This window comes from Coturnix japonica, chromosome 2 (genome assembly GCF_001577835.2).
Source record: "Coturnix japonica isolate 7356 chromosome 2, Coturnix japonica 2.1, whole genome shotgun sequence".
NCBI classification, from domain to species: domain Eukaryota; kingdom Metazoa; phylum Chordata; class Aves; order Galliformes; family Phasianidae; genus Coturnix; species Coturnix japonica.
Genome location: NC_029517.1, coordinates 112,506,154 through 112,564,573, shown reverse-complemented (window position 1 = coordinate 112,564,573; position 58,420 = coordinate 112,506,154). Strand labels below are relative to the sequence as shown.

The 58,420-nt window shown below is 40.5% G+C and overlaps 2 protein-coding genes across 4 annotated transcripts; both read right to left on the bottom strand.

Annotated features, from left to right (window-relative positions):
- Positions 1 to 8,931: 8,931 nt before the first annotated feature.
- LOC107310369 (Y+L amino acid transporter 2-like) lies at positions 8,932 to 30,390 on the bottom strand. 3 transcript variants are annotated; one of them, XM_015855930.2, is made up of 11 exons: positions 29,313 to 30,390; positions 29,146 to 29,235; positions 21,032 to 21,549; positions 18,004 to 18,129; positions 15,451 to 15,595; positions 14,417 to 14,540; positions 13,667 to 13,770; positions 13,281 to 13,377; positions 11,292 to 11,441; positions 10,043 to 10,226; positions 8,932 to 9,385 (listed from the first exon to the last, which is right to left on the bottom strand). In XM_015855930.2, exons 3-11 carry the CDS (start codon positions 21,531 to 21,533, stop codon positions 9,294 to 9,296), a joined length of 1,524 nt encoding a protein of 507 aa, XP_015711416.1. In that variant the 5' UTR covers positions 21,534 to 21,549; positions 29,146 to 29,235; positions 29,313 to 30,390; the 3' UTR covers positions 8,932 to 9,293. The 3 variants fall into 3 exon arrangements, with proteins under 3 accessions (XP_015711416.1, XP_032298682.1, XP_015711417.1); XM_032442791.1 differs by lacking the exon at positions 29,313 to 30,390 and having other exon boundaries at positions 29,146 to 29,267; XM_015855931.2 differs by lacking the exons at positions 29,146 to 29,235; positions 29,313 to 30,390 and adding an exon at positions 28,354 to 28,431.
- Positions 30,391 to 34,971: 4,581 nt separating this feature from the next.
- On the bottom strand, positions 34,972 to 51,881 carry RIPK2 (receptor interacting serine/threonine kinase 2). Its single transcript, XM_015855928.2, has 11 exons — positions 51,568 to 51,881; positions 50,051 to 50,204; positions 48,929 to 49,084; positions 46,224 to 46,381; positions 45,078 to 45,127; positions 44,585 to 44,746; positions 41,215 to 41,300; positions 40,972 to 41,061; positions 40,248 to 40,350; positions 36,444 to 36,623; positions 34,972 to 35,723 (listed from the first exon to the last, which is right to left on the bottom strand). Exons 1-11 carry the CDS (start codon positions 51,753 to 51,755, stop codon positions 35,398 to 35,400), a joined length of 1,653 nt encoding a protein of 550 aa, XP_015711414.1. The 5' UTR covers positions 51,756 to 51,881; the 3' UTR covers positions 34,972 to 35,397.
- Between the last annotated feature and the right edge of the window lie 6,539 nt (positions 51,882 to 58,420).

Here is a 58,420-nt window from a genome sequence, read left to right as displayed (position 1 = left end):
CATTTAAAATGCCTGAAACTTGAAGCAGCAGCCCTCAGAGCTAAGCAGAAGTTGAGATCATTGACTTCAGTTGTGCCTGAAGTCATCTCAAAGAGAAAGTAGCTGATGCTTTTGAAGAAAAGAGGGAGGAAGAAATCGAAGAAGGAGGAGACCAAGGAATAAAGACATCAGAAGATGAAAGGTGGTTTTAATCTAAGAAAATGACTATCTCTTAGTTCACAGTGTTTATTATCCAGCAGGTTTGTGGAAGCATCCATTTTTTTTCCTTTGGAAAGAAATGTATGATTCCTAATGGAGCATCCAAAATAAGCATCCATCAAATACAGAGATTTCTAAGAAATGTTCCCTCCCTGAAAACTGGGTGCTTCTGTCCTTTGCAGCTTTTATATAATACTTCTTTCTGGTGTACAGTTGTTGTTTCATTTCACCTTCCTAGTTGCCCTGAGAGCACTTGATTCAGTTGATGAAATGTGTTATGTCCTAGAAGTACAGATCAAGGAGGGCTGCTGATTGTTCAGCGTTACAGGTTATTTATTGTGCTGGTAGCTTAGAGATGTTGGTTACATTTTGTACTCAGACAGGGCATAAATAAGTTTAGTTTGCTTTGGCCGCAGACACCTTGCTTTTCATAATGAGTTAGTGAGGTTGGGGCCTATGTGATCAAAAGGGTGGTTCTGGAGAGCAGTATTTCAAAACAGGGCTCTTCTAATAAATCTTTCAACAATTGCCTGTATGTAATTTCCAGTACATGGAACTGCAAGTGAGAAGTATGTGTAAGAGCTTGATGATGTTCTGCTACCACTGTGTTGTTTCAACATCACACGTACCCAATGGTATGTCTTGTTTTTCTTCTTTTATATATTTATAAGTACTAACAAAACTTGCCTTTTTACAAACAGATCCTAATGGCAGAAAAAGGATAAACGATACTGACATTAGCTTTTTTTGTGTCAAGTATGTCGATTGCACTATGGTTGAAACGACATTTATGCAGCTGATTGAATCACACTGCAGGGGAGGATTTGCTAATACTGTTGCATTTAGCCCACTCCCTAAACTTTCTGTTTAGTTATGAGCTTGACATGGTGATGAGTGTATGGTCATTGGCAACACTGGTTCACCTCATCTACATCTTGGCCTTTTTCACTTGCTACTTATGGTCATTCTAGGTGACTACAGGCAATGTTGAAATATCATGCGTATGCTGTTTGTGTTAACTGCCCACACTATCCTGTTTGCTGTGTCTAAATAACCAGAGAACTGTATATAGTACTTTGGCCTCATTCTTCAAATCTCTGTCTGTGTCTTTTGCCCATACACAGTGAAATTCTCCACAAGAGGGAACTCTTGAGAGTTTCATAGTAAAAACAGTTCCACCTTTTTGATGCTTGTAGCATAAGGATTAAACCGAGTAATCGTAACAGTACCTGTATGAAACCACTAAAGATTTATTTAAATGATGCTATGCTCATTTAGGTATGTTCATTTTGTTTTGTTTATGTGAACTTCCTTCTTTGAGTTGCTTACTGTACTGCAGAGAATGTCACTTAATTTGTTTGACATGACAGCAGTCAATGTGTGGCAGAAAATACATTGCATGTTTTTGGTAGTTTTTATGAACAATCTTCTATCAACAGTGAATAGAAGATGCACAGTCCTGGACACACACAGAGTCATGGACTTGCTGATGTTGATGGGGATCTTGGGAGAAGTCACTTATCTCACCTTTGTAGCTCTTACATATTCCTTGCTTTGCATATTGAATTTGTCTATTATGCTCTATTGTGGTACAGGGTGTTTCTATGTACTGTATTTATTGTGCAGCATTGTGCCAGCTCTGGACCTAATTCTTTCAAATATGTATTGAACAGTGGGCAAGCAAACTGCAAAATCCTGGTGTCAACAAAACAGGGTAAGGGTTTTGCTACAGAAACTAAATTATGTACAATTTATAGGCTTAATTTGTACTTTGTTCATGAGGTAATAGGGAGAAAGTAGCATAAATACTAATGTACCGGCTTTTGTTTGCACGTGAATGCACTTTTTGTGTAATTGCATTCAGCTTATTTAATGTAGATTCATCTTTTTCAGTCAGTGTGAATCTTAACAGTCCTATTTAGTGTATGTGGATTGGAAAAATCTCTTTAAAAGCAGAAATCCTGAAGTGCAATGCCAAAACACAGTATTGCAAACTGATTACCTAAAGTACTCCTCAGTGTTAAGGCCTCTGAAGACACTGAAAGACAAGTAGAACCCTATCAGTGTGCTTTAGGGGAAGTTGGTGGACTCAGTACTTGACTTGTGACAGACAATGCTGTGTCTCCACTCTCCTTTCTTAATCATGTCTATATTGCACACAACAGTATTACTGGTAGGTATGCCAGAAACTCAGTTTCAAAGCACTTTTATGACTTGTGTATATGCAGCTTCAAAACTGTTGCAACAGTCTTCTGGTACTGACCCAGTTCACCCATTTGTTCTCACAGACTGTGTTTGAATAAGTGACACTAATTCCATTTTCTCTGTCACCTTATTTTTTTGAATACTAGGAAATTAGCTTCTGTGCAGCTAACAAGTAGGAAGTTCTTGTCTTCGCATGGCAAAGAAAGTCAAAGAGATTAAGTGACTTGTCAAGGACTCACCAGGAGACAGGGAGGTAGCTGGGAAGAGCTATTTTCTGCTGCTGTGCTTTAAACCCCAGGATCATACAAATGAATGCAGGCAGAAACTTGACCTGAAAATAGCAGCTTTTCAGTTAAGATCACTAATGAGGATTTTAATTAGTTGAGTAAGCCGGTGTCAATACAATCAGTAAACCAAACTCTATGACCTAGCAGCCTACTTCTTCCTGAAGGAAACTGCATGCTAGATGAGTGTGTAACAAGCCTTTTTAGTGATAGTTTACCATTTATTGGCACAAGAGTTGCTTCATTAACTTTTTTATTTTCTTTTTTAATTAAATACATTGTTATTTATGATGTAGATCCATTCTGTATGCTCACCACTAGGCTAAATTGACTTCCCGTTTCCATCACTGGCTGCTGGGACCATGTGAACTCCCACAGACATTGAGAAACCCTGTGTCATCTCCTCTGGTGGCTGAGCTTTCTCTGCCCATGTCTCCAGTCTGCCATGGCCTGACTTTCATCTGGCCTCAGCAGTGCATGTCCTTCCCTCTGCTGCACGGGAAACTTACATCACTCTGCTGGAGCAGGTGGGAAGTCTCCTCCCCAGAATCCCAGCATCTGCAAACAACTGAAATAAATTTTTCAGCAGACATCACGCCCCACTCTCTGACTTTTATTGTTTCAGAGCCATTATCCATGAAAGTCTTTGCAACAGTTGTGCAACTACAGCTTTAAATTTACCTAGACATACTCTGAAATGCAACTTTCTCTGTTGCATTATGGCAGGGTACTCACCATTGGAAACAGTTTGCTTAATTGGGCAGAGTTTTTAGTGTAATGGTCACAATAATCAGGGACACTGATATCCAGCCTGAGTTGAATCACCAGCTCAGCTCTCAATCTGCTCTCTTCATTGCATGGACATTTACTGCAGGGAGAACTAGAACATCTTCCAGTCATCTCTTCACTGCAGAGGGTCACAATCATTGCTGTAGCAATGCCTCTTGGAAGTAGTGGTCAAATTTTCAGCTCAAATTTTGACTCCAAAAACACTGGTTTGGTTTTTGGTCCTTATTGCTTCTACAAGCTTAGATGTATTGGTTGGAGACTGTGTTCTAATTCTTCCCACCGTCGTTCAGCTATCACTCTTTTTAAAAGTTAAAGACATTCTATGAAAGAAATATAAGCTTGGAAGAGAATCATGGCTCTTCTTTTAGAACATTGTATCCTGTTTATTCCTAAAATGGAACTGTCTGAACTTCCTTAATTTTAAAGCCATAATGAAAACTAGAAGGGGGTTAGCAGGTGCCAATTATGATGATCAGTCTACACGGGCACCAAACCTGCAATTGTAATTTGCAGGTTAAATGATCGAGCCATAGAAAATCTGAGAACATAATAAAGAGTTTGTTCAAACTTAATTAGGGCAAGTCATTACAGCAGTGGTGAGGGGAAGGAGGGAAAGAAGGAGGTAATGAAAGGAAATTGCTGTCCTTAATGTTGTTGTATAAGAGGAAGAGAGAAAGAAGAAGAAGAAAAAAACCAAACTACAAGCTTTCTTAAACCTTTGTATAGTTTTTGCTACTGTGAATATTGCAGGAAGGTTGATTTTGTTCTTTCCTACCCAGTTTTGATTCCTTCCCAAGCTCCACGTCAGCTAATTTGCTGTTGGTTCTCTGTGCAGTTCTGTCACAACTTCTGGAAGGACCCTCATGAAGGAGGTGATGGGAATTGATGAGCAGATGTGGCCAGAAGCAGCCTCAGCTCTGGGAACTACTCAAACACTACTCTTTACACGCCTCATTGTGGCAAAGGAAAATCTGAAATACGATGAGATTGTAAAGAGAGATACTAAAGGGCCCAGCAGAAAAAAACATCCCCTGGCACAACTGGAGGCCATTCCTTCTCATCCTATCACTAGTTACTCAGGAGAAGAGGTCAACCCCCACCTTACCACAGCCTCCCTCCAGGTAGTTGTAGGGATTATTCATAGAATCATAGAATCACTGAATCACAAGGTTGGAAAGGACCTACAAGATCATCTAGTCCAACCATCCTCTCATCATCATTACTACCACAAGATACTAAAACATATCTTGTAGCTCCTATCTTCATATCCTGGTATATGCCAGACTGTGGATGTTCCTGTTCGGGCTGAGTGTCTGTCCAAGTTATGCAGAAGGCCAGAGGACAGCATTTATCCAGTGATGATATCCACAAAGATGATTCTTGGAACTGCATCTTCTTGGGGAGCTGAGCATCGGTTATACGTGTAGAGCCACCAGACTTGTTCAGTGCTGCGTTATGTATCTTGTACACAGTTTATTAATCTCTTTCTTTGGGATCTAGCCATGTTCATCAAGCTTTTCATTGTGACTCTCCATTGACTTTTCAGCCACTGAAATGGTCAGATCAAATCTTGCTCTGTTGATATGTGATAATCAGTTAACACTGCTCGCTGTTCACTGTTAAGCTAAAATCCTATAACTGTGAGCATATGTTCAGCTAAAGAGGGCTGGAATAGCTGTAGGACTTCAAACAACCTCTGCATTATGTTTCTTTGCCGGTTGCATCCAAGAGTATTGCAATCTGTTTCTTAGAATGGCTCACAAAACCAGGTGTTTCATGTAGTCAGCTTCTGAAATGCTTTAAATAAAGCAAAACAAAGTTGTTTTCTAGATCCTCAACTCTGCCCCATACTCCCACCATTTAAACAAGCTTTGGCAGTCATTTATTACATGACTGACCCCATGGGCAGCAGTTAGCAACTAATACAGATGCTCCGCCTGAGAGGGAAATAAGCACAGTGAAGAAAGGAATATGAAGCATCAATAACCCTTTCTGCTGGCTACTTTTGCTGGCAACTGCTTATACAGATGTTGCTACTCCTGCCCATATTATTCTCTGGCAACCATGACTGGCAGAGGCTAATTCAGAGCACCTTAATATATCAATAGCATTACTGGCAGCAGGCAGATATCATAAGCTTGTCCACAGCTGAGTAAGAAGGCAAGGGTGGTGTGGTGTTCAACTGTATGAGCAGAGCAGGGGGGTTGCTCCAGAAGGAAGTTAAAGCAGAATTTGATTCAATAGTGATATGGAAAACAGGAAGGGAGGATGGGAGGGAGGGAGGATGGGAGGATTGGGAGGGAGGGAGGGAGGGGGAGGGAGGAGGGAGGAGGAGGGAGGAAAGGAAGGAAGGAAGAAAGGAAGGAAGGAGGAAGAAGAAGGAAGGAAGGAAAGGAAGGAAGGAAGGAAAGAAGGAGAAGGGTGGAAGTAGAAGGAAGGGTGGATGGAAAGAACAGAAGGAAGGAAGGGAGGGAGAGAGGAAGAGAAGGAGGGAAGGAGGGAGGGAGGGGGAGGGGAGGGAGGGAGGGAGGGAGGGAGGGAAGGGAGGGGGAGGAGCGAAGGGAAGAGAGGAAGGAAGGAAAGGAAGGAAGAAGAAGGAAGCGAAGGAAGGAATGGAAGGAAGGAAGGAAGGGAAGAAGGGAGGGAGGAAGGGAGGAAGGAAGAAGGAAGTGAAGGAAGGAAGGGAAGGAAGAAGGAAGGAAGGGAAGGGAAGGAAGGAAGGAAGGAAGGAAGGAAGGAAGGAAGGAAGGAAGAAGGAAGGAAGGAAGGAAGGAAGGGGAAAGGAAGGAAGGAAGGAAGGAAAGGAAGGAAGGAAAGGAAGGAAGGAAGGAAGGAAGGAAGGAAGGAAGGAAAGGAAGGAAGGAAAGGAAGGAAGGAAGGAAAGGAAGGAAGGAAGACAGGTAAGGAGAAGGAACGGAAGAAAGGAGGAAGGAAGAAGGGAGGGGATAAGTGAGAGAGGAAGGAAAGGAGGAAGGAAGGGAGGGAGGAAGAAGGAAAGGGAGGATGATAAAGGAAGTAAGGGAGGGAGGGAGGGAGAGAGGGAGGGAGGGAGGGAGGAGGTTTCACATTTTATCTGTAGAATAAAGAAAAAAAGAAAAACAAGAAAAGAAATCTGAGGTCAGAGAATGGCTCCTACAATTCAAACAGAACTCTTTTCCTTTTTCCTTTTCCTTTTCCTTTTCCTTTTCCTTTTCCTTTTCCTTTTCCTTTTCCTTTTCCTTTTCCTTTTCCTTTTCCTTTTTCTTTTTCTTTTTCTTTTTCTTTTTCTTTTTCTTTTTCTTTTTCTTTTTCTTTCTTTTTCCCCCATGAAATAAATTCTATATATTAGCTTTATCGTGTATGCTTAATGTGTAAGTTCTGAAAAGGATGCTTATTGCTTATTGCATCCTTTTGAATTGGGGACTTACACGTGCTATTATATGTCAGAAATAGCCAGTATTAGAAAATCTGTCTTTAGAGAAAGGCACGAAGGCAACCTTGTGAGGAGACGGGAATGTTTCGACTTTAACCCCATCTTCACTCGGCATTGCAGCCCGCTGTTATACAATGTGACTCAGAACGCGCGGCTGACGCTTTCTCAGCACTGTTGCTATGGGCAGGAACGCACACGCTGATGCTTTGAGCCCGTCTCAAAACCACGTTCTCTCTTTCTTGTGAGCATCTAGTAAAGGCGATCTCCCTCTTGTGGAATGAAATGGAACGCCACGGCAAATACTAAATAAAACCAGCAAACTGACCTCTCTTCTGTCTCTAAAGCACTCTTTGCACTTCTGCTCTATAATGCGGGAGGATTTATCAGTACTTTAAACCAGTGCATATTCCTTTCTTCATTCTGATCTCTGCATGTAGATGAGAGTGAGCTCAAACAGCCCCAGATTTCATTGTTTTGGTTTGGTGGGGGGTGTTTAGTTGTTTGTTTTATATCCTTTTCCCCCCAGTTCAAACTCTGCCCTCCCTCCGAGAGGTGTGGCCCGCTGTTGGTTTTGGCTTTGTGAAATAAACAGTTCTGAGCGCTGAGTACACGCGCTGCTGAATTCATCTTTGTTCTGTTTGTGTGCTGAAGTGTATTCAGTTCCCTCAGTCGACACGCAGCACATTTTGGATGACCGCTCCTTAAACACCTCATCATTTCTACTGTGTCTTTTTAGTTGAATTGCAGCACTCCCTGAACATCTTGCCCTCTACACCTTTCACTTACTTAGTAGCCCTCCTTTAGATGCTCTCTAATAGCTTCACGTGCTTCTGATATTGTGGTGCACAAACCCAACACTCAAGGTGAGGCCGCAGAGCACAGAGTGGGACAACCCATCCCTCAACTGCTGTTAGTGCTGGGCCTGGTGCACCCCAGGCTATGGCTGGCCCTTGTGTTTGCCAGGGCACAGTGCTGACCCATGTTCGTCTTACTGTCAGCCAGAACCCCCAGATCCTGTTCTATGGGGCTGCTCTCCTACCTCTCATTCCCCTGCTGGTGCATATAGCCAGGTTCAGAATGAGGCTCAGGGAAACCCTGGGTATATGTACAGACTGAGGGATGAAGAGAAAATAAAGGGAAAATAAGAACTGGAGTTTCATTGCTCTCCTGAGAAACCAAGTTATGAGATGAAAGGTAAGACAAATTTCACACGCAGTGTTATTCTTATGTTTTAAAAGCACACAACCATAGCATTTGCTAAGGATCAAATGTGATTTATTTAAATATTTCATCATCTATGACTTGGCTTTAGATATTTGAAAACAACTTCCATGTATTATTTGTAAGGAATTAAAAATCAACAAATACACAACCATTGCTGAGATTCCAACGCCCAGACAGAATTCCAATAACAGTATCCACATTTATAGCATTGCATCTGTCTACATCAAATATAATTACAGAAAGGAAGTATGGATTGACAAGAAGGATAACAAAAAGTGCTACGTATCTATGAAGCAGATTAGAAATGGAACCGTTGTTTTCATGGTCTGGATAGTAAAGTTGATTGGTTTTTTTTTGTCATGACAGTTATTGTCTTTTCCACTTGAAGCAGCTAAGAATAAAGGCTGGTTACATGTCAGTTACAGGAATGTCATTTGTTTGTTGAAGATTCTTCTTCCACAAAAGGATTATGAATATGGCATATAACCACATAAGAATATCTCACAAAATATAACTGACCAAGATCAATTGCCAATCCAATGTATCCAATCCAGTACAGACTATATATTTTTCATTTGGCTAAGAATTTAGGAATACTTTTTGAAGTACACTGTGGCTTCTACTTCCCAGCACAGGTTTTGAATCTTGCAAATATCTGATCTGATTTTTGTTACGTTGATCAATTCATTAGGATTTTGATGGAACTTCATTTTTTTTCTTTCATTAAGCTTTTGCAATGAATCACAGAATCACAGAATTGTAGGGGTTGGAAGGGACCTCTAGAGATCATTGAGTCCAACCCCCCTGCCAAAGCAGGCTCCCTACACCACGTCACACAGGTAGGCGTCCAGGCGGGTCTTAAATATCTCCAGAGACGAAGACTCCACCACCTCCCTGGGCAGCCTGTTCTAGTGAACCCAATAATTGCCTACTGATAAGCGCTTGTACCATGCTTTATAGTTTCAAAGTGCTGTTCAGTACCTGTTAACCAACAGTTTAAAAAAATCCTGTAAAACAGAGGCTGGCAAGTGGTTTATGAAGCAGAAATTAACAGACATCAAACTGGTGCAAAGTAGAGTGGCTGATGCTTTAGTGTATCTGAGGATATGGAGGGAACTTCAGGTTATAAAAATTGTTCCAGACAGGATGTGTCAAGTGCAATTCCCAATGTCAAGGCAACCCTATTTGCCTTTAGCTTTTGTAGGTTCCATGTCTATGTCCAGGTCTGACAGAGCACAGTAGAAGAGCAGCTGAATGTATTTGGTCGTTGTAACTGCAATACAGAGTAAAAGTTATATCTTTGACAAATGTATGGACTTTTGAGACATTTGAAAGCACTATTAGGAGAGCATAATGAATAGATAGAGGCAAAAGGAAATCAATAATTAAAAATAAAGTCTCTCCTGATCAATATTTTCATTTAATTATCAGATTGATATCTGAGGTCAAACAATAAAAATACTAAAATTTTGATTTTCAAGATTGCCTGAACTTGAGAAGTAGAAACTGGCCTTCAGGCCGATCATTCATTGCTTCATTGTTTAGGAAAATAAATGGGCTCCTCTAACTTGGATATCCCAGTTCTCAATCAGGAAATGAAGTAGTGGTCTTCTGGTATTCCTTCCTTCTGACATACTAAGCTGCATGCATTTATTCTTCACAATCCTACAGTTTATAATAACCCAATATGCTGAAATGGCTTAATACCACAGGTATTGGATGGCCATATTACATCCACATATTGGACTGTTTTGTACAGGTATGTGTGCCTTTGTTGTCAGAACCACGTGATGAAGCAATTGATGTGATATGCTGTATGTAGCACAGGAAAACATCATAGGGGTAAAATAATGTAGGAAGAGTTATACTTTCTTCTGATCAGGCATTCAAAACATTGGTGCTATGACTATGAAAAGATAGCATTACTTACCAGAGAGCCACTGTAGCCATTTAGGCCTTTTTTCAACTGGCAGATAGACTCCTAAATAGTATGCAGGAATGCCTGAGAGGGCAATGCCAATGCCAATAAGGGAATTGATTGTGTCACTGTAAAGAGGGACTATGACCAGGAAAAGGGAACATAAACAGTATATGATAGGGAAGAAGAGATTAAGCTGTGGAGAAAAGAAGAAAATTAAACGTTTATTAAAAGAAGCAGTAAATATTCCATTGGAATGTCAAACTTTGTAGATTAAAATGAGATGGGTCAATAATAAAAACATAATTATTGACTATATGACTAGTAAGTACTGTGTATTACCTTTTGAATGGCTAAAGGCAGTATGCTTTTGGTAGGTAGCTTCAGTTGATCATAGAATCATAGAATTAGAGATATGATTTAGTGAAGAGTTGTTAGAGTTAGGGTACTATGGTTAGGCTGCGGTTGGACTTGATGATCTTTGAGGTTTTTTCCAACCTGAGAAATTCTATGATTCTCCAGGTCATGGAGCCAAGGGAGCACAGTTAAATAAGAGCATGTAGCTTTCTGTGCCTGAGGGAAGCTCCGGGCTTCTATTCCTGCATTCTATACAATCATTGGATTAAAGCTAGAAATGAACTGTATGTGTGCTTCATTTCTCTGCTGGCTCCTTCGCTTTGCTATCAACAGATGCTCTTCTATTGCCAGTTTTAAGCTTGCATTTCACCGCATATGACCATTGTGCATAAGGAAGGCTGAATCTCTAGATTTGATTATTCAAGCTTTTGAACTTGTACATGAGCAGAATTTTGAGCATTTATGGTCTTTGGAGAGATTTGTGATGAATTTCTTATGCTGTCTAAGTTTGAACAGAGTGAATCTCCCTGGAGGCCCCATCACATATCGGAATCCTCTGTGAACAAAACTAAAAGGACTAAGAACTGACTGAGAACCCCAGTGATTTATTTAGTCTCATTTATTATGGGGAGGAGGGTGAGAGAGAGAGAGAGAGAAAAAAAAAAACTTAAATTTTAATGAAAGGAAAAAGAAATTGAAAGTATCATTTCAAGCTCACAGAAAGAGCACTTATACAGATGTTCTTGTGTAAACTGAAATAGGTTTTGCTCCTTCATTTCTTACCTTCTATGCTAACAGGATTTCTATGGCTGAAATGAATAGCCTGTAACACAACTGGTAATGTTACAGTTTTGGGCTTATGTGTAACATAAACTTGTATACTATCTTATTTCCTCTCACTTACTTTAATAGGCCGTGGTCTACGTGGCTGAGTGTATCTCAAATATATTAGTCCTGCAATAGACAGGCCCACAAAGAGCCAGTAGTTGAAGCAGTAGTAATTAATGAGGAGGAAAACATCTTCCACGAGGAGATAAAGCAAAGTCATTAAACCCTAGAGATAAAAAAGAAAAGCATTTTAATGGGAAAATAAATAAATATCATATTAAAAAGAAAACAAGTAGCAAAATTATAAAAAGCCCAGTTTCAGAGATATTTGGCTGGAGATCAGGTCTGTACAGGAAGGATATAATTAAGACTAAAAAATCCACAAAGGCATTGTATGAAATCTGATGGTTTCCTCCTCAAATATAACAGTGACAGCTCCAGGCCTGGCTGAAGAGGTCTTGCCTTTGTGAAGCTGCATTTCAGCATCACAGAAAATGCTCCTAAGTAGGACAGATGAGCAGCCCAGTCTTGGCTGGGCCAACTGCTCTGATCAGCTTCAGTTTGAAACCTCGCTTTTAATTTTGTTTCTCTTTTGGAGGTGCTCAGAATACACTCATAAGAGTAAATTCTGTGTTACACAGGTGTGCTGTATATTCTGCATGGAAAGGATAAAATAAGATCTAAAATGTAACGAATTTAATGGCTGCTTTAACAAACATGAGAAACAGAAGTATGCAACCACCGGGAAAAAGGAGGATGGGGCTGTATTAAGGGAGTATCCATAATGAGATGATATTTACCAGAACATTATCTGATGCACAACAGGACTCGGTACTCTGCTCATACTTCTTATGTAACACATGGCAAGGCAGGACACCAAATGAAACACAAGTTCAAAGAAATGCTTATGAATGATTCATAGAATCATAGAATGGCCTGGGTTGAAAAGGACCACAATGATCATCCAGTTTCAACCCCCTGCTCTGTGCAGGGTCACCAACCACCAGACGAGGCTGCCCAGAGCCACATCCAGCCTGGCCTTGAATGCCTGCAGGGATGGGGCATCCACAGCCTCCTTGGGCAACCTGTTCCAGTGTGTCACCACTCTCTGTATGAAAAACTTCTTCCTAATATGTAACCTAAACCTCCCTGTCACAGTATAAAATCATTCCCCCTTGTCCTGTTGCTAATAGCACATGTAAACAGCCGTTCTCCCTCCTGTTGATTTGCTCCCTTCAAGTAGAGGAAGGCCACAATGAGGTCTCCCCTCACTGTGAGAGCCTTCTCTTCTCCAAGGTAAACAATCCCAGTTCCCTCAACCTATCCTCACAGGAGAGGTGCTCCAGCCCTCTGATCATCTTAGTGACCTTCCTCTGGACCCACTCCAAGAGCTCCACATCCTTCCTGTACTGGGGGCCCCAGGCCTGGAAGCAGTACTGCCGATGGGGCCTCACAAATGGGTGAGCAGGGGGGTACAATCACCTCCCTCTTTCCACTTTCTTTGCTTGTGTGTACCCTGTATTTTAATCTATGAGATTTATGCATTATTTATTGAAATCATTTGCATGAAGACTGTATCCTATGCTCTCTTGCTTTTGTGTCATGGGATTTATTTATATTGTGAGAGCAGAAGATAGTAATAACAACTACAGTCATCCAACATTATGATTTTAAATTTAAATGCTTTAACACTCATAACTAGAGCCCTAGCAAACTGGCCTATAGGAGGGTCAGAGAGCTCTTCCTGTTATATTCTTCTCCAATGGACACTGAAAACACATATTAAAATTTAACTCTTATCTACATGTTACACAGCCATTTTCTAAGCTTCTGTTTCTCATTCTGACTACTTTTACTGTCAGAGAGCACATAAAAGAATCAGGTCATTCTCTTTCCACTGAAGAAAAACCACCAAATAAAATCAGCTTTGGAAATCCTGACCATTTGAGGAAGATGTCCTCGGTGCAGGAAAGCTGGGGAGCAGTGTTTATTAGGGAGATGTAACGCTCCCTGTGCTTGCATCCCTAGCTAATTGTGCCAGGCATAGTGCTGGGCATTCACTTACATTAAAGAGAAGAGCAGGGACTGGTGTGAAACACTTTACATGAATCAAGCTCAGACTATCAGGGAGGTGTCCTTCTCTGGCTCCAACATAGAAAAGCCTAAAAAAAAAACACAATAAAAAAGCCCCCTCTAACAACCATACAGTTAGCCACGAGATATCTCATTGCTTTCTAACAAAGACAGAATTAATTAGTTTATCAGCATATTGTAAATGCCGCTCTGTTCTCCAGTGCCTATAGTTTATATCATAATTGTCCTTCCAGCATAAATGAACAATTTAGCACACAGAAATTAACAGTGTCCTTTTTACAGTGCGGTAGTGAAGAATGCAGATTAATGACAACTGATTCCTTTTTTATTACTTCAAATAAATCATATATTTCATACCTAGATGCTGCAATTATTGATGAGTTTAACCCACTATAGCAAGACATGGCCACAGCTATAGGAATTATCCACTTAGCATAACTAAGCGTTTCAGTGCCAAACGTCTGTAATGCAAGAAAGAAAACAATAGTGAGGCCATTACATTAAAAATATGGACAATTCTGGGAAGCCCTCATGAAAACACCCTAGCCCAATATTAGTGCCATAGCCACTGCTTTCCTCTGACACTGGTAATGACTTGGGAAACCAGAAACTGGTCTAGAAATAAATTAATAAATAAATAATCAACATAAAAATAAAAATGACAGATGCATTAAAAAAAGATTAAGAAAAAAATTAAGCTGAAACCAATGAAATTATAGATGAAATTTTATTTTAATATGGTGTTCTAACAAATCCTAATTGCATTTATCCATTATTTATGATTGCACTTTAGGTTTTCCATAGTTGTTTCTCTGTTTGGCTCTAATGAAAGCATCCATAGTGAAATACTGTGAGGTGAAGGATTTACAGAGTATACAAGAGGATTTTACAAGAGCAGATTTATTGGGTACGATCTTTAAATGCACCTTCTAACACTGTGGTATTCTTAAACGAAAACAAGGTTTAAAACAAAGCAAACATCTTCAGCACAGAAATATTTCTGTTGTATTGCCAGTATGTGTGTTACCTGAGATTCATCCACAGTAGAAGAATTTAGAAGCTACTTCCAGGCAGTAACTTTTGGTTTTGTCATTTTATGTAACTTACCACCGCCACTGCATCACTTGTGAGGAGCGCTGACATGTCCAGCACTACGTAGTACGCTATATTAGTCAGCAAGTAAATAACAGTCACAATTGGCATGGAAATTGCAATAGAAAGAGGTAAATTCCTGCAAAAGGGAAATGGCAAAATTAGTTCACGTTCTGCAGATTTAAATAAAATACTGTCCCTAAATTCAAACATTTGCAAATGGATATATCTGTCACTTTTTATAATCCAACGTTTTGTAATCATGGGATTAAGAAATAAAAGTCCAGCGACATGTGAAACAATTAAATAATCAGCTTAGTTGGCTTCTTATGGCTTTGTCAAAAGCTTTAGAGAAAAACTGTACATTTGTACCTGTATCCTTTAAAAACTGCCTTTAATATAAAGCAGATTAAGAGAGCACTTAATCAACATTAAATGCATGCTTAGGCATTTTCGTGATTGTAGCATTTTTCCTGACTCATAACCCGTGCATGTCGCAAGACAAGGTGGACTTGTATCATCTGAGCAGGTGAAGCACACCACTCCCACAGGGTGGACATCCCTTCAAAGAGGAGGGGATGGCACATCCAGCACTACTGTGCACTTCTTTTTATTTCTCATTTAACCTTTTGCCTCGAGCAAAATGAAACACTTTGCCCATAAGCAATAACACTGAAGACCACAAGATAAAACAGTCTTAAACTTGACAGTCTTACTCTACTGGTGGCAAAAACAGTCATGGGAAATAATTGTTCTGTATGACTGAGAAGAAGTAGGGAATTTTAGAAAGCTTAGGTGGACTCACACTTGCAGCAAGGATTTGCTCTTCTTCTACAAAGTCTGGTCCAAAGTGTAAGGTATAAAACACATATCTGGAGGAAAATTATTAATGTGATACAATTGATGAGAAAGGAGGTCTTGCTTACTAGTTCTTTTGGAAATAAGTGTTTTTGTAGAGAAAATGGTTAGATTAATTTCTAATCAGAAAGGACAGTGTCCTGTCTTACCAGGACACTTTCCAATGGTTTGAATGCAGAATGTGCATTTACCTCTCGGGGTTCTTCATCTCCTCAGTGACGTAATTCAGGGTATCCCACCCCGCGTAGGAAAAGAGGGCTGAGTACAGAGCCAGCGCAATCATCCCCGGGTCTGTTGCTGAGCCCTCAAAGGGAGCTCTGAGGTTTTCCGTTTCTCCTGTACAAACGGCAGGTACAATTACCTGTTACATATCAAAGACAAAGACCCAGGGCACTACATGAAATGCTCATCTGTTCCCCTCCCCCCAAAATGAAAACTATTTCATCCAGGTTTCATCACTATTCTTAGAAGTTAAATTTTCACTTGACAAATAAGAGAGTTTCAGTCAGCTGTCATTCAGTTACACTGACAGCACATTTTCCCATGTTTGCTATTTGGATGTCACTTGGGAAATCCCACCAGTCCTCACAGCTTCCTCATTCCCTGGCACCAATCCCTATCCTACCAACAGAGGGTGAAGTGCTGAGCGCTATGAGCCAGGCAGAGACAGCTGAGAAACTCAATTTCACTTCCTGAATCTGTCTCATATTCCATCCTCTCCTATCTGTATTGTCACCAGATGAACCAGTGATCAATGGAGTGAGAAATTCTCAAGACCAAGTCTCAGTGGGATGGTTGTTCACCAAAATTAAGAGAAGACATAGAAAAAACTCCCCTTCTAAATTCTCTGGTTCAAACAATTGAGACAAGAAACTGCAGAACACTGCAAAAAGGAAGAACTGTTCATGAAACCATGTAGGCCTTCTTCGCAGCCTTGAAAAGAGGAAGAAAGGCCTGCTTGAATTTGCAGAAGGAAAGTGAACTATCTAACATGAATGGAAGTGGGTTTAGGCATTAAGGAAGACAGAAACACACCAAAACCTCTATTAGGGAAGAAAGTAAAGTATTTGCTATAAAATCAAGCAACTTCATTTTGTGGTTAGACTAAGAAATACAATGATACCACAAAAGCAATTCAGTCTTTGAAGAACAGTAAACGTCAGCCTTTCACATTCATAACAGAATCTTTTTCTCCATAGACTGCTAGAATTTGGGAAGGTGAAGCTGCAAGATCAAAACACACTTGGAGGACATAGCTGAAGAAAACTGTAGGAAAGAGTAACAAAAAAAGGAAAATATCCAATAGGACCAAAAAAAGCTTTCTAACTAGAGAGCGCCTGCTCCAAATCAGATATATTCACAGCATTTTAAAAGAAGTGCCGCACTTCAGCACATCAGGAGCACAGCAGGGCTAAAATATGACAGCTGTTCTTTGCACTGAAACAGAAGCTGAGTTTAAAAGAGTGCACTGACCTGATCACAACTTCCTCCAGAAGTCTTAATCATTCTTCCTGCCAGCCTTTTCTGTGTTTAAGCACTTTGTTCTATTCATACAAATTAGAAATGAGACCTTTGCCACCAGTAAAAACCCTCAGCATTTTCTGTTCCTTGCAAGAAGGCTTCCTCTTTGCCTTTGTCCTCCTGACCCAGGTAGCAATGTAAATAAATCAACCTTAAGACTATGTTCATTTGTTCAGTTTTGCTTAGATTTGATCAAATCAATGGCAAATGACATACAGTGATATGGTTAAACAAAAAAGAAACCATAATTACTAAGTAACAGAGCGGAGTATCTAGCTTTCGGGTATATACAGTTCAGTCTGGCTACCACTGATAAAAGATGTCTCATCCATTCTGTGATGCCTTACCATAACACAGTGATTCACAGGAATGCAGTGTTACAGTATTGTCTCCTGTTTGTAGCAATTAGCAAGCCCTCTCACCACTAACAGCATCTCTTTCACACAGCTGAAAAGCAAGTTCCTCCTTCCCTGCATTTCTGATATGCTGTTCAGCTCCAGGAGAAGGTGCAGCATTTTGCTTTTTCATGCTGTTAATTGTACCGACATGCTATTAATTTTTCCTAGCAAGTGCCAGAGACACTGGGACTAACTCTAATCTAGCTAAGATCAAACTGATGTTAACAGTTGTTCCTCCTCCTGTCTGAGTGTATAAACAGGAGGGGGAACAGCTGTTTACATGGATGGATAGTGATAGGACAAGAGGGAATGGTTTTAAACAGAGACAGGGGAGGTTTAAGTTAGATATTAGGAGGAAGTTTTTCACACAGAGGGTGGTGACGCACTGGAACAGGTTGCTCAAGGAGGTTGTGGATGCCCCATCCCTGGAGGCATTCAAGGCCAGGCTGGATGTGGCTCTGGGCATCCTGCTCTGGTGGTTGGTGACCCTGCACATAGCAGTGGGATTGAAACTTGATGATCATTGTGCTCCTTTTCATCCTAGGCCATTCTATGCTTCTATGAATTCTACTGCTATCTACTATAAAGCCTGAGCAATGTGGATCTTGGTGTGTGTTGGTCTGCTGCAGCAAGAATGAAAGAATAATTAAACAACCAGTGCTTAGTAAGCCATAAAAATCCACTCATCTTCCTGTGACAGATAACTTTTTCAGAAGAAATAATATTTCACATGCAAGTCTAATGGAGTTCAATCTTCCTGCATCGAATTTGAAATTAATATGCACTTCATTTTTAAGAATACAAGTAAGTAAAAAATATTCTTACCTTTACCAATTTTGTAAAGGCCAACAGAGATCACCACGACAAGGGCCATAAGTTTTGCATATGTGAAAATATCTTGCACACGAGTTCCCCATTTCACATTAACACAATTAACAAATGTTAAGGAACCTGAAGAGAAAAATAACATGCATGGGAGAAGCACCATATGTTTGATAACACATATTTGAAATGTATCCTTCCAATACCGCCCCTGTGCCAAGCAATACAATAGAATCAATTTCCAACATTTCAGGACCACCTAGATATATTAAGATGAACTGAAAGCCGTATTCACTCTGGATGATACTGACATTCATATTCCATGACAATGAAGGCACGAAGAAAACACCAGATTTTGAATTCTAGGGTGACTCCCGCCCTTTTCAAATAACCTTTAAAGCTTTAAATTTCCTTAGAGTCAGCTGAGTTGCTCACATGCAAGTTGTGCACATGCAGAACATATAATTCCTTTATATTCTTTGTTTGCACTGTTCTCCACACCAATCCAAACCCTTGTCTATGTACAGAGTAAGGACAGCTCCTGAACCAAGGATGCTCTTTGCAGGACCCTGAATTGAGCCAGCTCAGCATGCTGTTGCTGTGCTCATGGACTGGAGCTCTGCCGTCCATGCTTCAAATGCAGACCCGAAGGCTACAGAAGTACTTACAGAGTTTTCTCAAGCATTGATTTTGACAGAGTCTACTGGAAACAGCAAACTAGCTGGTTGCAGAGACTGAGTGGATTCAACTCATTCTCCTTCCCTCCCTCTGCCATGCTTTTTGAATTCAGCTTTGTCAAACAAGTTAAACCTGATGAGCAGATGGAGTCTGTGAGGAGCACTGGTACCTTTAATGCTGTGTGCTCTGCAAGCACGCCTCCTGCTCTTTGAGCACATGAACAGCATTGTGGGCAGCTCATCTCCGTGGTAGTTCCTTATTTAAGAGAGAAATGCACATTTGGCATCAGGTATGATGTCCAGCTGCCTGATACAGCAATTAAATGCAGCATGGGCAGTTAGTTGCCTCAAGCGCTGAACAGTGTGGGCTATTTCTTCTCCAGCAAGTCTTTATGCTCTATTCTTCTGTTTCTCTGACCTGCCTATCATCTGCACTACAGTTTCGAAAGAAAGAAAAAGGATTTTGTAACTGTTTAAAATCAAAACCTTGTAGGGAGGAAATTCCCATCCAACTGCAGACACTCACAGGACTTTTGTCATCTCTGTCACGAGCAGCTCTACATATTTGACTGGGTGCCCTGCCAGCTGTGAAAGTGATGACGCACCTAACTATTTACAGAATCAGGACCTGATTTGCGCCCACTGTTAATATACCAGTGTTGTGCAATAAGGACAGGACTTTGGTTTTGTTCTGGTATGAAAAAATAGCACAGTAGTATATATCAGTAAGGGGTGGAATTCCAGCAGTATTTCTTAAAAATGATACAAGTATTGACTGAAATTTTTAATACTGAATATTCATGAGTTACTTGCAGTGTTGTAAAGGGCTTTTTGAAATATTGCAAAGGATATGTTTATTGCACATGTACAGAAAATGTGATGCATTATATGTAGTTAAAGGCTACAGCATCTTGCCATGGGAATCCTGGTAAATACTACTAAATATGTAGATACATTCTCTGCCCTGTGTTGGTGAAGCATCAATTAAATCCATTGCTCCTTAACCTTGTCAAGCTATTAATGAGCCAAATTACTTATTGCAGTTAACATAGTAAACTGTCATTTCCCAGCAGTCTGAGCTGGTACTTAAGGCACTGGTTATAAGCCTGTTCAGTGGCAAAGCAGCTAATTTTCTAAATGAGAAAGCAACAGCTGCCAACCACACCTTATGCATCAGCTCATAGAAAGTCAGAGGTACTAGATCACACCATAGATTAGTCACACAAAGACTACAGCACGAATAACTAAAAAAGCAAAGTCTTAACGACAAATCAGCATGCGAAGATTGCTTCTCCCAAGTATTAGCACTTCACGAGATGCACCTAGAAACTTGGGAAATTAATTTTGCTCTAATAAATAACTGCTTTCCTATGCAAGTGGAGGCTTTCAGATGATAAAGCCTTTTGGAATAGGGTTAGTTGTTGTTTTTTTTTTGACTGGACCACTGGTTGGAGTGGTCGTAATGGCCTCAAGTTATAACACTGACCCCTCTTCAGAAGTAAACTTCCTCTATAGCATGCTGGCGGGATCAGAGTTACAGAGAGAACATCTTCTCAGAATTAGCAGCATATACTACAATAACTTAAAAATACTCATCCTTCTGCAAGACTTTGTTGAGTTATACAATTTGTTTCTAAAAGATCACATTATAGCAAAGCCTGAAAGGAACGCAATCCATCTTGACAAAATTTTATGGAAAAAAAATTGAGTTAAGTCCATTTACTGGAGGACAGAGCTATAATACCCTCAGCAGGAAGAGATCCACAATGATCATCCCTGGCTCCTCAAAGGATCACCCAAAATGAAACCCCATGTCTAAAAGAATTGTCCAAACACTTCCTGAACTCCAACAGATTGGGGCTGTGACCACGGCCCTGGCAACCCTGTTCCAGGGTCCAACCACCGATTCAGTGATGAACGTTATCCTAATATGCAACCTGACACTCCCTGACATAATTCCATGCCTTTCCCTCGAGTCCTATCACTCATCACCAGAAAGGCACTGTAATTTTAATTTCATTTAAGCTTTGTAAGTTTTATTCATTCTACATGATTTGCAAGAAACAGGGAAGAAGACACAGTCCAAATGGTAATAGTAAACTGGACCCAAAATTCACAAGGATATTTTAAATCAGCAGTCACAGTTTCCCTCAAACTGATGGAATTATCTTGTTCCCTCTAATAATCTCAGCCTTAAACAAAAGACATCTGGACAAAAGCATATGAATTCCTAAGAACGTATTCAAGGGTGGAAATATGTATTTTCACAGTAGGTGAAGGAATAAAAACTTTGAAAAACTTGTCTGGGCACCTACAATCACAGATTAATTTCTAATAATCAGAACTTTACTTACAAATACAAGCAGCTGCAATCAATCTGACTGCATCGTATGGAGGCTCACAATGAGGAAAAATCGGCTGAACAATATAGTTAGCAAATGTGATTGCTATCACTGCCTGAGTTGTTGGTTCAATAATTAGCAAAGAAGACCACAGTCTAATGAAGGCCACAAAGGCACCAAATGCTTCCAGGATGTAGGCATAACTAGCTCCGGATTTGACAATGCATGTTCCCAACTCAGCATAACATAAAGCTCCAAACAGAGAAAACATTCCGCCAAGAGCCCAGATGATGAGAGAGAGTCCATAGGAAGCACTGTACATTAAAACGCCTCTGGGAGATACGAAGATCCCAGAGCCAATCATATTTCCTACAATTAAAGAAACTCCATTTAGTAACGTAATTTCTTTTTTCATCTGCATTTTTTCACTTGTGTCTTCCATATCATCCATTTCGGCATTTCCATTCTTAGGTCTGGATTTTTTCTTGCAGCATATTTGCCAGGACGTTGGCATCTTCAAATAGTATTACCTGAAAACAAGAGGAGACAACTTTCGTAAAGCATGTAGCATCACAGACATCAGTGAGATAATCAGTGTACAAGGCACAAACGGTACAAAGAATAATTATTTTGCCTGCTTTCCTCTTGTAGTCCATGAACCACACAGAAGTGGACAGCCCTAACTTTCACTCTTGTCTACCTTTTTAATGGGTAAAGGAGAGGTCATTGTCCATAGTTATTAATCCTGAAATATCCTTTATTTATTTCACATTCCTAAATTTGAACCCTGACTTCACTTTTGTTATTTATCTTAAATAACAAAATCCTCATTCTGTTTCTAAAGTAATCTTAGGAAAGAAAGATATACTCTGATAGACTCTTCCCATACAGGCATACCTCTCCCTAAAATTTGCAGCCATGTCAGGAAGAAATTTGTTTCATTATTCTTTATTTACTTTATCAGATCACGTCCAAATGAAAATTATCTATGGAGGAACACACACAAAAAAAGAGAAAGATACTCAAAACTTCCACCTTCAGGTGGCTAATGTTAACATGAGCATAAAGAAAAAGAGATCAATTTATGGCTACAGAGAATAACGCATCTTGAATTTTGGGTGAAAGCCACTCGCATGCATAGGGATTGCATTTTGAACACCCTATTCCTAAAACATTTTCATACATGGGAGACCAACACCAGCACTTGCAGGGCAAGATCCAAGTGCAGCAGGAACTGGGAAAAACAATGCAGCTGTGTGGTCACACAGATAAATCAACCCTGTGTACACATCATTCCTTGGGGCTGAGATGGCAAAGGGCAGCAAAAGAAAATATTGCAGCCTTGGATGCAGTGATGCCTCCTGACTACACCTTTCCTTGGGTCAGGCTTACTCATACCAATGCTCGCTTAGAACAATGCCTTTTTTACACCTGTCTCAAGAGAAATGCATCTCTCCTTCCTTTCCCTCCATCCACCCGCTCCAAAGGGCTTCCAAAGAAAACTTCCTCAAAATCATAAGAGCTAAAGCAATGTTTTTTTTGTGCGTGTGTTGAACAAAACTTGTCTGCACAATGCTGGCCAAAAACATTTGATCCCAAATGTACGTTGTTAAAATGTGGACTGATGGCCATTAAAAACAAAATTCTAAACTTCCAGAGATGCTTCTTTTCCTTTGTAAAGAATGGCCGTTTTAGAAGCTCTGAATAATTCATAATAATGTTTACCACTTATTTTTTTGGTGCAACTCAGTCTCCTGGTTGATCAAGTAACTAATGAGGTCTGATGTGGATTAAAGATTAAAAGGTATCAAACTGTCTTTAAAAGTCAAACTCTTTTATTCATCCCAAATGCACTTCTCTAACCACGGAAGCAGCGCAGGAACACTGGAATAAAGTTAAATATTAGTTTATGCTATAGGTGTTCAAGCTTGACTGTTTATCGCACCTTATGCTGACCTTCTCCTCACACATGGGTGACTCCTTTTACTTTTCACTTTGAACCCTGAGTAATGAAAAATATCACCTTGGCCTGTGGAAGGAATTTCGAGTCTCCAATCCATCAGTCAAGGATCTCCCTTAAAATCCTGATAAGCATTCCCAGTTTGTTACCACTGGCACACATTTTCTGATAGTGTGAAAAGAAGGAGGAAAAGAAGTCATTTTGCCATTTGGGTGAAAGGAAAATAAATAAATAAATAAATAAATAAATAAATAAATAAATAAGCTATTATTTATATGGGGTGCAGAGACACAGGCAGGAACTTCTTATAAGTAAATAACTAACTAACTAAATAAATAAAGCTTGCTTATTTTCTGCTCCCCATGGCTACATGAGACATTGGTAGAAACCTCTTCCCGTGACCCCAGCTGCCTAAATATCCCACTGGGACAGATGCACACAGAATTTCAGCATTTATCTCCCATAAACAACTATTTAGGCAGCAGAGTTGGTTTTAAATCAACTTGTGCTTTTTGTGCCGGATCTAGGTTTTTTGTTTTGTTTTCTTTTGTTTTCTTTTTTCTTTCCTGGGTCATTCAGAGCTCCGGGTCTGAGCTAGAAAGCACAAATGCTGGTACAACCCAAAGGGAGCAAGAATTTAAAATGCAGCTGTTCCTTAGATGATATGAGCTTGAAGCTATGCAAATAGATGATCAAAACCAGTGACTATCTGCTTCCCCGAAATGAAGTCTCATTGATAAATGAGATCAAGTTATTTTCCTGTAAAGCAGCACACATAATGCAATTGATAGGCTGTCACTAGTGCACGTAACTCATGTGCATGATATAAAACCTGAACTTTGATATTTAGTTTAATATTAAATTATTTTTATGTTTAGTTAAACATTACGTTATTTTTCTTTTGGGTAACAATGTTTTGCATATTTTTCTTCTTCCCTCTTGTGTTAGCAAAAGATTATTTCAGATCACTGAAAATGTGTAACCAAAGCTGTGCAGATAAAAATTTCTTTCATAAATCAGTGACTGTGGATAAAAACACTTGGAAAGAAAATACATTGGATGAAGAAACAGTTCAAACTTCTGTTCATTAAGAAATGCCGGATCAGCAAAATGTTTAACCAGACACTGAATTATGTCCACAAATGGGTACAGTCTTGAGAATCAAAGGATAAGAAATACAATTTCCATAATTAATTAGGTGTAAATTTACTCTACAACCCAATTTATATTAGCTGAAGTTCTGCAAGAAAGTAGCTTCCTGAGGACAAAACATTCCTAAGCAGCTTTGCTTTTGCCCTACTCTGTCTCAGTACTCCTGCTAGCTCTGATAGCACACTGCTGTTATTCAGTGTGGTCACAATATGGAAGTTATTTATTTCTTCATTCAAGACTATGTCTTCCTTAATTAAAGTTTTAATTAGGTCTCATCAGTTTTCATCAATGTCTTCCAAAGAAAACTGGAATAACTAGGAGTCTATCTTCTGTCACATATTCCTGTAATAGTCCAGAGAAGAACAAAAGCATTTTGAGGAGATGCAGTGGTCTACTACCATGGTCTAATACTACCAACCCTGACCCACTCTTGTGCATCATGTTCTCACTGCTTCTGCCTTTGAACTGGTACGCAGAAAAGCATAAGTTAAGAAGACTCACTGGTCAGGCATGACTGGTTCATTGTCACTTGGGCATCCCTGTAGGTCACATTTCAAGGGTATATATAATCCAAGATAAAGCCACTACAAGTTAATGTTTGTGAGGTCTTGCATACTGGGGACAAACATCATAGATATAACAAGCTGAATGCTTAGAATGGGTGGACAATTTCAGTTGGAAAACTGTCATAATAGGCAACAAAACTTTACAGTAGATCCTTCAGGAGACAGGGAATCAGAATAGATTCCTGAGAACATGGGTACAGAACAGTGCTAGCAGCTCCCTAAGGACACCCTTCTGAGAGCACAATAGCTCTCCTTCCCCCAGTAGAAGTTGAGCAGGGAAGGCAGGCAACCATAATGGTTGTGCAAAGACCTGCAGCTTAAACTGAGGGAAAAGAGGTAAATGTACAGGAAGTGGAAACAGGGTTGTGTAGCCTTGGAGGAATACAGAGCTGTTGTCCATGTGTGCAGAAATAAGATTAGGAAAGCCAAGGTGCAAATGGAGCTGAACTTGGCAAGGGATGTGAAAGATAACAAGAAGGTTTAATTAAGCCAAACGCAGGGCGCTGCACTTGAGTCGGTGCAATCCCAGGTATTTATACAAACTGGGCAAAATTCTACTTGAGAACAGTCCTGAGGAGAAGGACTTGACAGTCCTGGTGGACAAGCAGCTGGACGTGAGCCAGCAGTGTGTGCTTGCATCTGAGAAGGCCAACTGTGTTCTGGGCTGTGTTAAAAAGGGTTGGCCAGCTGGAAGAGGGAGGTGATTGTCCCCCTCTACTCAGCTCTTGTGAGGCCCCATCTGGAGTACTGAATCCAAGCCTGGTGCTCCCAGGACAGGAAGGAGCTCTCAGAGCACGTCCAGAGGAAGGCTACTAAAGAGGATCACAGGGCAGGAGCACCTCTCCTCTGAGGAAAGGTTCGGGGAACTGGGCTTGTTTACCTTGGAGAAAAGAAGGCTCTGGGGAGACCTCATTGTGGCCTTCTAGTACTCAAAGGGAACATGTAAACAGGAATTGGAACAGCTGTTTATGAAAGTGGACAGTGATAGGACAAGGGGGAATGGTATTAAACAGAGACAGGGGAGGTTTAGGTTAGATATTAGGAGGAAGTTTTTCACACAGAGGGTGGTGATGCACTGGAACAGGTTGCTCAAGGAGGTTGTGGATGCCCCGTCCCTGGAGGCATTCAAGGCCAGGCTGGATGTGGCTCTGGGCAGCCTGGCCTGGTGGTTGGCGACCCTGCACATATCAAGGGGGTTGAAACTTGATGATCAATGTGGTTCTTTTCAACCCAGGCCATTCTATGCTTCTATGATTCCATGATTCTATTAATAGAAGGAATGTACATAGTAATTGGAAAAGGCAGGTTCTTTGTATTCCAGCATTCTACTTCAGCACAGTCAAGTATGTAAAGGACAACCTTGTTGAAATAAAAAAAAACTTTATGGCATCAAAAACGTTGCATACAAATATTTCAGTTACTCTTGCGTTTGAAGAGCAGGACATAAAGGCTTCCTGGCACAAAGGGAAGCCTGGACTCGATGGGCTCCCATAGACTACAATATGTAGAAAGAGCTGCTTCCCTCTGCAAGTGGCTTTCAGATGGGTATCAACATGTCGGTGTGCTAGTACGCTAAATGAAACAGTTGCCAACACTTGCCTGTGCCTTGTGTTGGCAAATAAACTACGCTGCATAACTCCAGAACCCTGCTTTCATACAGGTCCCATTCTTTCACAGGGGCTTTCTCAACAAACTGGAAAAAGTCCTCCTCTTGGAGAAAAAGCAAAAGGTCTTGAGATAACAGATAGGCATAATGGCCCTGAATTATATGCAATGTTCTCTTTACCTCCCAGCTGTATGTACAGAATCACAGAACTCCAGGATGGCTGAGGTTGGCAGAGACCTCTGGAGCCATCTGCTCAAGCAGGGGCACCCAGAGCAGGTAGATCAGGGCAACGTCCAAGAGGCTTTGGAAAGATTCCACAACCCCCGTGAAAAAAATGTGAGCACAAAATCCACTCCGTATAACAGAAGCAGAGCAACAGAAGAGGACTTGTAGATGGTCAGCCGAGAAGGAAAGAAGGAAAACACCACCGTATACAGGTAATTCTCAAAAGATAATTGTTTTTGTAGTATTTTTTAATTTTTTAAATTATTTATTTATTTATTTATTTATTTAATTTGGTGAAGTGACCACTAGAAGTACTGTGTAAAAGTGAAGAAAAAGAACTGCTTGCTAATAGTCGAAAACCAAAGCAGAATCAAAGATAGTTCTTCCACAAATTAGTGCAGGGCTGGTTTGTCAGGGCAGGGTTTTCTCAAACAGTTCCCATCTCTGAGGAATCTACAGCCTAATGAGTGATTGCTTCCTTCTTCAGAAAGTAATTTACCTTTGCCAAATGATTAAGCAATACTTGGTCTGGGGTTATAGAAACATGACATCTTAAAAAGTGCTCACAGAGGCTTCCCATGGGAATAAACTGCATATCTCCGTTAGGGTGCTTGAAAATTCCAAGCTTTTAGGTCAAGAAACAGTAAATAACTAGTTAACAACTCAGAGGATCTGATACCATAGTTCCCTCCAACAGACTCCCTTGTAAACTGAGGGCATTTACTTGAAATAACATCTTTAATGCTATTTCAAACAGTTCAATAGTTTTTTACCTACACTGATTGTTGTCTACTGCCAAATAATTTCTTAACAACAGAAGTCAGCTATGATATCTACAAATACAGCAAATTAAAACGAGATGATACTTCTTTACTAGGAGAGTGGTTAGGCCCTGGAACAGGCTGCCCAGGGAGGTTGTGGATGCCCCGTCCTTGGAGGTGTTCAAGGCCAGGTTGGACGGGGCCCTGGGCAACCTGATCTAGTAAATGTGTATGTTTGGTGGCCCTGCCAGGCAGGGGGGTTGGAACTACATGATCCTTGAGGTCCCTTCCAACCCGGGTCATTCTGTGATTCTGTGATATTAAAAAGGGTTTCTAACTGTAGTTAGAAAATGATGTTAAAGATGCCACTTAAGACATTTTAAAACAAAGTCTAGAATATTCTGTTTGCATTAGAATCCAATACATGTGTATAAAGTCATTTTAAAAATTGTGAGTCATCTTCTTCTAGAACACTTTGGCTATATATTTTTTTTTCATGCATGTAGTACATAGAAAAAAATAAGATAAAATAAAAGCAGTAACCAACAATGATATCTCTTTATATTAATACTTGCTGGAGAATGAAGTCAAATGACAACAGTTTCCAACATGGCTAAAACTCGTAAATCAAACTTCAAAATACTGTTGCTGAGCACAGGCTTCAAGATATCTTAAAGGGAGCATTCATGGCAAATAATACTGTTAAACATTTCCATTGCGAGAGGAGGTCAAGCAAACAAAACAGGGTAATGCTTTAGGAAGATAGAGCATAAAATAAAAATTTGAAAGAAGAAAAATCAATTTGATCTCCTCTAAGGAATATATTCCACTCAATAGGAAACATCACCTTTCCTTTTGCTTTTTAAATTTTATGCTTACAAAAATGTTTTGATAAATGTTATATACTTAACATGCGCCACTCGCAGGCTGGTTTTCATGGACAAGGGGTCTGCTCCATCCCCTGAACTCTGTCCCCACCCCAAAGCAAGTCATGGAGGATATTTCAGAGGGCAGCTACTGTAGTCCAAAGCTAAGGCATTAAAAAGACCAAGCCAGCAGCTTACCAGAGAGCAGGTGATATGCTTTCTTCCTTTAGCAGAGAGGTTACTGTAGCTTAATAGTGACTAGCTGCTGCTTCAAAAAACGCTCACAGGACAGTGTAGTTAATGGTAATACAAATAACCTATCACACTTGGATTAGCCTTGACTTTAGCTGCTATATTTATTACAGCATTACACGAATACTAAAATCAATGAGAGCTCTCAAGAAGGAAGCTCAGACTCTCCTGGAATGCTTTTTCTCCAAACAAACCCAACTGAGGTCATTAGCAGCCAGAAGCAGACAGCTTTCTTACCAGCTGCTCTCTATTCTTTAGAAAGTTGTGATTGAAATAAGACAAAAGGAAGGTTAAAAACTACAAACAATAAACCAGAAAAACCTCTATCCACCTACACTGAAGACGAGATCAATCTTCCAGAGATTAACGAGTGAAGGCTAACTCCTCGTTAACTTAAAAAGGCACGATAAGACTTGTTACTAACACTGCACAAAGAATACATTTATTCCTGTGGCAGTATTTGGCACAGCAGAAGGATTTTCAGAGGAGAGGTATTTTTTCCTTTCAAACAGCAATGTTAATCTGCGGACTTTCCTATTGTTTCTACTAGTCTATTCACTACGGAATAATTATCAACTCAATTACTTTCCTAACCGTGACTGTATTTCAATTGACTTTTCAAATAATTTCTGACATAATGATCATACACAATGAAGCTGACGTGGTCTTAAGATCTTATTTTAATTAAACATGCTTTTAAAAAAGATAAAAAACTAAGCAAAGAATGAGACAACTTACCCACTGTATTAACCTGTGTCTTCTAAACAATATATTGTCCTTCCTTTGAAGTACTTTGGACAAAGATCAGTACGACGTACAGCACAATATCTGCCAAAACAAGTAAACATTTAGAAAATAAACAATTCTGGACAGATGAAGAAGTTAATAAATGCAAGAGCACTAACCTGAAATTTCTGTTTCCCTATGAAGAACAAGACCAATAGTAAGGCATAAATTTGTCAGGTGCCAAAGGGCATTTAGGAGGAGCTCATGCAGCACATCTACAGTCTTCAGTCCCCGGACTGAGTTGAAGCACCACGTAACAGGATTTTATCAGAATCCAGATGGAAAACGACTGTATTCAAACACAGATATTCCTTCAGTCAGCCTCAGTCTCCCAACTGGAAAACAAGCAGGAGCGCTGCATCGTGTTGCGTGTTCCATTCTGTAAGCCACAAAGACCCAAAGGAAAAACACAAACATCCCAAACCTTTCAATCGTAAGTCAGTGCTCCTCCTATTTCTTCCTTTTAAAGAAACATCTTGTAAAAACATGCTTTCCATGATAGATTGAGACAGGCCCACTGTTAATGTTTACGTAGAAACGGTTGTGTTGTCTCTGCCTATTTTTTTTTTTTTTAATAAATAGCCTTCAAGTCATTTTTATCTATGAAGAACAGTTATTAATCCATGACAGCTCTTTCAGTTTGAATGGAACAATTGCAAAATTTCAGGCACCCTTCAAATTTCTGGTTCCATACATCCTAATGCATCAAGAAACATTTTGGCAACAGCTATTTTGCAGGCATGCTATTCTATGCTGGAAGAGAGCGGCTGTGTGTCATATTTTACTCAGGGCCTCTAGTATCTTTAGTTTTTTTGCTCCTGCCAGAGCAGTATTAACAGATGATAGCCTAGAAAGCAAGTCTGCAACCCTATTTTCAAGAATACATAATTACTTTCACTCTGAAATCCAAGTTTGAATTTATTATGTTTCTTAGTTTAGGCAGTGAACTGGTTTTCTTCTGCACTACTGTCAGTCCGGCATTTGCCTTCTCTTCATGCTATCGAGTTGGTTGCAGTCCTTTGCTTTTGTTCTGTAGAAGTTCCATACTGAAACATAAAGCAATTTGTACACTGATTCTTTCCAAATTATGACTGGCCTGGCCCTGCTGATTACTTTGCATTTCCCCAGATTTACAGCACAGAAATGAGCACTGAGCAATAAGAAAGCACACAGCCTGCATGGAAAAAAAAACATAAACTTTTCTTCTGTGGACACAAATTCTAGTTCTTTTGAAAAAGAGGGTTGTCCTTATCCTACATTTTTAAGTAAATGGGGTGGATAATGTAAAGTAGTGAAAAATACTTCCTTTATAATGTTTTTCTCATTCGCTTTTGCAGCCCTGCAGTCTGTGACTAGTCCTTCTGCTGTGAGGATTCTCTCCTGTGCTGACTTAAAATAGCAATTCTGTGTTATTGCCACACAAATACATATTTACTTAGAGAGCAACAGAGGGAAGTGCATCTGCCTGAAAAGGCTGTGATATCCTTTGGTTTCTTGCTTACACTGCCATTACTGCTCTGCACTGGAAACAAGGCGGCTACAATTATTTCTAAAGACCTTTTCATTTATACCATTGCCTTGATGCAGCTAACAGCATAGCTTCACCTCTGCCAACCCCTCTGCTTTCTCCTATTCCCTGCCTCCACCCCCTTCCTCCTTCCATCAAGCATCTTACTGCTTTAGCTGGCACAAGCTTCATCTACAACTGGAACAGTTATAACTAATCCTGTCTGAAAAAGCACCACTGAATCCTGACTGGTGTTAGTTCCAAGAGTCTGAATGACAAACAAAGGTTAATATGTGTGTTGACTCATTGAAATCAGAACTTTAGTTAACTTTACTAAGTTAATGAAGCTCATACAGGGCAGAGCACAGCACACAGTGCATGTCAAGAAACCCCACCAACCACGTTAACGCAAGGTGTGGAAGAAGAACATGAAGTTCAACGAACTCCGTGGCTGGTCAGTGTGTCAATGGGGTAGCAACACATGCAGGACTAAGCTATGGTTGGACTTTCTCCACATTATACATAGATACGTTTAGATCGGAACAAGTACAGACTATTTATGAAAGGTTCTTTCTGAAGTATAGCAACGTATCACCAAGATCAGAAGGTGTCCAGATGCTGCAAATGACATATATAAAAGAGAGTATATTGTATATAGTAAAGAGAGTGAAAAATAACCAGATTGAATATTAGGTAAAGGCTCTTTTCAAGAGGGTGGTAGGCATGGAACAAGCTCCCCAGGGCAGTCATTGGACACGGCTGCTGGATTTTAATAAGTATTTGGACAATGCTGTCAGACATGGGGTTTGAATTTTGGCTGGTCCCATGTGGAGCCAGGAGTTTGACTCAATGGTCCTTGTGGGTCACTTCAAACTTAGGATACTCTATGAGTGTAATAACACCAGATATTCATCAGAGTGAAAATTAATAAATGAATACAGAGACTTACAATAGGAGCTAAAACGGTATATGAGATCTAATGATAACAAGTGCAAAATAGTTTGTCCTAGGTTACTACTAAAGCAATATACACGTCAAAAGGCTGCCAACGAGCTATTATAGCTCAGCAGAAAGCTCTTATTGTCAGCAAGAACAGCGTTCTGAAACATCAACACCATTCTTCCTAGCAGTGAGAAAGCTGAAAAATCTCTTTGGAACTGCTTATGAAGGGGTAAGGAATACACAGCGTACTGGCACAGTCGTGGAGTGAGATGAAATAATATATCCTTGATATAAGATTTGAGAACAACTGATTAAACAAACTTATTTGCAGGTATGTGGCTGGAGATGCTAGCTTAGCAGTTGTGTGCAAATTTTGTTTGCTTGACAGCACAGAGTGACGGCCTTCATTGAACAGGATATGAAGATAACTCTAGTTGAGCAAAACAACAAAGTCTGAATCCAAATTATGAAGTATGTATAAACAAAAGAAATAAACAGGGGTATTAAGAAAAAACAATAAAGAATAAACAGTGGGAGGGGTGGAGGGTGCATGTCTGAGGTGTACTAAGAATGTGAACCTCAGGTACTCAGGTACCGTAGCCAATGGGGAAAGGGCTCTCAAGTGACTGGTACAGGGATAAAAGAGGGGCCATGTCCCCTGATACTTTGAGAGCCTCTACAGGGGAAATGCCCCTTGTACTCTCCCTTTATTCAAATAAAGAAAGCTAAAAACTCCTCTGTCTCTTTTTGGGATAATTAAGCAAGCCTATTTGAGGCAGAAGATTTTCTTAATGGGGATAAAAGAAGCCAGATTTTCAGATGGCAGTCTTTCTGAGAGCCTACAACTAGTTCACATGCAGTCCAGGGTCCACTGAGTATGATTACAGCAGACACACCAGTCTTGAACTTCCTGATGAAGAAGCTGTGTGTGAACAACGTGACTGTGCCCGGCTCTTGGGCTGGTTCTGGACTTGCTGTCACAATCACTCAATGCTGTGTTCCAGTCACACAGAAATTCTCTTCCTCTTTCACATTACTGGAATTAACAAAACTGTCAGGGGTAGGCTCTGAGGTATTAACTCATTTGTCTGACACCTCCACGCACCCCTTATGCAGCCTGCACAGCTCAGGCACACAGGCTATAACCTCCCTTTCCCCATACTGACCCCAAAACTTTCTCCTTACCCATCTACTGTATCCCATCATATCCTGAGTGTGGCTGCCTCTGCCTCACTCTAGAAGAAATCATTGCATGCCAGATGTGCTGGAGAGGACAGGCTTACAGATCCTGCTTCTTCATGGTGTGTGGCTCAGTGTCCAAGGAAATATGAAGGAGATAGTGTCACAGAATAGCCTGATTTGGAAGGGACCCACAAGAACTCTTGAGTCCAACTCCCGGCTCCACACAGGGCCACCCACAATCAAACCACTGTTTCTGGGAATTGTGAGTAGAGGGTCTGTAAGGTCTCTTTCAACCCATGCCATATTGCGAGTCTGAGAGCACTGCCCAGGTGCTTCTTGAACTCCAGCACTCTGGGCCGTGCCCACTGCCCTGTGCAGCCCGTTCCATGCCCACCACCCTCTGGTGCAGACCCTGTCCCTCACCCCCATCCACCCTCCCCTGGCACAGCTCCATGCTGTTCCCTCGGGCCCTGTCGCTGTCGCACAGAGCAGAGCTCAGCGCTGCCCCTCTGCTCCCTGTCAGGAGCTGCAGCCACCATCAGGCCTCCCCTCAGCTCCTCTGCTCTGGGCGGCACAAACACAGGGGCCTCAGCGCTCCTCACACATTTTGATCTCTAGACCCTTTAATCTATCATGTAGCCTTTGCGTTTCTTTGGCCAGAACAACACTTACAGACATATAAGTGCACATACATAGATTTGGGGTAAAAAAAAAATAAAGTTTTGCAGCTGTGCCACCTCCAGGTGATGTCACACAACATGGGGCAATACATGGCGATTGCAGCAGCATAAATCTGACTCCGTAGGCCAAATTTATCATTATCAAGTGACTTCAACTCAGTTCCCTGCTGACATGCAAGAGACAAAAGCAGGGAGAGGCCTCAGGATACCCTTTCCCCTCAGCTGAGTGTGGACCAGAAGATAGCACCTGGAATAGCTTTGGGATCTGTCCCATCCATTCTGCAGTTCCACATGAACCCTGGGGATCAGCAGCTTGCCCAGCTGACAGTACTGTCCATCACCAAGGTCCCTCTCCATCAGGCAGCTTTCCAGCCACTCCTCCCCAGGCCTGTAGGGTTGTCTGGGGTTGTTGTGACCAAAATGCAGGACCCAACACTTGGCCCTATTGAAACTCATGCCGTTAGCCTTGGCCCATCAATCAAGTCTATCCAGGTCCCTCTGTAGTGCCCTTCTCCCCTCTGGCAGATCAACACTCCCTCCCAATTTGGTGTCACCTACAGACTTACTGATGGTGAACTCAATCCCCTCATCAACGATCATCAGCGAAGATGTTAAAAAGAATCGGTCCCAGCACTGAGCCCTGGGGGACACCGCTTGTGACTGGCCACCAACTAGATTCAACTCCACTGACCGCAACTCTCTGGGCCTGGCCATCCACGCAGTGCTTCACCCAGAAGCATGATGTCTTCTGGCAAATTAAAATCAGTAATGTTTTTTACTGAGTTTAAAGCTGCCCAGGTAAAGTCACTAATCTTTCTGAAATGACTTTTAAGTAATAATTAAAACAAACAAACAAACAAAAAACCCCAACACATACCTTTTCTTTTAGGTGGCCACGTTTGTGCTTCAACATGTTAGCACCATCCCTGAGACAACAAAGGGATAGCAGAGATATTGTCCAAAGAAGGCTAAGGCAGGTCAGGACTCTGCATTTTCCTCCCAGGAGCTGAGCACATTGCTTCTGTTGACACACAGGAGAGGCCCAGGCACATTACTTCCAACTTAGCAACACTGTGCATGTTTGAGATTCGTACAGATTCAAACTACTGCTCATCATGTAAATACTAAAAGTGAATTTAAAAGCACAATCAACTGAGGGTTCCCTTCTATAAACTATATGCAGATCTCATTATAGTCTGTTTTCAAGAGGAATTTAAGCAGATGTAACCAAATAGTAAGAGACTAGAGCTTCACCCCTTCTAATGTACCATTTCTTAGCAAAACGGCGATGATCAGTACAAGGTCTTCTTGCCCTGAGGCTCCTCTTTGGATTTATTCTTCTTAGGCAGTGGACTGAAGCGCTCACCCTGGCAACAAAATGGGAAAAACAAAACAAAACACAATAAAAATCCTGTAAAAATACCTTCTGTTCCTCTCAGGTACATTGAAAGGAATACTCAGTAGGGCTGGAAGAAGGGAATGTATTTATAAACACAATGCACAGGACTAAAAATAGAGCATATGGCTTTTTCTTTCCACTAGAGGAAAAACCGGATGGAGGGAGAACCAATATCGAGTTGTCTCTATCCTGTAAACTGGAAGGATATAGATAAGCAGAAAATATGTAAAACAAGTATAATTTAATGATTTTTCTTTGTCACATATAAACAAAATAGTTGTATAAAATCAGTCTGCCAGTTTCGAGTTTTTGGCTTTCTGAATAAACTGCAACTGGTAACTCACCAAATGCAGCTTTGATAAACCCAGTGTCTTTGTTTGAGATTCTACCACCATGTAGTAAAGACAAATAAGTACAGATAAAAAGTACTATGTAGAAGCAAAGAGTTGTGTATTAAGAAATATTCACATGGCTTCAAACAGAAACAAATACATTTAAAGATGCAGTCTTAGAGAATTAGATACAATGTCTGGATAAGGTTGAAGTCCGAGCTGTTTGTTATCTTTCAACTTCTGTACTATAATTCTGGCAAACTCCTCTCCTTGGCTATCTGAGGTATCAAGTAGTTGTCGGACTTTTGATGTCCTTGTAGGTTTTGTGCTTATAAGTTCATAGTCTTCTTTCATGAGTAAAAATCTTGATAGAAGAGCATCCAGCGACTGATTCAAACATGCTTCAGTCATCTGATCAATAATTTCTTCTCTCTTACATTGGATCCATTGATGGGCTACATTCTGTTGTATGGTTTCCAAAACAAAATCTGAGATCAGGGAGAATAAAACAAAAAGAATAATAAAAATAAGATCAATTAATATTATAAACCTCTGATGATAAACAGTGCCATAAAACAAAGAATGATTTAAGACAGAGCTGTTTAAAAGTTCTTTTTGGTCAGACAGTCACATGGCTACTGTGTCGCATTTCATATTTAAAATGTTCTGATAATTGTGAAATGTGTTGGTTAGAATACTTTTTCTATTTGAATCACAGTACAGTTTGAATTGGAAGGCAATTTCAGGAGGTCACCCCATCTCAGATTCTACTCAAAGCTGGGCCAATTAATAAGTCAAGTGGCTCAAGGCCTTTTCTGGACGAATTCTGAGCACCTCCAATAAAGGAACTTGTACATATTCCATAGTCAACCTGCTCTAGTGTATGACCCAACTTGGTAATAAAAGAGAGAGGTGTTAACTTCACTCCCCACTAGGATTTTTATTTAAGTCTAGTGAAAATGTCTCTGTAGTTTCCTGCATACATTCCTTAAACTGAGGATTTAAACAGTGAAGAGTTGCAGATCCTCATATTCCCTAGTCTTCCACCACAGTAAATCCAAGATTCTGTATAGAGGGCAGAAGAATTACAGAAATAATTTATGGCATGCTTTGTTTTCATTTTCAAGATAAAAACAGTTCCACTTTCTCCTTTGTACACATACATATTCACTATGTGGAACTTGGAATTAAATCAGTATTTGCTATACCTGAGGAAATTGGCGATGTCTGCAGCATACATGATGAAGAATGTGAGGAAACTGAAATATTCTTGTCAGATGAGAGAAGGCAGCCGCATGGATGCACAAAAGGTTTGGCGCTCTGAGTTACAGAGAGATTTTCATCCACAGTCTGACAGCTGAGAGAGTGTGGAGCACCAGAATCTGCATCTTTAAGTTAAAAACAAAACAAAACCCAAAGCTGTAATATGTCTAGGTTCATTATGTTCATAAAATACAGTTAGTATTTAGAACATGTTCATAAAACAAGACATTAACACCCTAAGTTCACTTCACATACAGCACACCATTCATTCCATCTGTGTTCTGAGCACTTTTCTCTCCCTTGTCTTTAACCAGGGCTTGATAGTGGCTTTTGGGTCTTGTCTTATCTTGAAATAACACTGACACAATAAATGCAGTAGATGTGAACTATTGGAGCTCTGCTGAACAGACATTTGATGTGCAGACTGAAAGAACAAAATAATTATTTGAAATGTTTGGAAAGGTAGCTGCGAGTCAGTGTGAAAGCTAATTTATTTTGATGAATGGTGGTAACATAACAAAGAACAAAGAAAATATTTTAAAAAGATTCAGGTGAAGGAAAAAAATACAAAGATCAATGGTGACATTCAGAGGTACATGAATAGAAGGTCTTGCTGGTTTTCTAAAGCAGCACATGCTTTCAAGAAAGCTTTGCATTAACTTTTTTGAGGAAAGTTAAAGGAGGGTACGTATTAATTTCTATTTTAAGATTTTTATAGCAGAAGATGCAGAGGGACAGGAAAAGAGATAAAAAATAGCTGATAAGAAACAAGTTACAGGGCATATACCTAACTCTCCATACAGCTCTCATTACAGATTTTCCAAGTGTCACTTGACAAGGAGCTCTGAAGATGTTAACTATGAACAAGAAACACAGATAAAAAAATTCAGATGAGCTCTTGTCATGGTTTGATGGATTCTCATTGATATTCCACGTCATGCAGTATGCTGCGAGATAAAAGAGTTAATGCTGCAGTTCTGTGGATTGTCAGTATTTCCAGTCTCTTGGTCTCAGAAGAGAAGAATGAACTACAACTCCCAGAAGACTTCATTTTTCTGTTTCTGTTTTCCATTCAGAGGGAAAAATAAAACTGACTGGGAGTCACAAAATTTCCCTCTTTGCTGCCTGTCTGTTTTGCCTACAGCATTAGAGTAAGGATTTCAGTTTTGGAAACTATCTCCTTCTCATTTTATTTACTAGTTTCAAATCCAATCGTGTTGTATTATATTGTGTTGGCTTACGTTCCACTACTTTATTTAGTAAGTTTATTTTTTTGTTTGTTTTTTGTTTTCCTTAGCTTTTTGCCACCATTTTCCTTCATCCAGGTACATTTCCCTACCTTTCCTTTCCTGGGGCGTGGGTCCATGGATCCTTACACCCCATTGTCATGGGGGTTTGGCTGGGCCAAACCATGACAACATCTAGAAAAGCAATAAGATGTAGCTCCACACACAGCTTGGGATTTACAGCTACCTGACAAATGGGGAATTCTGAAAGTGTAAGCCTACATCAGAATGCTGACCTGTGGAAACATAAGACTGCAAGGACAAAGAGCAGGAACAGGAAAATATAAATGAATGTATTACAATTGTTTAAATGAACTAGAAACCTCAATTCCAAATGGACTAGAACTCAAAGTAACTAGTATTTTATTTCATGAAGGACAGAAAAAGTAAGTGGGACAGAGCTATGTATGTGATGCAGTGGATACCATCTCTTGCATGAATGAGAGAGCATAAGGAGATAACTGTTATGAGCAAAAGAGCTTTAGAAAAGGATTTTAGCAAGCTCTGCTGGGACAGACTGTTGTAGATCTCTAGGCACACACAGATACAGTTGACACAGAAATAACAGAAGTGGAAACATGGTAGCATAAATACCAGATCTAGACTTTATACTAGGCCTAGTGATTTTGAGTTGAGATGAGGAATGAGTAGATTATTCTGTAGCAAAACTGTTCATAAGAAAAAAAAAATATTCTAAAGATATATCAAGTACAGTTTTCATTTCAAACAGAAAACAATTGTTACTTTTTTAATATATATTAGGAACAAAATTCTGCTAGCCTCAGCTCAGTAATTCAATATAGAAGAAGGACAGCAAGGACTAGTAGGATACCATGATAATAAAGAAGCTAATTTTACAATAAGCTCTTCAACAGAGCTTATTCAGTTTATCTAGCAAAACAAAGTGTAATAAGTGGTTACTCTCCCTAAGAGCCATGGGAAAAAAGGGAAGAGACCTACTTAACCCTAAAGCAACAACCAAGAGCAAGTGCACAGAAGCTGGCTAAAAAACATAAAGGCTGCAAGCTGGAAGACTTCCTAACACTGGAGGAGCAAGTTTCTGCAAAGACTCCTAAAGTATTACCAGAAGAAAAAAAGCAAACAAAACCTACAGTCATTAACTTCTGACTTAATACCTTGCCAAACTCATTTCTTGCCAGCAGCTACCTGGAAACAGATTTTTACCTGAAACAATTCTATCTACCTTTGGCAAAGAAAGAAGACTCCTGCTTTTCACTGTAAAACTATCTGATGAAGATATTGACAAAGTAATAATACATACTTTGTACCTGATTGTTTTATAAGCCTTTTTTTATGAAATGAATGCCTGTGATTGTTAAAGAATTAACGACAGCCCAACAGGCACACTTAGACACTTAGTTATGTTAAGCATAACTGATGTACAGGTCTCCAAATTCTAAGAATGACTAAGAAGTATATGGAAAAATAATTTCTTTTGAAGAACATACCAGCACAGATATAAGCCATAGAAAGTGGCAGTACTTGTTTATACAGATGTATGACTAGAAGGAATAATACAATTCTATAATATGGAATCGTTGCAAGGAAGAGGACTTCAAAGATAACTGCTTGACCTCTTCAGAGCTAAAAGTTAAAGCCTGTTATTGGGGATACTGTCCAAATGCCTCTTGAACACTGACAGGAATGGGGCACGAACAGCATCTCTAGGAAGCCTGTTGCAGTGTTTGATCACCTTCATGGTAAAGATGATAAGGGGTCATAAGAGGTGATATCAATAAAAGATATGTACAGGTACTCTGCGAGCCAATCTCTGTTTATTGAAACCTTTTTATTTGTTGAATGAGAAATGATCTAGAAGTGGGCCTAGATTAGAAACTTTCTGTTTACTCAGCTGCAGAAACACCTCAAGATGTTTAGCCTTTTTATTTTTAGAAATACTTCAGAAGTGCTTAACTAAACTACCAAGATAATAAGCCAAGAAAACGGTACTGCTGCACTCATGACCCTTCAATAGGAAAATTAATGTTATGAGGATTCCTCAAAGTGACAGAAACAAAAAATATGAACTAAAATCCATTAGTTCTTCAGAATAATAAGCTTACAGTAATAAAACACATCTCTTTTCTGACACAGACATCCAGTAATCTAAAGGACAAGGGGGAATGGTTTTAAACTGAGACAGGGAAGGATTAGGTTGCATATAGAAGGAAGTTTTTCACACTGAGGGTGGTGACACACTGGAACAGGTTGCCCAAGAAGGTTGTGGATGTTCCATCCTGGAGGTATTCAAGGCCAGGATGGATGTGGCTCTGGGCAGCCTGGTCTGGTGGTTGGCAACCCTGCACATAGCAGTGGGGTTGAAACTACATGATCATTGCAGTCCTTTCCAGCCCAAGCCATTCTATGATTCTACGATGCAAATGCAATGGCACAATGGCAGCTACAATGGCAAATTAAATTTATACGAGTCACGAGTATTACCTGATGAGAGGATATTACACTGGGGAAGAGATTTGAGTCGTGATATATCTGGAGAGATACTCCGAAGAGGAAGTGCATCACAGTGTATGGAAGCAGATGTTTCCTGAAATTTTTCCAATTAATATTAATACCTTCAATAAATGACTGCATATTAAATAAATAGCAAGTTTTAATGATTTGCAGAGCCCTTTCCCATCACTTTCTTTCACCTATGCTCTAAATACACAAACGACAATGCAATTAAAATACTTTTTGAGGTGGATATTATACAAACGTCTCCTTGAAGCTGTGCTCAAAAAATGTTATCCAAAGCTGACAGTAATTCTGTATACGAATTTAAGAATCAAAAGCAGCGGCATTTCAAGAACTAAGATTTATTTTTAAATCTATATGATTTTATATAAGCAGGTGACACAGAAGCACAAGGGAGCACGAGAGAATCAGTTCCAATCTAACCTACAGACACTGCTGGATTCCTCAAGGGAATGGTTTTCCCACACTTATCAGATATACTGAGCATGACCTTATTTCTGCTTAACCAGCCTAATATGACTATGCACATAACTGCATTCCATCTCAATCAGTGAATGTTAAACTTCTCTTTACTACACAGGAAACTAAACTGGAGAACCACCTCCTCTAAGACAATCCCCTTTTAAAGTTCTCAAGATCTTAATGCTTGCGACATACAAGGGAAGGACCACAATCAAGACCAAAAATTTACCTCTTGGGGATTCACTGGTATATTTAGAGATGATTTCTCCACAAACACTTTGTTTCCACTCTTGTGGATATACCGTGATTCATACTGTGACTAAAAGAGATATATGACATCATATTATACTTTTGCTTTGTTTAAGCCTGATACAAGACTAGAGGAATGTCAAATATTATATTTCTCTTAGCAAAGAAAAGCAAAGATGCCAATTTGTTTTAATCAGTCACAACTATAACAAAAGTGACTTACCTTTGATCTCTTTAAGAGAATTACTGCTTCCAGGATAGCTATCTCATCAAATGTTCTCAGGACTGGTTCAAGGTCTATTAAGCATTCTGAACAAAGAAAGATGATTTGCTAAGTGGTGTAATGTGGAAATCAAGTTTTCACATTGCTAAAGCTACTTTCTTACATTTATTTACTATATTTACTTATCATATGGAACTACTTATGTTGCTGAAAAGAAGTCCCTTGCTTTCACCTGTTACAACAGTCTGACATCATCAAAACAAACCCTGTTCTGACCTGGCTTTTTCAGCAGCCTAATTGAAAGACTCCAAGTTTTGCATTCCTGGAATGGACAGATTAACAGATTTGCTATATTTCAGGACAGACTCAACAAGTTTAGTCTGCCAAATGGGATCTAAAAACACAAGATCTCAGGATGGGTAGCTTTACTCCCACTCCAGCAGAAGTGCAAAGAATTACTGGAGGAAAACAAACAAGACTCCACTGCGATATCCGGAAGAGCTGCTGTGGAGATCTGTCACCAGGGGAGGTGGTGATAGTCAAAGCACTGTATTCATTGGATAAGACAAGTGATGGTATCTGAAAGCTCAGAGGCAGAAGCTAACATCATCTGCTTGCATAGGAAGCCATGTGACAGTTTAATAATCAAGAGACAGTCTACATGATGGTCCCTCATTTCCCAATGCTACAAGATTTCCAAAACAAATTATTTCACATTTTGAGGTGGGTATTACACAAATGTCTCCTTGAAGCTGTGCTCAAACTTCAGGAAAGGATAACAACAGGTAACAACTTCTAGTGCACTTCCTATGAACTCCACTGATTCATCAAAATCCATTTACTGTAGTAGGAACCTGTGGCACTGCATCTTATTAATGTATTACCATAGTTTTTACTGTTTCACTGTAGTTCTCCCAGAATAGCTCTTGTTTAACTGGCACTTTCAAGACATACGTTCAGTAGTGGGATTCTTGTTCTCTTGCATCAGCTTACACAGAATCTGGTACTCCATTTCACAATGAAGTACTAGGACAGTTTTTATTGATTTTAATTAAACTGCAGGTACGTGTTCCAAGACCACAGAATCAACAGAAGTTATGCAGAAACAGGGGAATAAATAGTCTTTGTCCGTTCTTTATAAGGGACAGATGAGTTAAGAAAACATTTCTATTTTAAGCATATTTAAAAAGGAAGGGAGGGGAGATGGGGGGGGAGAAGCTGGGTGTTACTTTCTTTTTCCCTGTGCTGTGGTGAATGCAAAATTTCCCAATCAGTGAAATTCACTTCCCTTAATTTTGAAAAACATTTCTAACTTCCTCATTCTTTTTATGATAGTAAAGGGAAAGCAACGCATGTTCTCTTCAAAGACCACATTAATTCAGGTACTGCATAGAACCAAAGACAGTTCATACAGTACATCTATCCCAGGTAATTACTCCTCCTGTGTGACCATAGACTTGGGCTGTCATTTTATTTTGAGTAACAGACATAAGAAAGCAAGAATACTAAAGGAAGTACTGTGACATGTTTACTTGTTTTATTTTTAAAAATATTATAAATAGATTTACTTACTCAGGGAAAAAATAATAATTAAACAGTCCATGATTTAATACCATATAAACCAGACTCATACAAAATAAATTAACATTTCAGAGAATACTTTTATGGCAAAGTAAAAAATGCTTCAAAAGTGGACAAAACTCTTTTCGGACTCCAAACTTTGAACATAAAGACGATAAATCTGTTTGGTTGCATTCTGTTTAGTTCTATTTTTCTGCAAAACTGGTCCGAAGAGTGAAGTTACAACCACTTATTTCTTAGCTGTCTGATTAGCATTATTCTAGTATACTGAAGTTTTATAAAGGGTTTAAAAATAGCAAGCTTTCATTCAGCAAATCTTCAAATGAGGTGCTTGGATTAATGTCCACTCTACTTGTAAGGAGCAATATACAACTCATAGGTTTATTTCAAAAAAGAATCCAAAAGTTTAGCAGATGACTGTTGAGCAAACCCAGAATTCCCAGCTTCCTCTCAAATAATGTGGAACTCTAAGACAAGTTTATTTTTTTCAGTCCAGATTTTGAATTATAATTAATAGCTAAGAGGCAGGAGGAGAACTGAAGCCATGATGGCAGCAGAGAAGCAAGAATCAAGAAGATCGGTTGCAAGGCTAATAAGCCATTTTAAAGCATTGCATCAAATTAAAACATTATATACTGTGTGAAAGAAAAGCTTTTCAAAAGCACTTATATGTATCTGATCGAGTTTGAAGACCAGATCTTGGGGTAGAATACAGCAAAAGCTAGAAGAGTGAAACGTGAGCATTCAGGTAATGAAACATATTGTTTATACCGAGGATAAAAGGATTAGGATAAAAGAAAAAACAAGATACTATAATTGCTGTTGATAAAGAGGATGGATGAAATACTCCTTTCATATCAGGGAGATTTTACACATGGTACAAAGAGACATGGTTTAATGATGGGAATAGATCATAATGACAGTTGGACTGGATGATCTTGAAGTTCTTTTCCAGCCTAGACAGTCTATGATTCTATTGGTGACTATGCCAACCCTAATAAGATTTCACAACTAAAAACTTGGTGATGACTTTCAGCCTATGTTTTTATAGAGCTGCTGTTGCACACAGAGCCAGAAATCACAAAAATATTTAGCAGCTTTTCATATTAGGGAGAAACTGGTATAGGGAGTATATCTAGGCTCAGTGCACATGCTTGTTAAGCATGACAAACCCAGGCTTGATTTCAAAACAGAATTTCTCTAGTTAACAACATGCCATGCTAATCTCTGCAAGCTCACTCTTCAATCTTCAGCTCTAAATTACATAATTCATTGGAAAAAGGCTGAAGTTACCTATATATAGACAAGAAACTACAGAAAGATTAAAAGGTACCTCTGTGGCCTCAACAATCAAAGTTCGAGTGAAAAAGATTCATCCATGCAAACATACAGAAATAAAGTGAAGTTACAGCAGCTCATCTGATGTGCAATGATTTGCTGCTTTGCCAGCTCTTACAAAACCCACAGCACTCTATGTATTTCACTCATTCTCCTCCCTCTTCTGAAAATAAGTAAATAAATAAAAAAGTCCCTTCAACAAGAGACGGCACATGTAGGAGACTCCAACTAACAAACTGTTATTATGGCACACATAGCTCCGTTCGTAAAAATTAGCTGATACACATGTTGGAACCAGACAAGAATTGCACACAATTTGACTGAGCAGAGATGAATTTTCTGACATTTTTGTCATTTCCATTTAGCAACTACACCCTTACTCTATATGTAATAAATGAGACAAAAAGCTGGCAATTTTAAGAACTGTATTCATTTTGCAAAGTAAACTTACTTAAGAACGATGGTCTTTCATCTGGGTTTTGTGCCCATCCACTCTCTATCAATCTTATGACAAGAGCTCGATGCGGAATGTCCATTGATAAGCTTTTTTCACTTAAGTCTAGTCGCTGTCCTTGTGACACACTATACATTATCTGCAAGGGGTTTATAACTTCTGTCAAAATAGACATCGTGCTTTCATTAGAAATATATGCAAAATAAATAGCTCACTGTAGGAAGAATAATTAAGATTGCAGTCGTAATATTTACATTTCACCAAAATAAGGCTTTCCTCTTTTAAAAGAATTCAAATACATTTTTTTCTTATCAATATTATAATTTGAAAAAGAGTCAAATCTGAGAAGTAACTCAATTACTTCTTGAACAGGTTCACAAATAGGATTATCATGAAGCAATCCCTGAAATGAAGTTCTGAGGAATCCAGGTCACTGGAACAGCCTACACCTAAAGCTAGAAAAATAAATTACAAGAAAACATGGCCTTACCTTCAAATGGGTGTTTCCTTGACATCACTTCCCATATAATAATTGCAAAACTGTTTAAAGTGTAAAAAGTATAGAAGACATTATTTTAGATTACCAACACTTACTGAAATAATATAGAATCATAGAATTGCACAGGTTGAAAAAGACCTTCAAGTTCATCACGTCGAACCACAGCCTAACCATACTATCCTAACTCTAACAACCCTCTTCTAAATCATGTCCCCTGAACACCACAAGCAAATGGTTTTTAAGCACATTCAGTGATGGTGACTCAACCACCTTCCTGGGGAGCCTATTCCAGTGCTTAACAACCCTTTCTGTAAAGAAGCTTTTCCTGATATCCAACCAAAACCTCCCCTAACATGACTTGAGGCCATTTCCCCTCAAGAGACAAACCCTGCTCTCCCTGTTATCAACCTTTCAGGTATTTGAAGAGAGCAATAAAGTCTCCCCCTCAGCCTCCTTTTCCACAATTGCTCAAATAACCTTTGAGCTGTCCAACCTTCTTCAAATTAGCTGATCATAACTCTAACATCCTAAGAGCCATTCTATTTACTTGTACAGGTAGCCACAACTCCACTACTTTCAGCTATGACTCAGAGCTGAATGAAGCAAATCTACCCGAACCTCATTACAGTAAATTATTCCTTCAGGAGATGGCTTGCTATTCAGAGACACAGAGAAGAGATCTCTGGAACTCCTCGAAATCCATTACTCTTTATTTTCTTAACTCCTTTCAAGTAAAAAAAAAAATATATATATAAATAATAATTTAAAAAAAAAAAAACTTCCTTCCCAATACATTCTGCGAATTATGTTAATGCATACAAATTAAAAAGGTGTGTGAATTGAGCTAATGAACAGTTTCTTTCTTCCCTACACTGCATACATATACACTCTCGCTCACAGCAACTAGTCTCCTTGCTCTCTTTTGACAGTTCCAGTTGAATTACTAGAGCATCACATTTGTCACAGTGTTTCCTAGAGAAATGCGTAACCTACAATTCCAGCTACCAGTTGATTCTTCTTTCCCAATTCACTTTGCTTAGATTTTTATTACGTTACTGAAAACATGTTAAAGTCTAATTTCAGCAACTCAGATGCGAATTCAGATTGCAAAATCCCCTTGAAGTCATTATAGGTTACCTGTAAATATCGTGTTTCACACTCGCCCGAGTTTTCTGACTGGGATTGTAATCTTCGGGGGGCATGTAGACAATGGTCCCTCCTTCTGGCAAGGAAGTTTCACTGCGTGACTGTGACATGGATATGACACGCCATTTTGACATGCCAAAATCCGCAATCTGGAAAGGACAGAGCAGTTGTTCTGAAAAACACATTTATCTGTTAACCCCTGTTACAAATTCCTGAAATACATCTGAAAGAACTGGTTGTTTGCAGTCCTTAACCTGACATGAAGTATGCATTTGGCTTAGAGACAGGAAACACCAGCTTCACTTCAGAAAACATTCCCAGTTCGTGACTCATGTCACTCCTACAGCACTGCCCTATCCTGTTGTTCTTTTAAGAAAGGTTCATATACTCCGTGGCTGTGGAATCTCTTGTGGAAATCTGTCCCAATTCAAAGAATCATAGAATAGCCTGGATTGAAAAGGACCACAATGATCATCTAGTTTGAGCCCCCCTGCTATGGGCAGGGTCACCAACCACCAGTTTTTGTTGCCAGACATCCACAAATCATGATCAAGACGTATGACCAGGTTATGGGTGGAGAGCTGCACAGATGTAAGAATAAAACCACTAGCAGAGCTCCCAGTGTCCAGCATCCAGGGGAGAAAGTTATATATCGCAGAATGGCTGAGGACGGAAAGAACCTTAAAGATCATCTAACTCCAGACACTCTGCTGTAAGTAGGCTTGATCAGACTGCCCAGAGCCCCATAAAACATGACCTCCAACACCCTCAGGAATGAGGAATCCACAGCTTCTCTGGGCAACCTGTTCCAGTGCATCACCACTGATTAAAAAAAAAAATCTCTTCCTAACATCCAACCTACATTTCCCTTCTTTCAGTTTAAAATGATTCCTCTTTGTACCCTCATTGGTACCCCACTGGCTTGTACGCTCCCTTCAAGAATAGGAAAGACAGAACGAGGTCTCCCTAGAATCTTCTGTTCTCCAAGCTAAACAAATGAAACTCCCTCTGCCTTTCTGCAAAGGAAAATGCCAGAGTACTTAAGGTAACAGAAACAAACTTTCTGGAGAGCATAATCAATATCCTTTTTCCTCTACGGCTCAGTCATATCAAGCCTTCCTTGCTGTAGCTGGTCAGGTTATCTTGCTCATTCAGTACATCTGACATAGTCAGAAACAGACTATGAATTGTGTTCCTTTCATACACATGCAATACTCTTCCAGGTCAGCATGTGTGATAACCTTCATTCAATTTCTTGTCAGCTGTCCTAAATTAGAGAATCACAGAATAGAATAATAGAATGGCTTGGGTTGGAAGGGACCTCAGTGATCATCAAGCTCCAAGCCCCCTGCTGCAGGCAGGGCTGCCAACCTTCACATTTAATACTAGACCAATCACACTTCACCCAAAGTGCTCTAAGCAAAGCAACTGTTTATATGCGGTCAGGCAGAGCACCAGAATGCACCAGTGTTGCTAGGGGTTAAAAAAACTGGATTCTGTGGATTATTTGGGCCAGTTCCTAGTCAGGTTTATCAGGAAGCTTGAGAGACGGTGATACTGGCACAGCTGAGTGGGAGGAGGTGTGAGCTGCTGAGGGAGTGAGTGAAGGGAAAGCTGTGTAAGCTGCCCTGCTGCCAAGAAAAACCTCTTTGCAATGGAGAAAGAAGAGACTGGCACTGTGTCTTTGATATTTGCTCAAAGGACTAGAGAATCAGAAAGATTAATCTCACGGAAACCACTGAAGCAGAAGTCATTCAAGTATGAATTAAGATATCTCTTATTTCTCACTTACTTTGAATAGTACATTCTACCAATTTTAAAAACAAAGTTTCGATTCATTCAAAAAAGTCTCTTGCAATTATATAAGCACATAACTTTAGCCAGAAGTTCTTTTAATCTCTTGTTCACATAATGGAAGTGATACTCAAAAAGGCACAACTGAAGTTTTGAACTAGTATTGCTTCTTCATACATGCTTGCTTGCTCTAGGAGCTTGGTAAGATCCATCTCTCAGCATGTTCAACTTTCAGAGTTACATTTTACACATTCTTACAGACATAGCTACCAGGGAAAGCTGGCATCAGAAAGCATCACTGCTATTCAGTAACATCTATACAGAATCATAGAATCCTCTATGCTGCAAGGGAACTTTAAAGATCACCCAGCCCAGCTCTATGCAATGAACAATGTCATCCACAGTTAAGTCAAGTTGCTCAGAGCCTAGTCCAGCCTGATCTTGAAAGTGTCCCTGTGCAACCTGGTGTAGGGAACCTGCTTTAGCAGGGGGGTTGGACTCGATGATCTCTAGAGGTCCCTTCCAACCCCTACAATTCTGTGATTCTGTGACAAGGCATCACTGGGCAACCTGTTCTAGCATCTCCTCATTCCCACAGTAAATGACTTTTTCCTAAACCAAAATCTACTCTCCTTAAGTTTGAAAGCAACTTCATATGAACTTCTATACCACAAGCAGTTCATATTATGGAGTTCTGGTCTTTTTAGATGGATCAGATCCACACTTGAGCAAAAAAGCATTTAAAGAAAAAAATAAAAGTTCTGTCTGCAAGGATACAAGTAAAACATTTGGCATACAACTATAACCCCTCTCCATAGCCATGACCTCACTCTTCCTCTACTGTAATTAAACACTTGGGCTCATTCTGGGTGCTGAAGAACATCAGTACTAGATAACTCTACCTTGACATGAAACTCATCATCCAATAAAATATTCTGGGTTTTCAAGTCATGGTGCAGCAGCGGAGGATTCATGTTGTGCAAATAGTTCACTCCCAAAGCAATTTCATAAAGAATGCGGTATCTCAGGCACCAGGCAATGTCAGGATACATATCTTTCTGCCAAAATAAAACCACAAAACCAGAATATATCGACATGGAAGGTAGCATAAAGGCTTTAATTAAGAAGAAAGTGAGTTGGAAAAGCAGTAATCGTTTAAAACTTACATTACATTAACTGCACATTGATACTGGTTGGCTGTTATAAACAAATACATAAACATAACAATGGGGTGTTATCGTTCCATTCCCTAGCATTCATTCAGTAGTTGATGAGTGCTATTTATTATGTCTTAACAGGACACTTACACTATTATTCATAATTACTCATGAGGAAACATGAATTACAGATTAACTACCATATGAAACCAGTAATCTATAGATACTGCACAAAGAAAGGCAAGAATCATTTCTCCAGCTGACACTAGGAGAAGGAGGGGGAAACCATAGTGAAACTAAGCACAAAATGCTACCTTCAGAAATACAAATACAACAACAAAAAGACAGGAAAGCTAACATCTTAAAAATTACATTGACATTAATGTGTAGCTGAACTCTGTAAGGCACAACCAGGTACTGATAAAGCACATAGAAGAGGCTGCAGTGCTGTTGAGACAGCAGCAGAAGCTTTAGAGCAGCAACAGTGAATGCTTGGACCAAGGAAGTGGGAACAGCTGAGAGCTCAGCACAGGTCAACAATGTTGACAGTAACACTCAGACTGAATCCAAATTAAAGTATTTCAGTTTCCCGTTAGAAAACAAAGATTTTATACAGTAATTCATCCTTTAGCTTGTGATATAGATCATGACATTAAAGGAAAAAGTGCAATAACTAGAATCTATTAAGTCTGCCTGCCTTTTTGTGATACACAAGGCCTACATGAGCAACAAAAACTACTAGTAAGAGTGACTGCCCTTCAATTTGTAACATTAATAGTACAGTTATTGTAGTATTTCCCTTAAGAATGGAAATCAGAGCATCTGAAACAACCAGAGGCTGCACTTGAAGACTGTGGGAACACTTACCCCATGTAAGAGCTGGTTCAGTGATCCATTTGCCATGTATTCTGTTACAATCCCCAGAAAGTCAGGCTCGTTGCAAATTCCCAAGATTGGCAGAATGTAACTAAACCTGGCTTTGTGCAGTATCTCTGCTTCTTTTAGAAGGTGGTTTCTATCACTTGAAAAGAAAACCAACAAGTAAGGTTACCTTGCTTACAACACTGGGAAACAAGCATACACAGTCCAGCTTCCCCATTCCATCTTACTTGTCTTACTGCCCACCTTCAAATACAGTGGCACACTATTTGTCTTAAGGCTTACCTTACCCTTTTCTAGCTGTTTCTTAGCACTATGACACTGCTTTGTGCCAAAATAATACTTTGAATGACCAATCATGTTACATTTTCATCTTAATTGTTCCTTCAGGTGTGCCCCTGCTTGAATTGCCCTCTGGAAAAAAAACACTTGATGGCCCAGGGAACAGAGACCGACCTCACAATGCTTGAACACCTAAATTTGGTAGCATGAATTCTTACAGTCAAACCTATTTACATGCATGAATTTGATGCACCTTCACCAATTCAGACCTTGTAGCTTACAGAAAAAATAGGTAATACGGAGGTATGTTAAACTAAGGCTGACTGCTGATACTTGTTTACATGATGGAAAAAAACCCAACCATCTATTATGAGAAAGTACAGGAAGTGATCCAATTAAAATGGCTCGCTTCAGGAAAAACATGGGACAACAAGCTCTGCTCCCTTTTCCTTTCTCTCTCTAGCACAAACTAGGTTTGGGAAAGTCAGGGGTTTTCCCAGATCATGAGGCACATCTGCATGGGATTCGGCTGTAACCAGGAAGCAGGTTGCAACACTTGGAGGTTTATCCCTGTGCATGGAATTCACTACACCTGCCTGCTCACCAAGGGCACTGTGTAACGCCCACAAAAGCACAGCAAACAACAGCTCTCTGCTGACCTTGCTTTAAGTAATGACCAAAATTAGAGAAACATCAATAAGTTTAAGAGCAGAGAACATAATACTTCTGCCTAAAAACACAGCTGAGATTCTGGAAAGATGTCAGAGATAAGGGCCTGTATACACATGGCTGTTCTAAGCTACCAAACCCCTCATAGCATCTGGGTCACAAGACCAGAAGTCTTCTGAGATCATTCACAGTCTGTCAGGGGGAAACTGAAACACATCAAGTGAGGAACAGCTCAGAAGTTTTTACCCACACCCATGTCACACTGCTGAGTGTGGGCACACTCGCAATGCCTGAGCAGAGTTGTTTCTCCTAACTGCCTAAAACTAGACCAAAGAAACCTAAGGTAGTAAGGAAACACGGTCTCATACCTACTACTTTAAATTAGCTTCTCTCAGCACTGTGAGACAAGGAAGATACCTGACGCTGACAGAGGCTGAGTGCTCACACCGCCCTTCCCAACAGCCGACACACAGGAAGCACCGGAGCTGCTCAGCCCTCCCCCGCCCCACGTAAAGACACGCTGACCCCGGGACACCCCGTGCCCGCTCCCCTACCTGTCCAGCAGCGGTCCTTGCAGGCACTTGAGGGCCACCGGGACCCTCCAGTCGGCGTGGCGAGCGGCGGACACGGTGCCGTAGGCGCCGCGGCTGAGGAAGCGCAGGTCCGGCAGCTTGCTGGAGGAGATGGCGGGCAGCGCGCTGCTGATGGCGTCCGCCCGGCCGCCTCCCTCCCCGCCGCTCATTCTCGTACTGCACCGCGGGGAGCAGCTGAGACCGGCCGTGCTTATACCGGGCACAACAGACTCGCAGCGCCCCGACCCGACTGCTCCCGCCGTGGGCGCCCCACCTCAGCCCGCCTCCTCCCAGGGAGGAGTGGCTTCCCGTCCCCAGAGCTTCCCGGGCTGGGCGAAGAAGACGCGCCATGGTCAGGAGGGTGGGGGGTGTCAGGAGCGTGGTGTGGGGGTAGTGAGCGTCCGTATGGAGCGGGTTGAGACCGCAGTGCCCTAAGGGCTGCGTTTGCTCATTTCAGGAGCCTGTAGAGATGGCTGAGTTTGTGGCTTCCTTCCCTTTTTCCTCCCAGTAGCGGGCAGGGATCGGATAACAAGGGAGATGATCAGGGGCTGGAGCACCTCCCCTGTGAGGACAGGCTGACGGAGCTGGGCTTGTTCAGCCTGGAGAAGGTTGCGGGGTGACCTCATTGCAGCCTTTAATACCTGAAGGGAACTTACACCCAGGAGGGGAGTAAACTCTTCGAAAGGGCTGACAATAGCAGGACACGGGGAAATGGTTTTAAGTTAAAAGAGGGAAGATTTAGGTTGGATATTAGGGGGAAGTTCTTCACTAGGAGAGTGGTTAGGCCCTGGAACAGGCTGCCCAGGGAGGTTGTGGGTGCCCCGTCCTTGGAGGTGTTCAAGGCCAGGTTGGACGGGGCCCTGGGCAACCTGATCTAGTAATTGTGGAAGTTCGGTGGCCCTGCCAGGCAGGGGGGTTGGAACTACATGATCCTTGAGGTCCCTTCCAACCCGGGTCATTCTGTGATTCTGTGGGAGAGAAATCAGGTGCTGAGACTGTGGTTGTGTGTGATGCATCGTGGCATGTGCTGAAGGCACAACAGTTGTTTCTCACTTCAGTGTCTTGGAGCATGTATGGTGCATTTACCTAATAAAGCTTTGCTGTATTTTTTCTGGTTTTCTTAATGTCGTGGAGGATTCATGCCCTCTAAGTGCTGCAGCATTATGGACATACTGATAGAAAGCATGATGTACTCTGTCTTCAGCTTTCACTTGGTCCTTGTTTTTCAGACATACCAGATGGTTTCCTAAAAGCATAATTTCATGGCAGTCTTTGTAGTATTCAGGTTTTACGTGCTGATTTACTTACACACCTCTGTTTTCACCACATCTGTAACACAGTTTCATAGAATCACAGAACACCTTGAGTTGGAAGGGACCTTAAAGACCATCTAGTTCCAACCTCCTGGTTGTTGCCCATCAAATCAAGCTGCCCAGGGCCCCACCCAGCATGGCCTTGCACACCTTCAGGGATGGGGCATCCACATCTTATCTGGGCAGTATGTCCTGGGTGCTCACCACCCTCTAAGTGAAAAATTTCATCCTAATATCTAATCTAGCATTCCCCTCTTTTAGTTTAAATCTCCCTTTGACTCCTGATGGTAGCACTCTGGTGAGCTGTTTATGTTTTATTGGCATACCAAAGCAGAAGTTCCAAAAAGATAAACTGGGGACTTGAAGTTCCCAATGGGAGGGGCTGCTGAGGGAAAAATCAGGGTAAACTACTGCTGCTTTGGGAAACCCCACTTTTTGCCTTTAGTAAATGTAAAAGCATTGTCAGATAATATCAGATAACTGACTTAAGAATTCATCATTGAAGTGATGTGGCATAAATTGCAGCTAGAACACAAAGTAATTCCAGTATAAATAAAATTGTGTGTGTGGCGTTTGGATTTTTAGGTTAATTGCACAATTGTCTTTCAATCAGTGTTGCAATTGCAATCAGGAAAGCCATGTAACAATATCTGCGGTTCTTTTTTTTTTGTAGATTGGTTCACTGCTTCATCACAGAATCACAGAATGGTCCAGGCTGGAAGAGACCTCAATGATCATCAAGCTCCAAGCCCGCTGCTGCAGGCAGGACTGCCAGCTTCCACAGTTAATACTAGACCAGGCTGCCCAGGACCACATCTAACCTGGCCTTGAACACCTCCAGGGACGGGCCATCCACACCTTCTCTGGGCAGCCTATTCCAGCTCCTTATCACTCTCATAGTACAGAACTTACCCCTGATATCCAACCTTCCCTTCTTCAACTTAAAACCATTTCCCCTTGTCCTGCTGTTATCTACCCTTTCAAAGAGTTGACTCCCCTCCTGTTTATAGGCTCCCTTTAGGTACTGAAAGGCTGCAATGAGGTCACCCCACAGCCTTCTCTCCAGGCTGAACAAGCCCAGCTCCCTCAGCCTGTCTTTGTAGGGGAGGTGCTCCAGCCCTCTGATCATCTTTGCAGCCCTTCTCTGGACCCTTTCCAACAGCTCTCTGTGTTTTCTAAACTGGGGGCTCCATACCTGGATTTTGAAGGCAGTGTGCCATCAAGCTCATTGTACCAGCCTGATTTGTGCACTCCTATCAGAGGTCAGTAGAATGCGGTGCACATCCAGAAGAAGTCTGAGTGCATCTGGGTCTCAAAGTGCTGGTATTTCCCTTCAGTATTTCCCCTGCAATCTCTGAAACATACCAAGTAGCCAAATCTATTGGAAGTTCTAAATCAGCAGCAAGTAGACTTTCTGGATAAAATTAACGTGGTGATTTGATCATAGAATCATAGAATGGCTTGAGTTGGAAGGGATATCAAAGACAATTAAGTTCCAGCCCCCTTGCCAGAGGCAGGGTTACCAGCCATTAGATCAAGTACTAGATAAGGTTGCCCAGAGCCCCATCTAACCTGGCTTTATAACACTCCAGGGGTGGGCCATCCATAACCTCTCTGGGTAATCTGTGCCAGTACCTCACCACTCTCTCAGTAAAAAACTTCCCCCTGACATCTAATCTAAATCACCCTTCCTTTAGTTTAAAACCATTCCCCCAATGTCCTATCACTGTCTACCCATGAAGTTGATTTCCCTCATTTTTATAAACTCCCTTTGAATATTGGAAGGCTGTAATGAAGTCTCCCCACAGCCTTCTCTTTTCTAGGCTGAGAAAGTCCAGTTCTGTCAGCCTGCCTTCATAGCAGTGGTGCACCAGCCCTAGGATCATCTTCATGGCCCCCCTCCGGACCATCTTTAAAAGCTCTACACTTTTCCTGTGTTGGGGGCCTCAGACTTGGAAGCAGTACTCCAGCTGGGGCCTCACACAGACAGAGTAGAGATGGGACAGTCACCTCCCTTGCTCTGCTGGCCACCCCTATTCTAATAGGACCCAGGATATTACTGGCCTTTTGGGCTGCAAGCACACATTCCTGGCTCATGTTAAGTTTTTCATCAGTTAGGACCCCTAAGTCCTTCTGAACTTTTTTTCCCCCAGTTTGTATACATATCTGAGATTCTCATGGCCCAAGTGCAAAACTTGTTCACTTTGCTTTGTTGAACCTCATTAGGTTCATAAGGGCCCACCTTTCAAGTTTATCAGTGTCTGTCTGGATGTCATCCCTTCCGACTGCTATATCTATCACAGTGCTCAGCTTTGTGTCATCAGCAAACTTGCTGAGGGTTCACTTAATCCCGTTATTTGTGTCACTGTTAAAGATGTTAAAGAGTACTGGTCCCAAGGGACCTTTGTGGGACACAGCTCCTTACTGGCCTCTGCCTGAACTTAGAGCCATTGACTACAGCCCTCTGTCTGTGACCTTCCAAACAATTCCTTATCCACTGAGTAGTCCACCCTTCAAGTCCGTATCTCTCCAATTTAGAGATAAGGATGTGGTGGGGGACCATGTCAAAGACCTTGCAGAAGTCCAGGTAGATGATATTAGTTGCCTTCCCTTTGTCCACCAGTGTCGTCACTCTATCATAGAGGTCACCAGATTGGTCAGACACAACCTTCCCTTAATCTGTTTGAGCAATCGTGGCATGAAGAAAGCTGGATTTTAGGTTCCAGAGCCTGAGCATGGGATGAAGCAGTAAGAGTAGGTGGGTGCGTTATTCTGTTCCTGGGGGCTGGCTTTCAGACCAAGTATAACAGCTTTGCTTCTTAGTGCAGACACCCTTAGCAAAATCCAAGCCCATTAAACTGCAATATAAACATGTGCAGTTGGAAATAGGGAAGTCCAGAATAAAGAGAGTATTTTTTGTTGTATTTTTCTTTATGCCTTGATCAAATCTGTAATAAATGTTGTTTTCTTTCTTGAACTTAGGAAGTATTTGATGCAACTGATTTTACAAGTGTGACAGCTATCTTTGTGGACTTAGTTTTCAGCCTGCAAAAAAAAAAACTACTGTCTTTTCAGTGCATGATGATGTAGGCTTGTAAAATGTGTTTTATGCTTTGTATCTCTGTAAAAGACCATAAAAAAATAACAGCTAGAACTGTACACATTTACCATATTGAGATAGTATTTCTTTTCTTAAAAACTGGAAAGAGCCGTTAGATTTCTGCTGTGAACAGATGCTGAATAATGATAGTAAATATGAAAAGGTGCTTTTTTTTCCTGGAAAGTGTGCATCTGTGGGACTCATACACATTATTGCCATCTGCATTATAGGTCTCCAATGCCTAGTGAATACATCCCTTTCTATTCAGATATATGTGCATAAGAATGCACACCAGATGTGTGTCTTTACTAATAGATGAGATTTTCTAATGTAATTTGTTCTAATCTTTCCCTCCATCAAGATGAATTTTAGTACCTTAATTTTTATAGATATTAGACGCCACATTCAGTTGTGTTGTTTTTAAAATGCACCATGTTCACTGTGAGTGAACTAAGCGGAAATGAGCTGGGGAGAGATCTACCTGTGTATCATCTCCTCCCTCCTACCTGCCCCATCTTCTGTGGTTTCCATACAAAGTGATGCACTATTCAGACAGAACAGCTGTCAATAGCTACTCTGGAACAGTGATGTTCACCATCTGCCCTGCCTCTTGCTTACCTACAAAGTCTGGGGAGAATTTTATAGCAAGCTGCATATTTTTAGTGAGGTTGTTTAAAAGCAAATGGTAAGCAATTAAAATCATATAGCAAAAATGGCTACTGCTTCTGAAGATAATTGTGTACTTACTTGGGTCACTAGTGTAATTTGCTGTGAACATACAGCATTTAATATCCATTATCATGATTTATTGCATATGACTCACCTGAGAACAGGATAACACTAATCTTAAGTACACTAATCTTTATCACTGAGAGAAAACTGTTTAGTTGAGCATATGAAGTAATACAAAAGTGTGTCAGTAGTCAGAACGTGACTTCTATATTAAGCCATTGTGTATGTCATATAACTTTACTATATTTTCCCTGTTGGACTTAAGCATGATAGATCCTGTTACTTATTAAGTGTTCTAAAACATATGAAGAAGAGATGCTATTTTTCTCTGAACTCATTGTAGACCCCGAATTTTACCTGTATTTTTAGTATTGAATAATGGATTGTGGTTTAGAAAATGACTTTTCATTCAGTTATCATAGCACCTTTGTTTTTTGTGGAGTTTCCAAACTTCTATTGGAAAAGAGAGTGCACATTTGTTTTAGAGTAGGTTCTTCTAAGACATATTTTCTCAGAATATTTTGTTCTATCCACATGCAAGAAATTAAGGAGCTTGGTAGTTCTTCAGTTATGCTTGTTCTTATCAGTGAGAAATAGTCCCCTGTACTGCTATCTTCTGAAACAAGATGTTTTGGAACCAACATCAGGTGTTGAGGTTCTGCCTGCGATCTTGTTATCCCTCACAATATAATGATATACGTGCACAGATCCATTGATAATGACGGCTACAGCAAGGAAATACCAAGGAAACCAGTGCCTTTTGCAGTCACCTGTGTAGTTTCAGATCAGTCTTAACTCTTCCTTGCTTGCACAGGCCATACATCATCTGGGCTGTACCTAAATGGCAGAACACCTGTATTTGAGAAATTATTGCATATTGTTTTAAATGACTGTTTACATAAGTTTGCATGAAGAGATCTGCATGAAAGTACACGTACCCAGCTATTGCAACATGTTGATACTTCTCAGCTGACTGAGCAAAGGGGCAGAGCTCCTGGGAGCTTTCCTGGCAGTTTGGAGGGAGGAGGGAGTGCTTGGGAGAACAACGCTTCTGAGTCACTCATTATTTCCTCGTGCTCCAGCTGTGGGGTGCCCATGTAGTGAGAAACCTCCCATATATAATCCCAGGATAAACTCGGGTTCTGTCTTGAAGATAAATGATATTTCATGATATTTCTTTTCAGCATTTCTACTCTGCGTGATCCCAGCAAAGCCGTCTGTGTAGAAATAATGTAGAGACAAAAACTCAGTATAATAGAAGGAAGGTAAAGGGGGGAAGATCTGATGGATTCTGCTTGGACACAGTAACACTGCAGCACTTCTTTCTCTATGGCCTTCTCATTATGAGCTGTTTTGGATTCTTTGAGGTCACGTGGCGACAAGGACTCCTCATGTTTCATCCATACTAATAAGCTGAATGTTCCTTAGACCATTCCTTAACATCAGTGCCAGATAGTGTGGGATGACTCTCATCCATCCAGAACTGAAAATCTGCACCAAAAACTTGTTAGTTCAAAGCTGTAACCTCTGAAGTGTGGGGATTTTTAGGACAGAGCTCAATGGGATTATTCTAACAGGTCAACCTTCTGACAGCATCCTGGGAACATTCCATGATAACACTGAATTTACCTACACAAATAGTCTATAGAAATCTGATCTATACTCAGGATCAGGCTATGGTCATTATTTA

Excerpts from the sequence above, each read along its gene's own strand:
- LOC107310369 (XM_015855930.2), bottom strand. The coding sequence starts at position 21,533 with ATGCCAACGTCCTGGCAAATATGCTGCAAGAAAAAATCCAGACCTAAG. Across the intron at positions 14,541-15,450 it reads GAGATGAAGAACCCCGAGAG|GAATTTACCTCTTTCTATTG; the intron begins GTAAATGCACAT and ends TCCCTTTTGCAG. Across the intron at positions 10,227-11,291 it reads GTAGACCACGGCCTATTAAA|CTTAATCTCTTCTTCCCTAT; the intron begins GTAAGTGAGAGG and ends TTTTCTCCACAG.
- RIPK2 (XM_015855928.2), bottom strand. The coding sequence starts at position 51,755 with ATGAGCGGCGGGGAGGGAGGCGGCCGGGCGGACGCCATCAGCAGCGCG. Across the intron at positions 44,747-45,077 it reads AAGGAAACACCCATTTGAAG|AAGTTATAAACCCCTTGCAG; the intron begins GTAAGGCCATGT and ends CTATTTTGACAG. Across the intron at positions 40,351-40,971 it reads TACCAGTGAATCCCCAAGAG|GAAACATCTGCTTCCATACA; the intron begins GTAAATTTTTGG and ends GAAAAATTTCAG.